At 42.6% G+C, this 72,089-nt stretch overlaps 1 protein-coding gene across 1 annotated transcript; it reads right to left on the bottom strand.

Annotated features, from left to right (window-relative positions):
- Positions 1-44,015: 44,015 nt before the first annotated feature.
- ets1 (v-ets avian erythroblastosis virus E26 oncogene homolog 1) lies at positions 44,016-66,784 on the bottom strand. Its single transcript, XM_076144987.1, has 8 exons — positions 66,433-66,784; positions 55,216-55,335; positions 54,272-54,472; positions 53,905-53,982; positions 53,355-53,597; positions 51,940-52,200; positions 47,395-47,513; positions 44,016-47,161 (listed from the first exon to the last, which is right to left on the bottom strand). The coding sequence occupies exons 1-8, from the start codon at positions 66,497-66,499 to the stop codon at positions 46,946-46,948; spliced, it is 1,305 nt and encodes a 434-aa protein (XP_076001102.1). The 5' UTR covers positions 66,500-66,784; the 3' UTR covers positions 44,016-46,945.
- Positions 66,785-72,089: the final 5,305 nt, after the last annotated feature.

The raw sequence follows: 72,089 nt of genomic DNA, 5'->3' as shown, positions 1-72,089 counted from the left end.
CTATGAACATTTTTTAATATTGAACCCAGCAAGCTGATGTATACCTCCACCCTGAACATTCCTTATTCCTCAGCGTTCATCTTGAGCTAAATTCACAAATTATACTTCCAGTGTTTATAGAGAATGCGGCGTTGTAGTTACAGAGAGCTTAGTATTCTAAAGCCCACGTGCCTCGTCACAGACAGAAACGCTCACGTCTACACTGTACGCCTGATGCTTTCGAGGAAATTGGTAGCCCAAAATGCATCATGGAACGCGTGTTTCAAGCGAGTGCGTAATGTTGAGCATTGTTTATGGCTGGCGCTTAATTTATTCACATTATCTGAGGCACTCAGCGGAGAGCACTCAACATCTGTGGGAAATAATGATGCATTTTAAATGTTCCATGTCACTCCAGGATGAGTTTGATTAATGATTTGATTTCCTGTGTTCATCAGAGAGTATTTGATTTTTGCATTTAACACTTTGCAACCACTTGGAACCATCCATTTTTCATCTGCCCTGCATGGATGATGATTTGAATTACAATGTTTACGTGTTGCGGTCCCCCAAACTCTACCCCCAAATTTGTGGCTTCCTCCCATGCCCTCTGTAGTTGACCAGCTGTTTATGTGGTTCTAAACCACTTCAAACAGACTTATGAGAGTAGTGAAATTTTCATGCGGCGCCGGGAACAGACCAAGGTCAAATGCTATTTGCAAATAATCAAAGTGAAATTTGACATTTTGCACACAAGGCAGCAGAATTATGACTGCAGACATTACGTCAGTTTACGTCATGGCAGCAATGGGCAGTGGTGTATTAAAAGCGGCAGAGAGTCCTGACGGAAACTCATCTGCACATTTAAGAGTCAAGAGTCCTTTATATAAGTCCTTTATATGACTCCTTTTAGTGGGGGAAGATTTCATTGCAAAGATAAATTCCGATTTCGAACAAAGCACATAAACTGAAAATGCCCTTAGTGGATCTCTGCAGTCCATCTATCCACACCAAGACAAGAGGCCTTAGATGCAGAAAGTTCAGGACTGCAATTGAGCAAGTGTTTATATGTAGATGGTGCATAAGAAGTACACCACAGTGTGTTTATGTGTGTGTGTCTGATTAACGTCTGACTGTAAATCAGACATGGAGCGGAACTTGCGATGGCAGTTCGTTTGGCCACACTACACATCTTGTCTCAGCAGCTGCTTTACAAACTAACGGACACATCGGTACACAAAGACAGACGCACAACGTCAAAGACACTCAGGATTATCTCTGACATTTCACATTATTGCGATGTACACAACCTTTTCCTAATTCCGCTGTGATGCTCTACACCAACTTTTCTAGTTTAATTTAACACACAACTTTCATTCCATTAAAGGAAAAATTCACCCTGAAAACCAAAAGTGCTGTCACCAGGCACAGCTGGACAATTACTTTGAAGGTCTGAATACAACCAGTAGAGGGTTTGTCAAGGTTTGTCAAGAGTCAATGTCTGTCCCTCATAGTCGCAAACCATTTTGTACTGGCATTTAGGAAATATTAAGGTTGAAATTCCACTTGTGATGATTCAGAGCTTCCCACTTCTCCACTTTGCCCTAGAGGAGCAGTAGGCAATACAGCAGGACAGTTGTTTGGAGTAAAACTTTCCTGAACAGAAAATGACTTTTGCCACTCTATTCTTAACATAACTGCAATTTTTATTCTTAAGAATTTGTTAAACCGAATCATTGAAAAGCATCACAGCAGGCCCTGGTGCATTGAACACTGGAATGTACGGTATTCAACATAGATTACTGCTGAAATGAAGAAAGTTCAAGTTCCATCTCTCTATCGTGGATTCAAGAATGGCAATTTTCCTTTCTGGTAATAGAACTTTTAAAACTGAAAACAATAAAACTAAAAGAAAAATACTGTAAAAACTTTGAGTTATGTCCCAAGTCATGCGGCCTTGGTATCTACTTTGGCAGGGCGCAGCTTTGATAGCCCGGCTCTCGTCTTTTTCTCTTCAATCTTCTTTTTTTTTCATTTCTTTCCCAATTGCTTCCCCTCCCTGTCCTATTGTTCTAGCGACGTGGCGTGAACACCGCTTCCTGGATTCCCACTCAGCAAGGCGAAGGCCAACACTCCAACTCCCTGCCAAGACACCTTATCTGTGCCTGGCAGCCTGCAGACAGGATGGGAAGTGGGAGGGGGTGGGTGGGGGGTGAAGGGGGCAGTGGGTGTAGGGATGGCTGGGGAGGGTACGCGACAGGATGGGATGGAGGAAATGTAAGACAGGGCTTTGTCGAATATATACGGGTGAAGAAATAATTCCTTGATCCATGAATAAATACGTACATCTGCATTTGATTTCCTAAATGTCATATTTTCAGTATTAAAACAGGGCTCAAATCCAGTACAAGACTAGAGAAATGCCACGTACTAAGTACCTAGTGAGAAATGAAGTTAGGACGTTAATCAGACACACATATAAATACACTGTGGTCTACCTCTTATAAATAAGGGTTTAAATGTAGAAGAATGTAGTTTAAATGTAGAAGAAGAAGAAGAATCTACAGTTAAAGTGCTGAGTGAACGTGTGAATAATGGTCTTTGTCAATTTGGACCTTGTAGCTTCAATTCCATTTATTTTGGTTTGAGAATTGTTGCATGCAGGGATACAATTTCTAAAAAAAACTTGAACAACACCCCCAAGTTGGCAAATTTTGAGGTCACATGAAGAGTGACATGCTTTTCTCTCTTTGAAACTCTTCAGATAATGTCTGTCATACCTTGGAACACTGAATTAAAACAAGCAAACGCAGCTGTAGGACAATCATAAGCACATTTTCTTTTAATCTTTGGAGAAATACAGTGCATACTTATGAGCCACATGTAGGCCAGTAGTGGTTGAATTTGCATTGATTCCTCTTTGACATGAAGCAGTGAATATGCAGCTCATCCTTTGTCGCCTGTAGCAGCAGATCCAAGGGCATCATTCCTTTGTGTTGTTGTTGTTGTTGTTTGAGTCGTTTCAAGGTCATATAGTAGCTGACTGGTTGCTTTCACATTGCAAGTGTCTAATATCTATTTACTGTAATACCCCATACTGAAACAAATTAACCAGCCAGATGTGCCTCACTAAATGGCACAAAATATCTTAAATGTTGATGTTGTGCTCCACATTTACATAAACTGCAAAACTTCTACCTCAAATTCTGTCCAGCCAAGCAACTCTTTTGTAACATCAGATGTATTGTTTTTCAATGCCAATCAATTCAGATTCCTAAAAGAAAAAAAGACGCTGGATGATGGATTTACACCTTCTGGCATGTTGAAATTTGCTCTCATAACCTCTAATACAAATGTCTTTCACAACTTTGCTTTAAAACATCCACAAGAACACAAACTGATATCAATTGACTGATATAAGCCAGAAGGAAGCAAAGCAACAGCTTTCCTGAACCGCCGCAGGGACTCAATCTGATTTAAATCTTCTACAACCACCTGCCTGGACATGGACCACATCCACAACAAATGTTCCAATAATAATAATAAAGAATGTCTGAAAATGAGTTCCATATTTTTATGTAGATATATACTTTTGTGGAAGGAGACAAAAGGCCCAGGGGAGACAGGGGGAGTTATTTCTGCCATCCAATCTGCAACATTTGGAACCAAATAAAGATGACAGTAAGTCATTAAGCAATCTCAGCATCCAAGCTCTTTTAGCAGTTCAATCCAGCATATTTCACACACTCGAGCGTGCTAATGGATGAGCTGCAGCACCTCACAACCTGATGTGGGACTTCGGAGGGATAAAGCCTCCATTCAGCACTGCGTGCAGGTACCAAATGCATCCACTAGATGTCAGTCAATATCTTAAGAAGTTTGAATTGTGTGTCCGTGCAGAGGAAAATTAACTTGAAGGGTGTGTGAAAAAAGAAAGAACTGTATGCATATCATTAGGACATTTGGGTAACATTACACGCTATTACTTTGATGTAATATGCAGATGGAGACATGTGAGAGGAGGTATGTGCCTGCACATGGTGGCTCAATAGCTTCAACAGATGCTGTTTTCATTCCAATCTCTCTTTCTCTCATTATTTCTGCCAGATTACATTATAAGTGTTGTTTTTTACGGAAAAAGTAAAATCAAGAAAGACAGATTACACAAAGCCTGTTGTGATGGAAACAGTACGAACGTAGCAGTGTGGCACAACTAGAGATGGTAACGACCATAAGGCCCTGCTTGGTATATCACTGGCTAGTCTGTGTGTGTGCATCTGTGTTTGCATGTCCATATTTCGTTCTCACATGCAAGTGTGTGTGAGATTGCGAGTGACTGTGTACAAGTATGTGTGACAGTTGGGGCCCTTCAAGGTTCATGTGGTCAAATTTAGAGTTAATGGTCAAATCTGAGCCACACAGTGTAATTGGACCATGAAATCTTGTTTTTAAAATCAGTTTAAAACTTATGAAGTAATGCTCCTCACGTTATTCAACTATCAAGTACAACTATCTCTTTATCTATGCCAACACCAACCAAAACAAATAATTTCACCTGTCCAACAATCCTCCAACTCAAAAAATGACTTTGACTTGCTACAATGTTACGGGTTCACAGGAAATGGATTTCTACATCTGCAATTCTCATATCTGTCCTCTTCACGTGTGTGTGTTCTTCAGGAAATCCATTTAAATTGTGAATCATTTTCCAGAATTTCAGGACTGTCACATATTTCAATTGTTATGATTCTCTGCTGAAATCGGATCTAGCGGACCACCGGGGGCTTTCCTAGTACCACTGGTGACCATAATCCCACAGGTTGAGAACCAACTCAACACGGAAAACCTTGATGTATCACACCAAATTAGTTGTAGTAGTCAGTGTAGTACACATGGTTACTGCTGCCTCTCTGTCTTCTTTCCTTCCTTCCTTCCTTCCTCCCTTCCTTCCTTCCTTCCTTCCTTCCTTCACACTTTCTGTTATCCCCCCTCCCCTTTGCTTTCTCAGTGGGACCTCGTGCAAACTCTGCCCAAACACTGCTCTGTTGTTTAGGGCAGGGTGAGCTCTCTGTCTGACCACTCCCTGAGTCTAATCGTCGTAGAGTTCTTTCCAAATTGCAATTACTGATAAACAGAGCTGGCTGATGGGGACAAGTGATTGTCCCAGCCGCAGCAGCCAGTATCTGGCATCAGCCTAATTGTCACAAACAATCTGCCTCATTTCTTTGCTCTCACTACGAGAGAGTGATTGCGCTGAGCACACTTGAGGGGCAAACCATTTATGAGTCCGCTCATTTGGGACCACTTTGAAGTGCGCTCCAGTGTTTCTCCAGTAATTTTTCCTCTCTGTAACAGCCTGCGTTTTGGAATTGTCTCTAAACAGTTGTTTTAGTCTCTGCCGATAAAAACCCTCGTTTTAGATTTGTTGTGATTCGTCATCAAAGATGAAGGGGAAATTATTCAGGCAATATGACACATAAAATTCAACCTTTGATGTTATTTCCCCCGGATGCTGAGAATCAACCCCTCTTTCAAGTTTTGTTTTCCCATCATTTATATGATGTGTTCCTCTACCAACTGTCATTTGTACATTTCGTACAGCCACAGTAGACTGTAGCAACACATTGCCACACAGCCCTACAGTTACAGCATATAAATGATTGCACATCTGGAAGCTGCTCAATGAAAACCACAGATTATTCCCCTTCTAGCTCAGGTGGGTTCCTTGCTCAAAGGTACATTGATCGTGCTTGTTGACAGAGATGGAAGGTGCCATTACTCAAGAATTTTTCCTCCTCATATTCTCTCAGGCAAAACCAGAAAACTTCCTGACACAAGCCTGTTTCTGTACCATATTAGACCAACGTGAGCCCCAATTTAGAGTTATATGAATCCCAGAGTTTGACATGGTTTGATTCTGTGCAGATGTGAAGATGGTGAAACAGGGAATGTGCCGTAAAGAAGTGACTGCAAAGGGATCAAACAGAGTGTGACAGCCAGATAAACAAAGGATGCAATGACCTCTTCGCCTGGTCGCTCCTCAGCCTGACAGAAACCTAAACTCTTACCCCTCCCTAGGCAGTAAGAAACAGGAAATGGCCCATCTCAAAAAGGAAGTGCTGCAAGGTGACCAGTAGCATTCTAATGGGTGGGCGGGGGGCATTATGTCTGTGTGTGTTTGTCAGAGATACTTTGGTTTGTGTTGGCCTAAGTCTGGTTCTTCTGCACCACTGTTTCAGCAGTTTGGAGCAGGAAACAGCTGTGCAGAGTGCGGCAGGGGTAAAAGTCTGCACACAGCCGTTTGAGGGTTACAGTGCTAGCCAATATCAATCAAACTGCATGAAACTGGGCTTTAACTGTGCTCGAAACCACATCATGTTAGCACATTCACCCAGGAACGGGTTCCAGTGCAGTGTCGGTCTGGCTGGAATTCAGGAACAAACAACAAATAGTCAATTATGATTTTAATTTGATCAAAACTCCATGTTTCTTCCATATCTCCATTACATGTTAATGCTTTTTGGACATTTTTCCCTGTCTTCGTTGAGAGCTTTGGGCCGGGTCGGGAACCGTCTTTGCTATGTAGGCCTTTAAAGCCCTTTCAGACATTGCATGTGATATTGGGCTGTACAAACCGAGTTGACTTTACTTGAGTTGAGCCACTCCTTTCAATGCAAAGTAGCAACAGATGAAGATGAGCTCTGATAGTCATTTCAGCCCCCTCGTATGTATGATCTCATTCGTTTGGTCCCTACTCAAAGTTCAGTTGCTCATATGGACTGATCAGTAAATTTATCATGACAATCCACAGCATCAACCTATCAATCTCACTTTTATGATTTCTACTTCATTTAGATAAAAGAAAGCTATTTCAAGTATCTCTACAAGTTTAATATTGGTCTATGCTGATGATCTGTGATGAGTACAATCCTTTAAATCTTTGGTTTTCAAACTGTGGTGTTTTGTATGTACCACTGGTGCCTCTGATGGTGCACCAGATGATTCTGGAAGCCTCAGTAGTGAATGTGTGACAATGACAAAAGCGCTGGAATCATTCTTGGCCTCAGAACCATGAGGACGTGTCACTCTCTGGGTCTATTAGTCACACCCTTCTCCCAACCGGCCACATCACCACTGGGTGGCTTCTCTGTGGCTTTTTACACTTGACAGTTAACATGTCTCCCCCTAATAAAAAACACACTACTGGGAACTGAAGAAATACTAAGTGTGAGCATGTGAGCATTCCACTGTATCTTGGTGGTATTTCCAAAATAAACCTCAGTGCACAGAGCTGCTAGCCACTCATTTCTCTCGCCGTGTTCTCTGCCTGTTGCCTGTCCCGGCACACAGAAGTGGCATTTTAAGGTGTGTGTGAGTCTCGAGAGCCCGTTGTCACCTCTGTCAGGCAGAGGCGAAATGTGACACTTGTATGGCGCCTGTGGCCAGCTGCAGCATTTACAGGTGATGTATTAAGAAAATAATCAAAAGTGGCTCAGCTGGCCTGGTTCGGAATGACAAATATCAAGGTCACGCAATGATTGATGGTCTGCCGCCTGATGAGATGACAAATGCAATAATATGGATAAACAAATTCAACTTCTTCCACTACTACATATATACATTTGACTTCACTATGCATCCTCTCTTTATCTGCTTCCTTCCCCTTATACGTCCACACTTCCTTCACTCTTTCCTTGTCTTCCTCAAGTGATCGAAAACCATGAAAATCAATCGTACAGGCTTTAAATCTTGTATAGACTATTTATATTTAAATTTAAAACAAATAATTGCAATAATAATAATTCGGTATAAAACTAGCATTCTGAAGACCCACTGTGCCTTCATTTCCTGGCCGCCTTATTCAATGAGCAGTGTTTTCTCTGCTTGGGTGTGAGATGTGGGTGTGGGAGGAGAGAAAGTGTGACCACAAAAGCAGAAATTCCAACCCTTTCACTGTCACATTTAACCCACAGTGTGAGGACTGCTGGTCCTGAGGGAACGCTGGCGCACCAGCAGCCTTAGCATGTAACAGGAGGAGGCCCACAGGGACAAATGGTAGGAGCCAACATGTAGACCATTGAAAGACGCTGTCAGTTCCCACATCCATGACCTCAGCATATTATTCCTTGTAAAACTCAGCATAAACTAATGCAACAAGAAAGCCACCGCAAAAACAAAAGCTCAGACCCCAAGGGAGCTCCCTCAGAGTCAGACGGGCCAAATATCTTATAATCCATTTCTTGCCACAGCGGTTTATATCGCTCATATATCACACCAGACCTTTCGTTGCAACCTTTTGCCCCTTTGCTCTTGTTTTTTACTGAGAGAGCGGTGCAGAGGCACTGCTCAGTGGTCGACAACAAATGGTTAATCTGCAAGAACCTTTTTAATAATCATCTCACATAAACTGGAAGCAGCTGGTAGTGGTATTTATAGAATGATCTGAAATTTCATTGTATCTGTTATCCAGCTGCCGAAAGCGCATCTGGCAAGCAGCCTGCTATACCTTGGAAGCCCTAGCCCTCTCTCTCTCTCTCTCTCTCTCTCTCTCTCTCTCTCTCTCTCTCTCTCTCTCTCTCTCTCTCTCTGTCTTCCTTTCTTAAAAACATTTTTTTCATTGAACATCTAATGGCAGGCTTTCACTGCTTGGCTTCGTAGGAAACGAGGTGAGGTTTGGGAGTGATTGCAACAGTACTTGTACTGTAAGTTCACCTTGGATAAAAAAAAAGAGTCTCCGATTTATTTTAAATGGTTGAGCACAACAATGCTCCTTTTTACTGCAGCATTAAAGGATTAATGCAATAACACAAGTTACTTACTCAGTGCTGGTCCTACACAATAAGCAATACAGTATAAACAACTGCTTTGGGCTTTGTGACTATCTACTACTTCTCAATTTCCTTTATTTATAATCCTGAAATTTCTTGTATTTATTGATTTAGGGACATTCTTAAAGCTCCCTTGCCTCTAAATGATTTGCGCTAGATTCTCAATCAAATCAAGTAATACATTTGTGTCTTGCATTCAGGTCTACATGAAATCATTGTTATTGTATAAACTGTAGGACTAAGAGTGGAGCTTCACCTGTTACTTGCCTCACAGACTTATATATTTTTTCCAGTAAGTACATTAGACCCCTCTATACATCTTGTGACAAGCACAGACACCCAAAAGGGCTATTCACAGCATGTCCATAATATGAATTATACAGCCAGCTTAAGGGTTTACTTGGAAGCTCTGTCTTGGCTCGCTATCACAATTTTATGGAGCACAGTTACTTAAAATGTAATTCCATGCAAAAGCAGAATTCACATGTGCTTTAGCAATGACTGACCATTCAATGTGGAGTAGTAAATAAGCAAGGGCCTTTTTCAGAAATATCAAACCTCGAGGCTCAATGAAGTATATTTGTGACTTCAATCTGAGATCAACATCAAGTCATCTAATGGTTCCTTCACTTTAACTATGGATTTGTTTGGTATTGGGGGTCTGAGGTCAGTGTCTGCTACAGTGCAGTAACCCAGGATCTGTAGGGTGTCAGTGTTGTCTTATTCGTCTTCTACTTCTTCTGCTGGGTGACTGTTTATTGCTATTGTGGTTACTAATCTCCTGCTGGTAATCTGGCAGTCTGCAGAGTCAATCTTGATTGTGTAGTTGGACATCACAGATTTGTTTTAAAATAAGTTAAACAATGCATACAAACAACTGAGTTAGTGTGGATTTACTTATATTGATTGAACATGATTTTGTTAATTCCAGCCATGTAAGACAAACTGAAAAGGGAATGTGTCATGCATGTTCATATAGACACAGACAAAACACACATTCACATACACACACAAATCTCAGTTTCAATGCCACAAGATCTCTATTCACTAAATGTCACTTTACCCAACCAGAATATACCCACAGCATAAATCACAAACACACACACACACGCAGATGCAAACACGTCATACAAAGCAGATCTAATATTTACAGACTGTCTGAATGTGGCCAAGATGTAACGTGATGCCACACACAGATCTATGGGCTTCCATACCCGTCTCTTCATGCAACACTTCATTTATCCTTCATTGGGGCAAATAAGTTACAAACGCAAAAACATTCTGAAAGTGCCATTCATACACACGCACAAGACATGTCCAGAGCAGATAAACCTTTGATCTCATATAGGTACTGACTGGCCTGTCTTACTTTTGCATTGATAATGAATTGATGAACGGAATGATACTGATGATGTTGACAGCGTGCCTTACAGTACAGCAGGTGAAACATGTATTCATTCTGTGAATAAATAAGATAAAATTGATATTCTTGATATTGCAAATATGATATATATAAAATAACATATCTGAAAGTAGTTATGTTGTGTATTTAATCTATGATCCTCAATAATGCTGTACATTGCTTGCCAGTTGTGTATTCTTGTGTATTTCTAGCAGGTACAGTTCAATGTGACATGTTGTGGTTTTTTTTGTTGAACTTTCTGTCAGTACCAATATGAAAATTAACTTTTTTGTTGTTCCTTCATTCATTGGGAAAAATGGGAAAAAAATATTTGTAAAGATCTTGGATTGTCAGAATTTCCGTTCCCGCACTGTTTTTGTTACGAGGATGATTCAGTGTAGATTCGTCTGCAGCACGGTCGTGACAGCGCCTCTGAAGAATGTGTGTTAAATCTTCGAACACGTGGCCCTGTCTGACTTCGTTTGGTGTCACTGTGGCACGTTCCACTGAGGTGCACATTAGGGCCTTTCTGGAACACAGTCTGTTTCTGTTGGAACACTGGGCCACATATTTGAGCCACATGTGTGTTTGAGACAGAAGGCCCAAATGAAACACACATTGGGACACAGAAGTGCTGCGTCTGCACTTGCATTCCTGGAAGCAGACTCCGAGGCTGACAAAGAGGGGCTTGACTGTCCCGGCTGACCCTGAACTGTATTCTGGGAATCATCTCGTGGACATCTTATGGTCATATACAGGTTTTATGTCTTTCGTAATAAATGCTACTGTTCCCCTTTTTCTTTTTCTTTTGCTGCAGTTACCAAACTTTTGTGACAGAGGGCAGCAGTAAGCCATTAAAAAGGGAACGAGCTCAGCTTTGGTCTCAAACCAGAGCCACATGCCAAAGACAAACCATGAACTTAAGCTGATCACACTCTTCCTAATTTGTCCAATTTAATCTTGTTTGATTCATGGGTTGCAAACGTTCTCTCTGAGAGGAGCCAAACCGCCATTTCGCTCCAAGCATATTTGTACGTCTGCCAGCTCTATTTGGGGTTGCATTCACATTACTGCATTGAAACAATATGTCAGTTTGGAGCATGACTTAATTTGAGCACTGAGCAAATATATTGTTAGAGCGTCCCGATATTGCGTAACAACTCGAGAGCTGATGACAAGGGGAGTAGCAGGGGTTAAAAGATATTATCAACCTTTTGTCATAACATTTTTTTCCGCTCATATTGTTACGATTGTTGTCTTGCCCTCCTGAGACCTTTTTTTTATGACTGCAGCCTTCCATTTATGAGCATCCTAAGGGCCCTATGTGTCCACCTGTAGCGTTTACATCACCCAGTAGACACAAGCTGTGAAAAGTGATCTCCTCTATGACATCTATGCCATTTTCAGTGCAGTGTCATGGCCTGAACACAGGTCGAGTTGAAGTCGTCAATCACAAACTTGAACAGCTACTTTATTTGTACTTGAAATGGCGGCGAACCTGCTGTACTTGCGCTTTACATAAAAATCATCAATAAATGTGGTGAGCTTTAAGTGTCCAGTGATGTGAGCTGTCCCTGTCACATGTCCATTACAAGCTCTGAATATGACATCTGTGGACTGTAATAGATCGCCTACCATGCTGCGTGCAGTGATGTGTTATTTGTATTGAGCTTCGTGGAAAACTGTTATCAATCAGCCTTGCCTTGAGTGATCCATCACCATCTCCAGCGTCCAGCCCCCCCTGACCTGGTATGTAGGTCATTATGTTTCTGACCGAATGTTTCTACAAGGATTTGCCTCCTTCATACCTTACCTCCCTTCTGTAACAGGGAAAGTGGGGCTTCTGAGCAGAGTGAGATGGATGCTGTAGTGCTTGTATACCAAAACGAGTAAGAGAGAGAGGGAGGGTGGAACATTAAAATACTCAGGGAACTGGACGTTCTTGTTTGCGTCCCCCAAAGGCTCTGTCGAGAGCCCTATGTCTTCATAAAAAGAGGTTGCTCGGGTGGCTTCATTCCTGCAGGGGTTCATGTACTTGAGCTTGGCATTTTTCATATTTACATTGCTTGATAATCTCAGCGGATCTGTTTATGATATTTTCCTTCTCGCTGTTTGTTTGTGGTTCTTTCTTTTCAGCTAATGCTCCCCCCATGTCTCTCTCTCTCTCTCTCTCTCTCTCTCTCTCTCTCTCTCTCGTTCTCTGTCCGTCTCCCTTTCGCTCAGTTTGTCTCTCACCGCTTCACCATCATGTCCTGCGTTTTTCATTAATCTACATATATATTTTAAACAGGACACTATTACATAAAGTGGTCAGCAACTGCAAATAAATGATAGGCTGTGAGTTTTGACTAAATTTGAGATACAGTATTGGACCAAAACACGGTTGGCTTCTGCTGTTGATGCAATGAACAGGGACAAAAACCAGACTGTGCGATTGCAGCAGGAATTCTATTCCTGTGGCAAACCTGTAAAAAAAAAAAAAAATAGGCCACAAAATTTAGAAGCAGATCTTTTTTCCCTGAACTGGGTTTACTTTTAACTGTTTCAGCCCTTCTGTCCCACACCTGGTCGCCCTGCGTGGCACTGAACAGAGTGCACTCTGTTCGGCGTCCAGACAAATCTGCCAAGCCGTACGGAAAATAAATCAGCTCCACATTCATTAAACAAAAAAAAAACTGCGGGCAGATTTATTTCATTATTTGGTCCCTCTTATTTTTAACATCCGCTTAGTTTTCCTTCCCTGCCATCCACTTATATCCCTTACATACAGCAATTTAACTCTCAAAGGTAATCCTCAACCTTTCTGCTGTTAGCTCCATGTGGAGCAAAGGGCCTCTGTCGTGCTTCTCTTACAGATCCTCTTCAAAGGCAAAGACTGTATTGCTTTTGTGTCTCCGCCTCTTTGCTATCTGTTGTGCTGCGGTTTTAAGGGTACTGTGAAAAATGCTGGCCTAGCCACCCAAATTGCTGCATAATGACCCTGTGAAATGTCCCCTACCAGGAGAGCCTTGGCTGTCTGAAACAACACACGCAAAACCTGTACAAATACGCTTCGCTCTTTACTGAGAGGCAAAGCCCTCATGGAAATAATCGGCCTATTAGGGTCGGATATTTCAAAGTGTGCTATCTGTTTGTCCTCCTTACGCTGACTTATCGTCTTTGATACAGTTCCCATACTGCCTCCCAACCCCCCCTGCCCCCCTGCCCCCCTGAGACAGCAATTGTGTATGATAAAATCCTATCGCTCACTAATTCTCTCTGGCACATGGTGCAAAGATAAAGTGTTGATTTGTTATCACTCCGACTTTATGATGCTGGTGCATGCTGAGGTCACAGAGCATTGCAACTGCAAAAAACCACATCAGCCCAATCTGATATTGTTGTGAAAATAAACACAGAGACATGCCAGCTTGGTTGAAAGTCTTCAGAGATTGTTTGTGACTGTGATATTCACTCCCTTTCCTTTCTGAAACTTTTGCAGTACAGGAGGCAAGTCATAAAAAAACAACAAGGCAGAAGAGCTTATGTTTAAAAAAAAAAATCACCTGTTACAATACATACATCTGAAGTACGGCCTTGTGTCTTTCCAGCCGCTGACAGTAAAACTACCTCTGAGCCTGTATCAGCTCCATCCTCTCAGCATCCTCTGAGGAAGGAAGCCAGGCAAGCTGCATTAGTGCCCCCACAAGCTCCGCATCGCCACATCTCCTGCAGGGACGGCGGTTATTTTTGGACCAAGGGAGGATCGCGTTACGACTACGAGAAGACCCCTCAGACAGGAAATCACCCAGCACGCCACCCGGCAGCTCCTGCATTCTTGGCCCTTAGCCTGGCTGACTGAATGCTGGCTGGTGATTCAGCCCAATATGCCGACTGTGATCAGAGAGAGGAAAGCCCAGCAGAACAAGAGAGCCATCTTCTTTTCAACTCCGGATGACCTCTTCCCCACTCTAATCTCCTGCTATATGAACATACAGCATAACCGCACCCAGCACGCCAAGGTCCAGAGTACATGTGCTATATGATGTGTATATCCTCAGTAATGGATAAATGCTTCCTTTAAGAAATAACATTTCTTTGAATATAAATTTGTTTTGAGTGAATACAGGGGATGAGCTTAAAGGAGGAATACAACACATGCCAGCATATACAGTATATCTCTCTCTTGCTCATTTGTTTCTTTCAGCTATGTACTGAAATCCCTTTTAGATTAAGACTTTTTAGTTTATTTAGCTATATAGCCTTACCCATCAGTGCCACGCTGAGCCATTCATGCTGCACCTTCTGACTTTATAACATCACTGACACTTATTTTCCAGTGGCTCATTATGATGCAGCCTAATGCTTGCAAGAATTATGGTTTCATTCGTGAATGGGCTAAGGAGGCGAAAACTAGATTAAATCAAGCTTGTACATGACCAAGATATTTCCTGATTCATTACAGCAGCAGGACGCTGCATGATGTAGTCGTGTGTTGTGCTATTTGTCTCATATGAACATTCCTGGGGTTAGTTCAAAACCGCATAGTTATTATGTGGGAAATATCAAAGGCTGAGTGGCCACCAGGGCTGAAGGGGAGAACGTGGGAGGTTTGTGACGAACCCCCGAATTCTCTCCATCTGCCCACTGTGAACAAGCGTGTGTGTATGTGTGCGTGGGGGTGTGTGTGTGTATGACTGTGAGGATGATAAAGGCAAGGCATGCTTCTCCTAATGAGGGTGTTAGGCTGTTTCGCAGAGGTTTTTCCATCTACTTTAAATGAAGCGTCATCACACCATCACCCAAAGAGCTTCTAGAGAATCCTTCAGCCTTCCTCAAATGTACAGCAGACATTTTGAATTTATCTGTTCTATATCAAGTTGATTATAACACAAAATGGGCTCACATATCTTAGTATCAAGCATTAGTGAAACATAACATTTATTCAAGAAGAATGTTGTTGAATTTTGAGGTGGTAATACAAATTATTAATTACTTAATTATTTTCTTACCTGAAAATAGTTATCTGTAATCATCTTAACAATTATCACTTTTATTTTGTGTACATGTGTGCGATCAAGTGCATATTTACATTCATGGCTTAAACTAATAATGAAATATTTCCACCTCTCTCATTTTAAGTAAGACCCTAAAATGACAAATTAAAACGTATTTTACCAACCTATACAATTACAGGTTGTCTGGAATGTATTTGTTCAAAATATAATGATAAAAAATACACAATAATTTGGAAATGAATGAATGAACTCGCCCCAGTACTCCTTTGCATCCCTGTGTGAGAGAGCGTGTGCCAGCGCTCCTCCACGCCTGCTTTATTGGTGTTCACATCAGTCTGACCTCAGGGTGTAAAGGGCTGTTTCTTCATAGTTACCTCACCAGCTCAGGTTACAACACCCATCCACCCTCAGGGAAAAGCAACATGAAGGGGACCAATGACTGAAACACTCTGGCAAATAAAGACATTCACCAAATCGCCACGACACCACTCAGCATTTGGCATCCATTAGGACTTTCTATATGCATGGGCAAATAAAAGTTTAAATGAATCCCAAATGCGCTCCTCACCCACACACATGCACCAAAAGTCAAACTCAACTGATAACTGACTCCTGCCTTGAGACTACAACAAGACTGTTAAATGCACATCATTTAAACAAACATACATGTATATATATATATAGAGAGAGAGAGAGTTTTCTTAAATTGGGCATATTAAATATCAATATATATTGGTTCAGACAGAGGGATACTTGACTCTATAATGAATGCTATAAATGAGCATGGCCTTGTGAGTGCGTCTATGGCTCCCAAAAGCCTAAGTTCAGTTGTCAGAGAAGTATCCTGCGGTATGGAGTTTCAGCTCAATAACGAACATCCACTGGCCTTTGCAGGTCTGTGAATGTTGCTGACACCTACAGTATATCACTTTGTATACGTATATGCACACAGGTCTGGTTTGGGATGCTCACGATGACCCTATGTCTGTTGAATCTCCAAAGACCCAACATAACAATGCTGCATATATGTCTTCTAAATATGATCATGGATATATGCACGTTATCCATCCACCAGCTGCACCACTAGTTCAGCTGGAACATTACAGATGCTAACTGTAAATAAATGGATCAAAGGTGAGCTTATTGCCCGTATAAGCTTGGCACAATCATAGTGGGAAGGTATAGAGTGTTAGGAAGACGGAGTCAACAGTCTCCCCCTCTTTCATCATTTCCCCACTCCCACCACACCGCTGCCCCACAACCCACCTTCATTAAAACTCACTAGAGGGTTATGAATGGGCCTGTCTGGCCCGCTGCACGGCCTTGAAAGGCCAGCTGGATCCTATTACAGACTCTCACAGCATTTGTGCATGTGTGCGAGTGAGTGGGCGTGTGTGTGTGTGTGTGTCTCTGTGTGTGTGTGTGTGTGTGTGTGTGTGTGTGAGAGAGAGTGAGCGAGAGAGGGAGATGTAAGAGAGCAAGAGATGTAAGAGGGGAAAACTCAGTCATCTGACACTGAGAGGTAACAGGTCCTGGTTAATCCCTGGCAGGTAGCTCTGATGAGACCCAGAATTCAGGTGCTGCCAGGACTGATTGAGGTGTTTGTGCACGTGTGTGTGTGTGCGTGCGTGTGTATCTAGGTGAAAAAAAAGAGATGCAACCATTGTTTTCAGGATTTTAGGGTGTCCATCTCACCTTTAAGATCTCTGTTTCCCCCTCCTCCTCCCCATCTTTGTCTTCCACATCCCTCTCCCTCGCGTTCTCATCTTCCTCCTGCTTCCACTCTGCTCTTCCCCTCCTTCCTCCTTCCTTCCTCTACCCCCCACTTGCATCAGTCACGTTACTCACTGTGTTTCCACTCTTCTTCTTTCACCTGCCTGGCCTTTTGTAATTTATAGTAATAAATGAAAAGTGTTGTCTTTTCGTGGTAGACATTATTTTCCTGGCAGGGAGCCAAAACACGAGGATGGGAAATCGGGCCCCAAGCCAGACGTTTCGGGCCCATTTTTATGAAAGTGTATAAATCTAAGTGAGCTGCAGAAGGGAGGTATATATGCTAAGTCTCATGGCCTTTTGTTCTCGTGTTGGTCTCTTACTGCAGCAGCAGGGGGTCGAGGGCTCAAATAAAACTGTTGAAAGCGAAGAGTCCAAGGTAAAGAAGCATCATGTATCATCCAAACAAGGACACGCGTCATGCAAGTCTCAGTTTCAGTAGTCAATTTGTTAGGGAGAGTAAACGGGAGTAAACAGATTATGATCATTACGAAACATAGTTACGACATAAATCCATGCAATTTTATCATCTTAAATGATCCTTCAAAGTCTTTAATAATGTGGACCCACATGAAAAACCCTTCTTGACTGCATTATGGGCCATGTTCGGGCCATCTGTGTGTTTTGGGAGCGTTGAGTGACATAAGCTGGACATCACTGTGGTCATGGTAAAAGAGGGCAGAGAGAGAGAGAGAGAGATAGAGAGAGCATGTTATTATTTATGATCCGATGTTAGGATATTGTTTATTGGACAATGTGGTTTCCATTGAGTCCACTCACACTATCCCCCTGCCTCTCCCCTCTTTGCATTCCCAGGCCCGAGTAAATCGCTTGACTTACGTAGAGGTTTACATTCTCATGCCCTCCCAGCCACCAGATCCCCAGCCCACCCCGCACAAAAATGATTTTTTTTTTCTCCTCTCCTCTCTTTCTTCCTCTTTCTCATCAGTAACACCCTCATTCACAATAGCAACTTACTACAACACCATCACCCTCCCTTCCCTCCCTCCCTCCCTCCCTCCCGCCCCCTCGACCCAAACGGCTGCACAGTGCAACACATGTGCTTCCAATTAAGTTTTCTTTTGTGGAAAGTGAGCCTCCTCAGACTGCCTCCTACTCCGTATATTCACACACCCCCACATTTGTTCACAAGCAAGCATGGTGTGTACAAAACATTAGGAACGCAGCTTAATATTGAATCACATCAGCTTTGGCTTGACTCAAAGGATAATTTCCTCTGTCTTTAATTGCCCTTTTAACCCACTGCCTTCCTCCTATTCATTGTTTGAAGATAATTTGAATTTAATGACCAGAAATCAATTAGTGATCAAAGTTTACCTTCTCCGTTTATATATTTGCACACATTGTAAGCCAAAAAAAACATGAAATCAACTATTATGTACCACACATGGCAAAGTATTTATATACTCCTTATTAACCCATTGTTATACCTCACTGCAAAATATAATGTCTCACTAGAACGACCATAAAACAAAAAGTATTATAGGTTTATGTTGTCAATTATATGTAATCCCTTGCCGTTTCATTTCAGGATTTGTTCCAACAACTTTGTGAACTTCTGAATTTGACCACAAGAGGAGCCCTAACGTCACAAGAAAGCTTCAACCTCAAACAGAAAAGCACTTGCAAAAAGAATATGAGGTAGATGTTAGAGGGCAAGATTTCCTTATTTGTTAGACTGAAGTAAAACACTGTAAAAATTAGTTTCCAATCATTGATTCATGTGGTCTCCTCTGAACCTCAAACACGTTTTGGAGGTCTTCCAGCACACATCAGTCACATGACATTTTGCAGGAACTTGTATAAAGTATCTGCATGTGCTTGCAGGTTGGTTGATTGTTTACTTGAGGCTCATACAACAACATTGTTTAAGTGCAGTTGTTTTCTAGGCCACTGCTGTGGCTTGTGATTGAAATGACTGTTGCCAGGGAAACGCTCTAATTTGGCTTCATTGTGGTTTGAGCAACAGGTGTGTATTATTTTTGGTTTCTTGCAAGGTGCTGTGTGTTTAATACCTTTGTGTGTGCATATGTGCGTGTATGTGCTTATGCAAAGGTGCATGCACACACGTTTGTGTACTGATGTGTGTCCTTCCATGCTACCTTTGCATCTTTAAAAAGGACAAAAATACACACGCCGCAAGCTGAGACAAGAAGGAGCAAATAAGGCTCTGCGGTTCGCTGAGCTTTGCACCCAGGGGATTCTCAGCATTTGTTTACCAACCCCCCTGGAAGGTGTGAAAAAAAAAATCTTTCAACTTCTCATCTTCACCCTAGCAAATCAAGCATGATGGAAAAAAAACAGGGCACCGATGTTGTTGTCTGCTCAGAATCAACTGCCACTCAAGTTGACCTTTCAATGTTTCCATTGCAATGTTTAAGCTGCTGCAGAGAGGTTTGGCGAGACAGGCAGCTTATTTAGAGACAGACTACTGCTGACGCATATATATTATCTAACACTACATTCAATGGTGCAAGTGTCTTCTTCAATCTATTTAACTTCCAAGGTTCTTTGATGAGTTTAGTTCTGAAGCATTAAACAGGACAATACAAAACAGGTGGAAATGTGTCTTTTTTTTATGAAGAGGTTAAACCTGATGTTACGGCCTTGCATAGTGTGAAATCAAGTCTTGGGGAACCAAAAATGTTGCTCTGGTTAAAATTTTGTAGTCAGACTCTCACTCCCCTCTCTCTGTTTCTGCTCTGTATGTTTGTGTGTTTCTTTTATATTCTGGTGTCATCCTTGTGGTTTGACAAACACAGACACAGACAGAAACACATGCACACGTACATGCACACACTCATGCTTACACACAAATACACCTCACTTCTAGCTGGTCCTCTCACACATTCAAGGCATCCAGTGATAAATGTCTGGCAAAGGGGGGGAACTCTTCTGACCTTAGCCACCGTGTCCACCCACCACAGACCCCAGGGAGCCCACCTCCCTGTGACCCCTCCCTGCCTGGCTGATCTATGCTTGCCAGAGAGAGAGAAAGAAAAAGAGGGAGACAGAGAGAGAAAGAAATGTTCCCTGTGACCTCTCCCCAGGCGGAGTAGGGATCGGGGTTGAGCTGACGCCACATGAGGCTCCGCTGCATGTTGCTTTCCTCCCCTGTTATTCCAACTCTCTGGTTACAGTCCTAAACCCAAGGGGGTCTTTAAAGGGGGCCTTGGGATCACAACCCTGACTGTTAACAGCTCCAAGGTGAAAGGCCTCGGATGCTGCCCTAAGCCCTCCATGTTCCATGCTCACTCCCCTGGCTTAGTTCACTCCTTGGAGACTTTTGCTTACTCCCTGGGGTTCTGTCGTTGGTCTCCAAACCTTGGTCTGTGCCTTACTGAAAGGTTACCATTATATCACTCTATTTTATGTGTGTGGCGCAAAATTGGCATCTTCTCTTTTTGGCAGCAACATTTTGGACTTGTTTCCATGATGTCAAGCATACACTTGAGTTTTCCAGCCATAACTTGCACTCAGCATTTCAGAACAAAAATATAGTTTTATACTTGTACATTGAGCGTGTTAATATCAATTAGTAGCGACATTTCATTTGAATGCCTTTGCCAAGACTTGCTTGAGTTTTACATACAGAACATTCCCTAAGTCAGGAAAACCACAGCAAGGGTGGTGATGGATGATGGATTGCAGTGGAGAAAGTGAGTGTTTAAACATTCAAATATATGCATGCTTGTCAACTAAATATTCTGCTTTTTTCAGCCCTGTTCCTGACCTGACCATTTATCTTTTTGACAGTGTGTCACTGTTCAACTCAGTGAAATTTCCTTTATCTCTCAAACCATTAGCTTCTTATGTACCATAGTTAAAGCTGTCATAACAAATCAGAACACAGTAATTGATATGTGATCTGTTGCAGGCCTAAAGACCCCCTGCTCTTTGTGTCAAAATTACACTTGTCATTTTCTATCTGAGGACATGCCTCTCAACAGAGCACGCTTTCTCTCCCACAGGTGTGATTTATCTCCTCTGTCATTTTCAAGGAACAGCTCCATGTTCACACTTAATCATCAATCCGTGATATCCTAACAGACTGATGAAGTGGAGCCTATTTGTGTGTCACGCTTATAAATTGTATGGTATAATCAATAAGTCATTTGTATAATCCAGCATTTCAATGGGTTTGAATCAAACAACTATGATAAGGCATGGTTTATACAAATGAAATTAGAAGAGCATGAATTACTTGAGAAGGACTTGGATCTGGCCCAAATTGCATTAATTTATATAATCTATTTATCTAACAGGAGATAGATACACCAGATTGATTGATTACTTTTGAAAGAACTTCTACCAAGTTAAGTAGCAATCAGAAGTCTGGATTTTTGCTATAACACACAGAGAAATTGACACACACACAGGAAAAAAAACATGACCTTACTGGTGGAGGAAATATCAAGAAATGGTCCGATCTGGCCACTGCCATCTCTGCTTTTCAGCATACACAAGTAAGTCACATCTTTGGTTTTGCTGACAGTTCCTGTAATCAGCAAACCCCAAACACAGCTGCACTGTTAGCGCTGTATGTGTGCTGATTTCATGCCATATATGACAAAAATGCTGCTTTAACTAAAACTCTTTTTTTTCTTAAACTACATTCAGAGTCAGCCAGTGCAAAACCGCTTAGCAGATGATCCATTGTGATAATACCTGGAGCGCATGTGTTGTGTCTGGCTTGGCTGAGGATTTCCTCAGGGAAGTGTCTGGCTACAATTGTGATGATGCTCTGCTGAAAGTGGGTGGAGGTCCACCGCTTAACAGCTTTACAGTGTGAGCAGCAGAATGACCCCGTTTTGTCAGACACACAGACACACACAGGTGGGCACGCACGCACGCAACAGCGCACACAGGGTGAGGAGCCATTTAGATGAGTGATGCCACATGTGTGCAACATCTCCAAACAAGCAACACACATGTGGGTTTAATATGCACACTTGACTGAATGTCTTCCTAACGTCACTGATTTCAGGGGTAAATATTTTATTGTCTTCAAATTGCACCTTAAATACCATCTGTAAACTACATCAGACTATATTGTATCTTTTTCATGCTTTGCCTACTTGGGGATCCAACTCTGTCTTCGTAATGCAACAGATGTTTTTTTCAGTTTTTAGATAAAGCACTTAACTTTGTAGCAAGTTTTGATAAGGTTGACATTCTTACTGAGTATTTGTTCCTGACAAGTAACAAGGGAATCTTGAGTTATCGTCCATTTCACTCTTGTTTTGCTTTGCTCGCTTGTCTCTCCCATGACCCTTGACGTTCTACTATCTCTGTCACACACTCGCATCGCACATACAACTGGTCAGCCAGCGGCCTTGCTCTTCCATTGTCTCTCATCACTCCAGCCGTGACCCCGAACACCACACCGAGGGGGTCTGTTCCTATTTATAATGGTGGGTTTCCTCCTCTTGTATTGTTGCTGTTTGCCTCTGTCCACATCCAGCACTTCCTCCTTTCATTCATTGTCCTCTTCTCTACTTCCTGTTTGCGTGGTGGGGCAGTGGTCATCATAAGGGTAGTTTAAGCAACTCTGTTAATTCTCCAAGGTTAAGTGAGTGTGCGGTTGTGGCTGCATGGAGTGAGGGAAACCCGTCAGTCATTTATGGATTCACCAATGTATGTCCATGTATGGACACGTCTTCCTGTCAGACTAATATGAGTTGAGCACTTTGCAAACACGTTTAATCTGAAAATATGGAGTCAACAGTTCATAAATAACTTATTTTATGTAAATGGTATTTTTATATTATATTATATTATATTATGTTATATTATATTATATTATATTATATTATATTATATTATATTATATTATATTATATTATATTATATTATATATTCACATTTTATTCAAGAGAAATTCAGAGGCATGCTAAACTGAGTAGTTTTCTGTGTAAATAAAACTTTTTTGTAACTTTTCCAAGCCACCAAGGGCCCATTATTTATCAATTTATGAAGATTCGGGCTGATGGTGTGTAGTCCCCTTTTGATTGCAGAACAATCTGTGAGTTCCTCTTCAGATCTCATGTCCCAAGGGAGACCTTTTTATAGTTTAACAGGAACCAACTCTCCCCTGTGGCTTCTATTCATCTGCACAGATGACATAGTTTTCTTCAGAATTTATCTCTGTTATTTTCCTCTCTTTTAAGTACCTTGTGCAAAGTAATCAGCAGTCATATGAGCATAATGAGGAATAGGCTTTGTGGTGGTGTTGGCAAGGCAAAGGGTTTTTAAAAAAATGGAACACAGTAATGTGTTATGGCATAAACTCTAAATATGGTTGCTTGTAAAAACAGCTTTGAAAGTTTTATGTTTTTCAAAAATTGTTTAGTTGAGCCAGACACTGCAATTGAATTTCAGACAACCGCCAGCACAACAATGACCTGAAGCACGGGCACTACGAGTGAATGACTGACCATTGAAACATGCTGCACTTTGTTGCTCAGTTGATGTTAAAACTATGGCAGGAAATGATGTAAATGGTGACCTGCAGAGGCAAAAACATTGTATAAAAGAAGTCTCAGGAGAGTCTGGCTGACAATGGATCAAAATGAGAGCAGGGACAATGGAACACACGCTGCTGACAACATTCACAGCCTCCACCAGATGCTAGTGTGAGAAAAAAAGTGCGTAGTTTGATTATTTGGACCTTTGAGCTGTCGGAGCCAAGGCTACAGCCCACCTGGATGTTAAAAAAACTCCATCACACAGAGATAGGAGGAGTGAACTCTAACTTTGGGCTCTTATCTCATTCCGACATCTGTTTTCGCCGGGTCCCCCAGATGTTTCCTGCTTGGCTTCTGCTCATTCCTAGCTGGGCCTGGAGCCTGCACACTTGCCTCTCCTCCCAGCCCAGTGTTGGTGTGAGACCTTTGGGTCCCATCAAATTGTGTTTACCTAAGGCCCCACGCTGATAGTAACTTGGCGACAAAGCTAAATCAAATTCCAAATGTCATCATCTGTTAGTGGGAGAGGCAAGTTATTTTTGATACAGGGCATGAACTTAGGTCTTCAAGAGGCACAAATAGGAGGAGCACCATTTTTCACTGAGTGCTTTCTTATCCAAAGGGCATTATGTAATGCCACTCTATACCTGGTGTACTAAGGTCAAGCTAAAATAAAGTCAATCAAATGTGATAATCTGGCAACTGCAGTTTATCCACTAAGGCCTACGTGACTTTATTCACTGCTCATTGCGTACTCAATAATGCTCTTTGTTTTCCCGCAGAGATAGTTTGGACGGCAGCCAAAGTCGCCGATTCACTGAGAGCTTTTCCAGACACAAATACGAACAACAAATGAATCATTACCTTGATCTTTTCCTGATCTATTAGATAAACAGTCTAGACATGTTCGCAGTCTTGTGAGGTCGTGATGAGTTTGGACAAACATGGACACAAAACATTAATTTAAAGACAGAAGGCAACACAGCTGGTAAATAACTACATATTTCCCAAAATTTGAGGAAATTGAAGGAAATATCTAAAGGGAAATCCTTTTTACTAAGTGTTTGAGTCAATGTTCTTATTTTCCACCTCTTCCACATTTCTGCTACAGTGGTTAGTTTTTAATGTGTCCTGGTGGACTGGCTGATGCTTTGATCTCAGTCCTGTTAAAGGATCTACATGCTCTGTCTGTGTTTTACTGCAGTTTGATAATAGCGGGAGACACTCTATCATCGCTGACAGCAGAGGAGACTGTTTGCCTATCTCCTGTCTCATCCTCCTCCTCCCATTATCCCTCTTCTCCCAACTCTCCTTCTCACCTTCCTCCCTTCCAACATCGCCCTCTGTTTCAGCCTCACCCCACTCCTCCTGCTTCCCTCTCGTCCCTCTTCTGTCTCTCCTCGTGAGTCAACATAGCAGCGATTGGGTGGGGTGGAACCTTCTGTAATTAAGTTGGACGTTTAACATATTCTAGGGCCCATGGGCAACATTACACAGGCATCCTCATCATCATCATCATCATCATCATTTCTTATGGAGAGAAATCTAAATAAACACATGTTCTCGCATTCAAGCACACACCCATGTACAACATGCAGTACGTTTATACTGTACAAGTAAACACAGCTTTTTTTAGGTTGCCTCAAATTGCCACATGTCATCATGGGGATGATTTAAAGATTAAATAAAGCACCAACATTTGCAATCTCTGTCAACACAAATAGCATTTTAAAAAGCTACACTGTGCTTTTTTGTGTGCGTCATAAAACCTCAAAGGTCCTGAACTGCCCTGAATGTTTCATTAGTCCTGAACTTCTATAACATCTTTGTAACAATATGTCACAGATTTTTATTTACCTGGTTGTATAAACCCACAAAGCACGAGGATTTAAGTTTTGTTACTCAGGCAGATTTAACAGCTTTTTCTCTCAGTGTGCACAGCGGTGCAACAGCAACAAAGAGTAAAATTGGATTTTGTTTGTGCATTTTTTAAGTTGCGCATGTTTCAAAATAGACCACCAAATGTAAACGCATGCCAATAAGAACATCTAGATGTCCCATTTAATACAAGTTTGGATGGTTTGTATATAAAACACCATGCACTTCATTTTGAAAATATCCTCTGGTGGAATGGGCGAGACAAAGTCAGAGGACAAGGAGCCATAGTGCATATTACACACACTACATCACAAACAGAGGGTTTCAAGCAAAGCAGAAATTGTTTGATGGTTTTTGTTGAATACGCAAGTGCCGTTTTTCTTCACCCCCCACACACAAACAAACCCAGAGTTCTTCCTCGCCTCGACGTTGTTGGTTTATGATGATTTTGCCCTGGTAGCGATCACAAAAATCTTAAAAACCACTGTTTGGAGCAGGACAGAGAGGCTTTGTGCCGTGTCACCATGATATAATCCAATATAATGGGAGTTCATCATCTTTGGCAGAAATATGTGTATTTTCTCTAAAACTTTATATTGTATAATTATCCCATGGGGTTATGGTTTTAAAATGTTTTTGTTCTGTATGTCATTGTGGTTTTTCATTCTCACAATTACATTCTTTGTCGTTGTTTACAGAGTAGCATGTGTGACTGAGCATTTTAATTCCTGTCAGAAAGATTCTCACAGATTTTCAAGTGGTTACTGGTTAGAACTGTGTTTCAAAGGTGCGACAGGAAGTCTAAACTGAAAGGGGGTTTTCCACAGGCCAGGTTCGAAATGTAGACATCGAGGATACACTAGACATATAGCTTGAATGAATCATTTTCTGCCACCTTGGGACAAAATATTGCACGTCTTTGTTGTCTTGTGTTGTTGTGGTTAATTCCTTGGCACCCTATTGCAGACCTACACATTTAGCAAGCACAGAGCATCTCACTCAAGTCATGTTTCTGTTTACCATATGAATGTAACACCAATATTCACTTTCCTCTTTGCTATGTTGATCTTCACCACCTGCAAATGAGATCCTACTTGCAGAAAATATATAATTGTAGATGTAGAAATTGGAGATTTGTAAAAACCAAAATAAGGCAGCAAAATAATATAAAAGTGTGATGAAAACATAATTAACACCGCAAATCATAGTCGAGAGATTTGAGAAGGAAATAGAAGCCCACCTAAAGCCCCCCCACACCCCCATATAAATCTGTAATGAATTTGAGTTATTTCTGGTAAGCATCTATTCCTGGTGAGTTACTCAACTTTGTCCACTGGCACTGATATGAATTGGCTTTCGGGCAACGGGATCTATTTAATATCCTCCTAGGTTTCATTTGAATTATAAGGATCAGAGCATATTTATAGGATGTACGGCCAAGACCTGTGATTCTTTCCAGACCGTTTGGCACAAAGCTTTGGAGAGTGCCCTGCAGATGGTTCTTTTATTCACCTTATCTGTTCCCCTTTTCTCATTTTTCTCTCATAAAATACTTCAGCTAAGTCTTTTTTTACAGAACGAAAGAGGAAATCCATCAGATCTGCACTGGTGCGCTGTACCTCTGGGCTCATAAATTGTACTTGCCTCAAAGTAGCAGGAAGTACTGGCCTAATAGGGTGTATCCTCCAGGTTTCCTGTTAGGTTAACCCAATGGGCCTGGGGTATTCTGCCCTCCCATTGGATCATAAGGCATGACTCCCCTCCCAGCCATCCCCCAACACTTAACTGACTGCGACCACAGTTTGGGTTTTTCAATCAACAGAAGCATTTTTTATGTGCTTTTGTCAGTGATAGAGTGGCTGAGCTGATGAAAGGACAGGATTTATGGCAGGTCATCAATGTTAATGTTTTGGATAAATGGTAAATAGGGATTGTGTCATTGCACAGATTCTTACCAGATTTCCATATCATTAGAGCCATCGCATCAATTCAGATCCCCACCCACATGCAAACACTTTTTACTCCTTTATTCAATTGCCTGCACTTTCCTGAGTGTATAATGCGAGTGTGGCTGGCACTGAAAGGGTTAGGTCTATAAACAGGAAACTCCTCCCCTGCACAGCGGAGAGATAGACGGAGAGAAAGGTGATCAGGTGCCCCATCTGGATTCAATCCCACCTGGTCCCAGATAGAAATAGAGGATGGGTGATGGGCCGTAGCTAAGGCACACCAGTCCTACTTCTACAAAGCCCCCGAGAGGGAAGAGAGAGAGGGAAAGAGAGAGACGAGACCTCATGGTGGGAGTCTGGGTTCTAGACTAACGCTTTAATCTGGTTTTAATTTCTTTTTTTTATTTATCTTCTATTACTGTGACGGGTGAAATAAAGAAATATTTTAATGGGAATCTGGGAAGCAGACATCTTTGCCTCCCTGCGTCTCTCCTCTGAGGAACTGAGAGTGGCTGTGTGTGTGCTGTGTACATACATCCATGCTGTGCCTATCCTTCCTTCTCAAACCTAACTGTCCTGTGGATGGTTTGCAGGTGTTGGGAAAGGAGTTTTGCAATAGACTTCCATTGCAGTTGAGGTGGCTGGTAGGGAGGCGGCCAAGATCTCATCGCTGAATTGAGTTGGGCCTTTGAACTGCGAGGGTCGCCCCCCCTCCCCCGTTGCCCCTTTCACAGATAAAATGCTCAGATAGGACATGTTGAAAGGATATGTTTCCAATTTGACTCGTGCCACCCTTATCCTTCTCCTCCTCCCCATCATCTTTCCTTCTATCTTCCTCCCCCCTGTCTGCCTCCCTGTCTGCCTGGTGCATGTGTCAGACAGCTGATTAATTCCCCAGACGAGAGAAAGGGAATAAGGGGGGAGACGGCGAACACAAGAGGTGAATTGATAAATCATCTCTTTATTCATCCACAGGTAAATAAAAAAACATGGCCATGCTTAAAAATACATGGATCTAGCCCCTGACACCCCACAGATGCTCTGCATTAATGTCCTCCTGGCCCCAGTAATTTATAAACTGCCTCTACATGCAGGCCCCGGGGATGGCTCTTATCTCTCCTGCACTGTGTCTGCTTTCTCTAACAGTGCTTGCGTCAAGTTCCTATTACAGTGCACGGCTGGGATTTCGAGTAATTTTATGAGGTTATCAATTGAGACCATTTTTAATTCATGCATATTATTCTATATGCCTTCTAAACATGAACAAAAGTAAACAGTTACAGCTATTTACATGGTCTCACGAGTTTACATCTAACTGTGCAATCTGTTTAGCCCTGAAATATTCAACACAGTGATGATTATTCATAGCCCCTTTGTAAACATTAACTCGTGGCTGTAATAAAATGCCTTTTTGTGCATATTTCCCCCTGTAAATGTTGTTCTAATTATATTTTACAAGGTATGAAATATGCAACAATGTGAGAACTGTGTTGTGTCAGTTCAGTGAAAAGCCCAAGCGGATTTTGAATGTTCCTTTAGCGCAGTGTGCACTTTCTATTTCCACCATCTGCTCTCTCTCTCTCTCTCTCTCTCTCTCTCTCTCTCTCTCTCTCTCTCTCTCTCTCTCTCTCTCTCTCTCGCTCTTGCTCTCTCTTTCTCTCTCTCTCTCAGTTTAGTTAGTCAAGTCATTTTTGTCACTCCATCCCTATAGTTTATGGCATGTAACTTCTATCATTGTGTCTTCCAATGAAATACATAAAATTGTGGAAACTGAAAACAGCCCTGGCAGGACCAGTCTTACGGTTTACATTCACATAAAAGTCATCAGTAACATTCAGCTTATGTCACTGGAGCTCTGGTGACACTCACAAACAACAAACATAAGTGGGCATTTACATTTTGACATTTGAGTTATAATGTTCTCTCAACCATAAAATGACCATAACCATAACATATCAACATAACACTAAACAGCTAAAATATGGAATAGATTTGCAATCCTAACACCCTTTTGAAGCTGTACCAAAGCTTAACCAGAGCGCTTATCAAACTGTTTAAATTGGCGGCTAAGCATTAGCTCTGAAAAGGGACAACTGTCTCATGTGATCGCAAAGGTGACTCACTTTACTCTCTCCTGCCTACACTGATCCCATTTGGTTTTTTACTTGTAATTTCATTTAAAATAATACATTTTGTGATCCAAGATGTGGTATCTTTGTCTACTATAATTATGAGTTTTGCTCTGTTTCTATGATGTGTTTATGAGTGTTGTAAGCATAAAAACAAGCAAAAAACAGCGGTGAGATTGTCCTATTGCTGCACAGAGAAGCTCGAGAGTTCACCTTAAAAAGCAGCTGCCATTCCTTTCCTAATCCAACTAACCTCTTTAGGGAGGGAAAGGATGATTGCATGGGGACATGGGCTCGTATTTACACAAGCAGTGTACCATGCTGCGGTACTTGCAGCTAATGAATATGACGCTCTTGAAGTGTTTTTTGTTGCCAGCTAGAAACTGTTTCGAAAGGGTAGTGAAGTGTCAAACCTTACTTTATCTTTAGACCAACATCTGACTGAATTATTACAACTTTATGGAACCTCTTACAGTATAAGATGATTTGTGAGATGATTGCCAACAGTTTGCCTGTGTGTTTCCTCCTGAACAGATTGTGCTGTGATTGCAACATTGTGCTTCAGTGCTGTGCTGTTTTAGCTCAAACTTGTTGAAGGTGCTTAACTTTGCGGCTGCAGCAAAAAAAAAAGAAAAAAACTTCTCGGGTGGAGTTTCAGATAAAGATGGTTTCCTGTATTGGAGTGTGTGTGTGTGTTTGAAAGACGGAGATAGTGCGAGCTATAGAGTAGAGCAGCCACAGCTAAAACGGTATGTGTAGAGGATTGTCAAATCAGCAGAGTATCCTCTTAGTCATTCCGGTGTTTCAGTGTGTGTGTGTGTGTGTGTGTGTGTGTGTGTGTGTGTGTGTGTGTGTGTGTGTGTGTGTGTGTGTGTGTGTGTGCGCGCGTGTGTGTGTGTGTGTGTGTGTGTGTGTGTGTGTGTGTGTGTGTGTGTGTGTGTGTGTGTGTGCAATGAATGGGGATGCTTGCTTATATTATATGCGTGTGTGACTACTCCACTTCTAATGCACTGTGTTTACAACGGCAGACCAAGTTGCTAATGGTTGCCTGGTCAATGACCCTCAAAACAGAACCTCTCCCCCGTCTCCTCCTGCTCTGCCTTATCTGTGCAACCACTGCCGCCTCCTCTCGTCTGCCAAGAAGGATAGAGTGTGCAGCACTGGAACACAGTGACCACTGCTGTAGTTATTGTGGAAGCATGTGGATTCGTCACACACGGATTTTTACAAGACTACATCTATACTGTTTTAATGTTTAATGTACTGTTAGGAGGTAAACTATAGGCATCCACCACCCAAATGTTATTAAAATGAATAGAAAGTGAAGTTTCCTTCTAACGAGACCGAGCCCAAGCTAAACAGTGAGGCTGAAAATGATCTAGTCGTGTCCCTGCACCAAACTAAACTAAGAGTTCAGTGAGAAATAGTATGGGAGGAGGGAGAACTAGTTCTTCATATTGCACGCTGAAGTACAGAAACCTAAAAATGGATCTTAGCAAATTCAGAAATAGCTGAAAGTTCAGTGCACGAGCGCCTCCTGCAAACTGCGTGTGTCTCAGACTCCAACATCAGACAATAGTGCGATGCATTACATTACGATCATTTGGCAGACGCTTTTATCCAAAGCGACATTACCACCCTTCGCAGAGGGGGGAGCAACTGAGGGTTTGGTGCCTTGCTTAGGGGCACCGGCTCGAACCGGCAACTCTCCGGTTACCAAGCGGAAGCACTATCCACTGAGCCACTGCCTCCTCATATCAGAGTATGTAATGAATGCTCACATAATAGTAAAGCTATGAGAGGGATGTGAAACTATCAGTGGCAGTAAAGCAGCTGCACTTTGATGAGTACATCTGAACTTTTTCTCTTGATACAGTTGTGATTTCCAGTGAAAGATCTCTTATATTCTCTGCTGCAGCTCCTCTCAGAATGCAGCAATGATGGCCTTCGGTGATCCCACAGCGACTCTGGCAATGATAGATATCTACTCCATTAGAGTTTAATGTCTTCTTTCAGCTTGGTATCAGCTGCCATTTTATTTACTTCCTCCTGTTTGCTCCTGTTACCTCCAAGGCATAACCATGACCTAAGACCTAAGACCATAATGGGCCAGAACTACTACAGCAAAGACGTCTTGAAAGGCTCAACTGTACTACAGCCCTGATAAAGTAGATAAATGCTTTTAATGTGAGCTATACGTCAAGGTTAATCAATACATATATTGTGATATGCCCTTATATAGCATCTTACATCATAAAATGCCGCCGTCGTTTTGAGCAGAAGCCAGATTCACATGTTGCATCACCACACTGTAACGTGGTTGTCTGATGAGTCATTTGGGAAAAAGATGACTCTGGAGATGACAACAAACATTACTTCTACAACTGCAAAAGATGAATGCAAATACATTAGTTCCTTTCTGTCCATGCTCACAGGAAACCCACTTTGTTGTTACAAAATCAAGTTCAGTGAGCGTGGGTTTGGTTAATAGGTCTGCTCTGCTTTGTGTCAGTTCATTATCACCTGACGGGGTCTCCTGACACCATGCATCAGCTGTCCTCTTACTCACTACACTGGACCAAATCCCTAACCGCACGTTTGCCTTGGGTATCTCTTCCCCTCTCGCTCTCTCTCTCTCTCTCTCTTTTTCCCTCTCTCTCTCTCTTTGCTGTCTTAGTAACTGCAGGGGGAGATGGTGAGAACAGTGGGCCGTAGCCTTTCCCAGCCACAGCCCAGAAGATTGCTGTGGAGCATAGAGAGCCCACCTCTCTTGCTTTCAGCCCCTGGCCCTGGGCCCCTGGCCCCCAGTGATGTGGGAAAAGCCTGGGAGGGTGTCCCACTGAGCACACTCAGGCACTCGTCCCAGGCTCCGAACCTATCACCACACGCTAGGTCCCCTGCATCAGCGCGCTCTCTATTAAAGATAGTTTGCTTAGTGAGTGTTTTCGTTGCCTTGTTGTTTCACCTTGCCTCAGACCAAACACACAGTGCCACACAAGTTGCAGTGGGAGTCGCTGAGGTTGAATTGCACCAGCGAGTCGTGACTTCTTGTAACCACTTAAAGAGGTCTGTTTAAACATCTGTTTGGGTTGCCAGAAACAGTCACGAGAGAGCGATCGATTGACGTCGCTTTGACAGTTGTTTCCCAGCACAAACTCTATGGTTTCTGCTTTTTTCCCTAACATGTCACTATTGTTCCTTGTTGTGTTTTAATAAACAACAATAATCTGATTTATTGTTACTATGACAAGAATTTTGCAGTTTTATTACTTGTCTTGCTTGGCTGAAAATTAAGTATTCTACATTACACAACCGCTTTGTGGAATATTAGGAGCAGCTTTGTGGCTCTGTGAGTAATGACTGGCTAGATCCTGTGTGTTACACTGATAGAGAGCAGGAGGATCTGTGTAGTGTCAAAACCTATAACAAGCTACACACACATACATCCATGCATGCATTCACATAAACAGATGTGCACACTAACTTTACACCATTGTGGTGAGAGAGATGAAAAAAGACTGTTGACCTTCATCTCGGAGAGAGAGATACGATATTGTGTATTTTTTTATATCCTTGCATGTCTCCAATAGAAATATTTTCAATGAAAATTTGGGGATTTCCTGCGAGCTTACACCTCCTCTGTTACAATATTGGCATGTGAAGAAGAGATCAAGTGGAGTAAAACTGCTCTGGAGTCCAGTGAATCCTCACAAATATGCATACACACACAAACCATGAATGCTCAAATGCACTAATACAACTCTGAAGTGAGCGTGTTATGTTTCTCCAGCCAACCAATTGCACTAAGTCACTGACCATATGTGAGGGAGAGGATCTTTGTATGGGAAACTTGGTGACCTGAGGCGAGCTGGTCTCCTACGCAAGCGTGTGAACATGCACTACCCTCCCTCCCTCTCGCTACACTCCCTCTTTACCACTCGTTGACACTAAATGTGCCATTATACTTTTCTCCTGTCGTCTTCAGTCTTAGTCGACTCTGTAAGGTGGTACCCAGTTTGCGCCAGACAACCCTGTGCATGCTTTACATTGGAGTCACCAGGAGAGGCATGTTTACACTGCCACAGACAAGCATGCTTAAAAAGACAGCCAGGGGAAACTTCTCATAATTTTTCAGCAGTGTGTGTGTGTGTGTGTGTGTGTGTGTGTGTGTGTGTGTGTGTGTGTGTGTGTGTGTGTGTGTGTGTGTGTGTGTGTGCATGTGTGTGTGTGTGTGTGTGTGTGTGTGTGTGTATACATGGTGGGGTGTTGGGGGCTGGTTCGTGGTTAATGTGAGCAAGAGCTTCTTGGCACGTCATCATATAACTTCAGTCTCTCACACACATGGTGAGAGTAAGAGGATGTGAACATGCAGCGTTTTATTGTGGAAAACTATCACCGTTGCCGTCACAGTAAACACGATTACATAGCAACCACAGAGAGGGCCTTTTTTGTGAGTATATGTAAATATAGGTGAGGGGCTATTGACTCAGTGGCTTTGCAGAATATCTGCTCCTCGTTTAATCTAATGATGATGTTACCATGATTAAGGGAAACACATTTTGCTGATATAGTTTACAAAACTTTGGCTTTGAGAGCACAATTGAGCTCATTTTGTTTTCTTCAATTTCCAGAGCTCCCCATAAATATGTTAAGTACAGACAGTTCTTGGACCTTAAGGTGGACATTTTATGCTTAGTAGTTCCATAGTTTTTATTGTGCATTATAGTAGGGAGTACGTGTGGAATATTTCCACGGAATAGTCTTGCAAGTGCGTGTTTGGCAAGCTTCTGTGTTTTGCAGTCCGGGGGTGTTGCCAGGCCAGTCAATCTGAAAGGAGCAGGGGGTTTATTTAGGAAGGAGCCTTACAGAGGCAGGAGTAGATAAAATAGGTATGTTCTTACTCATGGTGCACAGCAGCGCTGCAGCAAGGAAGGCTAGAATTAGATCAATATGTTAGCTGACAGATGTGCATTGTGATTGTAACCTTTGAGTACACATTATCTGCAATCCATGGAAGAATCAAACTACTGAATATGAATCTCACTCAGTAATTATGCAGAGTATAATAGTTAATGTGAAGAATATCAAGTATTGTGTGTGAAGATAATTAGAGATAAAAACATACAAATCATGCTGCTACAAGTATGTTTGAATCTCTGTGGCTCTATGAGTGAATGTCTTGCTCATAAGTGGCTCGCCCCATAAAAGAAAGGTGTACCACTGAAAGTGAGTACCCTTGATGTAGGCTACCACAAGGTATTCATCCCCACCATAAGGTGATGTCACATACCGTAAGTGCATATTCATGTTAGTGACTGAGAATATGCGAAGATAATTTAGGTATTAATTAAGGTGAGTACAGGAATGTGTTGACATAAGACATAAAACTTCATTTCATGTGGGAATTAAACTTGGGTTGCTGCAGTTGAAGTCAGATGTTGCATCCAAAAGATATTGTGCTGGAGATGTATCTTTTATAACTTAGATACAACTTTCAAATTTATGGAAACATCCTGTGTTTTCCACACAAAAAAAGAAACTCAATTTTAAAATGAGATCCAGGGTCTCCACAGTTAATGGAATCACAGATTTTGTGACTCTTCCTCGCCTGCCGGTGGACAAGTGTGGAGCTGACCATGGTGCTGCACAGGTGAGCTTAGCTGCACCCCTGCAGGCCTCTATCCAAGATTCTGAGCCACCTTAGCCACACAATCACCAGCTAAAAATCACACGGCTGAGATTCATCCCCGACTAAATTACTTCGGGGAAAAAAGACAAAGACTGTTCCATATCCAGTGAAATACGATCAGATGGTCTGCTTTGGCATGATCGCTCGGGGAAAGTCTCTCCTGTCAGTTACAACATACCTCAGAAATATTTGCTCTTTAACCTACTTCATAAAGCAAGTAGAGAACATGCCTCCTATGCTTCTGTTCATAGCCGTCCGTCAACATGCCCTCTCTTGACTGGACCACTTCTCTGAGGCCTCCTCTGGTCTCAGCAGCCTCCTGCCTGTGTGCCAGGGGAGCTGCCCCTCTCAGGGCCGGGGGCCAGCGGCCAGCAGGCATGGTGTGAGGGGATGTTTTCTTCCACTTCATAAGAGTATAGCTTATGGCTTTAGGCCCAGCAGAGATAGAAGCAAAAATAGTCCATTCATGATGCTGTATACATTTGTGTTCACGCAAACCCTGGGTGTTTCTGTCCTTTCCCACAAAACTTTAACCTCTAAAGTGCCAAAGGTTAAAACAGCTTACACTAGTCACTGCGGACATTGGAAAATGGGCTGAACTTAAATTCCTCTTTGGGACAAAATATTTAGTAGCTCTTGAGTCGTTCTAATCAGAGAGAGTTTCACTAGAGTTGTTGCAAGGGCTTCTGACAGCAACACAAACTGTTATTCTTTCATGGAAAATGTAATGGGTTACCAGTGTTGGGAAAGATACTTTAACATGGCAGCATTTGAATCTTCTAGCTTCTCTTTGTTTAAAGTAGTTATGCTGCAGCCAAACTAATATACTAATAATGTAGTAGAAAAAAGTTATGTAAAAGAAGCTAACTACTGTTGAAGTTAATTCAAGCGACAAAACAAAATCATTATTATAAGTCTGTACAAACACACTTATCATAATTGCCATTATGATAAGTGTGTTTGTACAGACTACATTTTCCATATGCGTAATCATAGTGACCAGTAAGAGCAATGTGTGCTGGGATATGTTCAATGTAGTAGCGCTGCTGGCATTGGTTTGTTCAGAGTTCAGTGTGAGTGTGTGTTTTAATTTCAGCAACAATTATAACAGTGCTCGTCATTGACTACCCCTCACATGACAAGTAGTGGTTTAGCTTTTGCTGAGCTTCACAGGAACTTATAGAACAATTAACAAGCTACTGGAAAAGCTACATTGATTGCTACTGAAAAAGTAGTTAAGTCATCAAACACTGTGTGTTACATACAACTGCACAACTGTACAACTTTGCCATTATCAAATCACAATCAACACATAGCCTGACGCTGGGCTAATCTATCTGGGGATATTTCTCAGTCATCTGCTTCAAATGTAAAGCTAGAAAAGACGACAAAAGATGTCATTAAACATACAATGGGCACTTCCAAAGACTTTACAGCTTTGTCATTCACTGTACATGTAACCTACTCATGTTTGCGCCGAGCACATATTTGTGTTTTTGTGCTTTGTGGCCCCTCAATGAAGCAAAAAGAAGTAGAGTAAAATTAGCACCTTGCAGTCTGCAGGCAGGCTGGTGTGGTCAGATAGCACAAATGCTCTTTGTTTCATTTTGATTTAAGGGGGAAGCAATATTACTGATTAAAATCTGTTTTATTCAACTGAAACAGATCGGAACACATAATCTCTTCCTGGGAATGTAAAAATACAATGCGTGGCAACTCAGCTGTATGATAACAAACAATGAAACGCATACCAGAATACCTGCATAAATACCATACATTGTTACAGAACTCTGCTGTAGGTGCAGACCGACTGCGCTCAACACATTTAGCCTTCCCCGAGCTTGTCACTTGTCATTTTTCCATCAGTTATTCCTTCCTTTCCACTTCTCATTCATCAACTCCTTCAATCATTTGTTGTTCACTCACAAAGCAGTGGGCATTGAGCTGGATAATTGCAAGTCTGAATCCAGGGAAAGTGCCGGCTGAGATAAAAGATAGATACAAAGACTATGAGGTAATATGACGTATGATTGGCCTGACATGCTGTATTATGGAGAGAGCACAGGGAGACCTGATGTTGCTTTAACATGTTAATCTGCACCTGCATCCATCTGATGTAATGTTTACTCAGAGGCTACCCTGGAGCAAAAGAAAGAAAGAAAGAAAGAAAGAAAGAAAGAAAGAAAGAAAGAAAGAAAGAAAGAAAGAAAGAAAGAAACCTCTCTCGCAGACGTTTCATAAATTCTGACTGCAGCAAGCTTGAGGTTACTTTGCTCTTTGCGAAGTGGCACTCTACAGATTTATTAGTCTGGTCTGACCCTGGATTATTGCCCGAAAGACCAGTCAGCACTACCGCACAGTAAATCAGGGTTTGCCCAGAAGGAGCAGCACCAGAAAACCAACTGCGCTAAGGGTCAAAGGTCAATTGAGTAGAAGCTTAAAATCAGATCGTCCGCAGTATCTTAATCTACTCTGGAGGTCAGTGTATATTCATTAAATGCTGGATTACTCTGGCGTTGTGAAGAACTAAATATCAGTGTAAGTAAATATTCCTGTTAAGTCTTGTGTATTATGATACAAGTTAACCCTCTAAATTGTCCTTAATGAAAGCTCTGATCAATATTTAGATTTGTTTGGAACCAGCGTCAGTTTGGTCAACTATTGGGCAGAACTGTTAGTGATGTGTCCTAAGTTTCACTGGATCAACCTCATAACCTCAGAGTAATGTTTCCCATGATTGTTTAGCTGCTGAGGCCCAGCAGCCTTTTAAGCAGTTTTCTGGCAGAAACAACACCGTCAGCCTTACTGATAATAGCTAAGAACTGGACTAACTGCTGCTTACGCTGTGTGTTTCTCTTTGGCTCCACTGAATCACTGTGCTTATTTCTGAATAAGTGTGGAAAGTACCTGCTATAATAAGTGGGTTTTCTGCTGTTTGTTGACTTGTTGTAGTTGACAGTCACGCAACTACAGCAACGGTAAAGGCCACACAGGAGGGGAGAGGAATGAACTGAAGGATGGATGACTTAGGAAGAAAGCTAGCTGAAACTGACAAGTAATGGTCAAGGAACGGTGACCTTAGTTCTATTTTCTCACGGAATGGGTGGGACAGAGTGCTGAGGAAAGCAGATACATGGACGTTCAGCATGCGTATGCATGTGCGTGTGTGCATGTGTGTGTTTGTGTGGCAAAAACACTCTGAACCTTCAACTACTACCCTTTTGCCTCCCATTCAGTTCAACCATGACATTTAAATTCATGACAGATAGCATTTGCCTTATCACAATTTCCAGTTACATTTCTATGTAAGCTACCTGAATGTGAAAATAAGCCATGGCTGATAACAAAATTAAGTATAATACAAGATTTCACAAAGCACATGAACAAGCCTGGACAGTCCGTGATATGATGTACATACATATACAACATGTTAAACATACCTCACCATGTAAAATCTCACTTACAATGAGAAAACGATATCCTAAAAGTTGCCTGCCGTGTGTGTGTGTGTGTGTGTGTGTGTGTGTGTGTGTAACCCAGACAGCACGGAGAAAGAGAGGGGGTCTGTTCACTAACGTTGATTGGAAGCAGATGTTGGCGAAAGCCAAGACAGAGAAGAAAATGTTTCGGAAAATTCTCAGGCCTCAGCCTTCCCTTTCTGGGCCCTGGCTCAGTCAACCAATCACTGCACAGCACCCACTGGTCTGAGAGTTGATAGGATTGCTCCTATTGGCTGAGGAGTCAAACGTGGGCGTTGGGAGCAGATGTCCTGGGAAAGTTGCTGAATCCCACTCGACTCACAGTAAAAGAGAAGTGAAAACATTTGCTTGTTCAACTGGACAGTGACCAAAGCCTGTTTTAATCCATCTCTCCCTGCTCCCCCGCCCCCACCCACCCCTTCCCTCTCTCTCTCTCTCTCTCTCTCTCTCTCTCTCTCTCTCTCTCTCTCTCTCTCTCGTACAAACTCTTTGACATGTTTCTTGATGTGAATATGGATCTATAAATATAAAGAAAATTCACCTCCACTGGCTTAGTTATGAAGTGGCTGAATAAAAGGAAACCTGAGAATAAACTTTTGTCTGAGAGTTGACCTAAAGACCTTCTCTCCTCTCCTCCTCTCAGTGTTTTTGTTCATCTACTCTAGAGAAGTCTTTTGAAATGAATGCGGCTGTGACCCTCCACACCTCAAGCCTCCATTCCTCCTCTGCTCCCTAACCTTCACCCTCCAATATTCAACCTTCCATTCCATCTCTCCTCATCTCCATCCCACAAACCCCGTCTCCTCTCACCTCCTTTCTCTCCCCATCATCACCACCCTGATTCAGTCACACTCTACTTCACATACGGCCTCACCTGCACACAAAGCCCCATCTTACTCTTTTATTGTGGCAGTCTATTGCCTATTCACCACAACACCACAGCACAAATCAATCATCTTTCCTAATGGAAAGTCCACATTAACATGAGAGGACACTCCATTTCCGTCCCAGAATGCCAGGTCGACTGGTACCAAAGATACAGCCAGTGCAGATCTGAGGGCTAGCAGGCACTCTCATTTCAGGTGGGATAGCAAGGTGATGCCGTCAGGTCCAGGGGTGCCTCTGGGAGTCAATGGTGTATTAACTGAGGATGCGACAACGGCAATAAAAATGCAAATTACCAGCCAAAGCACAGGATGGCCTGTATCTGCCCTTCATAAACCTGGATAATACAGTCACTGCACCTGCCAAGACACGCAGTTCGACACAACTCAAACACAGCGATACAATGAATAAGAGAAACAGGAGACTGAGTGAGAAACCTTGAGACCACAGGTGTTACAGCAACGAAGATGCTTTCTATCTCTGACAGTCATTAATGATTTGTCAAATGGTCTCCTTTATATTTGGCCAAGGTTGTATCAGAGAATTTATCTTTTAATCATTATTAAAAATAAATGCAATTGAAAAAAAAAACTGTACCAAATACATAATTTATAATTTTACTTCTTACATACAAATTGCTACTTCTTGCCCTGTTGATAATTAAGAAGATATCCGGATCGATATATGATTCTACATTATGAGGCAGTGCGGTCACCAGGTGAGACAGTACAGTATCAAACTAGACCATCTGATCAATAACACAATTGAGCCACTCTGGCATGGAAACGACCTTTCAAAATGAGCAGAACAATGCTACAAACACACGGCAGAAGTTTCAAGCTTATACCTGCAACAGCAACCAGGTTAGCAGGATAAGTAGTGTTTATGTAACAGAAACTGACCAGGGAACAACAGCAGGCAACACGGAGTTTTCTCAGCCATAACGCTGCCAAAATATGGAATACATTTGCACACTTAACGCCATTTTAAAGCTTGCAATTTGAGTGTAAATGGAATGCGTTTAATGACTGTAAAGCTATCTGATAAGCCTAAAAAGTGACCAAGAATAAAAACCCTGTCCACGTCTCAGAAAACAAGACAATCTTTAACCGAATGAGATGAATAATTGTACTTCGTGTAGTGTTATAGAAATATTCATCTATAAATCCATCTTCATTGTGGAACGAATGGCTTTTAATAAAATGAGAAGAAGTTCATGAGAAGAATGACTTCAATATGCCATGTAGAGATGGAGTAATCATACAGCTGCTGTCATTTATCAGGACAAAAAAATTCTATTTTTTAGGTTGTTAACATTTCAGCTCTGCAGCAATTTTATCCTTATTTTAGATCACATTTGGCATTAAGTCCAATTTAACATAATCATGGCAAGAATCTAATTAAATTCTGTGATCCCATATTCATTGTGTTAACGAGTCAGGGGTGATATGAACCAGAAAGAACCATTAAAGATAATCATTTGTAGAGTGGAATATTTTCTGTTTTCCCCCTCTCTTCTGTCTCTCTCTCTCCCTCTCTCTCTCTCTCTCTCTCTCTCTCTCTCTCTCTCTCTCTCTCTCTCTCTCTCTCTCTCTTTCTCTCTCTCTGTCCCTCTCTTGCGCTCTCTCTTCAATCCATGAGAAGGGTCAGACTTGGGGGGACACATTGTGGATGCGACTCTGTTTATGTTACTCCCTGGACATCAATACGGCTGGAATCCATACCAACCCAACTTGACTGAACCATAAAGAACAATGGGCCAACAATCCATCCCCAGGCAGTTTTGTATTCAGTTGAGCTATCAGGGACTTCGGGGACATGTTGGTCATATTTCACAACTTCTCTGCGTAATGGAACCACTCAGTTGGACTCTTGTGCGTCACAAGGATTCACTGTCTGTCTGTGTAGTGGAGGTTAATGTAAGACAGAGAGAGAAGGGCCAGTGGGGGTAAATGTACATTTAATCTTTACCATATCAAAAAGTCAAGCATCCCAGCATTAGGACTCACAATAATGGCATTTAGGTTTTGAAATATAGGCCTTACCAATAAAAAAGTAGCTTGAAAGAATCTTTAATCAGTGTAAAGCATTATCTTACATATAGTGTCTTTGTGCTTTGCTTACATAAACATGCCTGAAAGGTTTCCTATACAGCCCAAGCATAATCTTCAGTCTAGGCTTCATCTGTTTTTAAAAAGGTGTTCTAAATAAATGACTGATATCTTTAACAATAACAATAAAATCTTAAAGGGCACATAATCTGCTTTTAAATGTTTTTTGTACCTCTTATTTAGTGTAATCAAGCAATCAAATGTTTTTAGTACAATGTGTTGTCGTTTAGTGTGCACAACAGCGCTGTAGTAAGGAATAGATCTTATATGTTGTAGCACAGAATTGAATAGATTTTAAAATAGACCCATACGGAAACCGAAATTTGGAAATCTGCACCAACATTTTTAGTTCACCCATGCTCATACAACATACCACAGGTTTTGGTTCACTGTGTGTTGCATGTGTGTAAACCAGTGTACAGGGCACAAAAGAATGTTTGCACTCCATTAAAACTTGTAATACTGTTTGAAGGAATAAAGGAACACATTTGGGGGAATTATAATGGCACGCACACTGTGCTTCAGAGAAGGAGGTTATATGGTTGTAAACAGCTGTGAAGTATTGGATTCAGGCTAAAATAGGTCAACTCCAAAACATGACAGAAGCTTGTTCTCCTGATCTACTCTGTTCTGCTGTTCCCAAACATACTGTACCACGCCGACAATTGTGAGGATTTATATCAGAAATACCAAAAATCTCCACCTTAATCTTGCATATTACTAATTAACTGTAAGTGGGACAATTTGTAGTACTATGATTTAAGTGTTAACACCTTGCAATCTACATATACACTTGCATATCCTTAGTGAATTAACAAGTGTTTATCAAACTCGTGTTTTCAGCTGAATGATGATCAAAATACTGATCAAAAATTAATTTCCCCCTTGGGCATTATTAAAGTATCTTCTTTCTTTCTGCTTTCTGTAGTAAATGTCTGTAAAACCTTTTTACACCGTCTCGACAGTATCCGGTGCATATTCAAAATACTAGGACACACTCATCATCCCCGGCAACAGACTGATAAGGTGAATCCAGGGAGCAGTTAAGATGACTTTGAATTTAATACAATAAATCTGTTTTACAGGTTCAACTTAATATTGCAAAGGTGTTCCTAAAATGGCACACACTGAGTGTATCCCCACGTCATTGCCTCACTTGTACATCGTCTAACCTCCTCCCCTGTCTTTCTCAGTTGTGTTAAGACTACATAAAGGAGATAGATGTAGCTCTTAGTTAAATATTTAGGTTTGAAATTTGACGAACGAGTCTCACCCAGTGTCAAGAGAGCTGTAAGCTGCTGGTGACAGGAGGTTATACGTTTTGTCAGGAGAGGGAGAAATCATCCAACATCTTTCTGTTACTACCAGGTGTGACAGCTCTCACTTTCTGCACAGGCTTCCTCCTCCCTTTATGTCTCTCTCCGCCTTGAAAGTGGAGGCTTTCTTTCAATGAGGCACAGAGGGGAAAAAAGAGTAGTCGGCCTGCACGAGCCAGGTTTGTGTCTGGTTTTGGATATGAAATAAGCAGGAATGAGTGCTATCATAATGGTTTGGATTTTGTTCCAGGTTTGTTGGAACTTGGAGCGGCTGGGTATTTGCATTGGTTGCCTAGCTATCAAGTCTGCTCTGGATCACCGGCCCAGTCAGAGTGAGGGAGGTGGAACGGGAGAAGAACCACCTGGGTAACCTTTGTCTGCCCTCTGCCAAGAACACCAACACCAGATCCAACAGCAGAATATGGGCCTGATTTTGACAGAAGACAGCTCTTTCACATTGGCTGTTACATGTGAACTCTGAACAAGAGTAAAGTAGACAATGTTTACATGCAAGTGTGTGTAGATTTGGTTCTCTCTGGCTCTCTAGTTTACACTGCAACAGTTCATATCCATCATCAGTTTTACAGCAAAACAATAAAACATAAAAGTAAATTTCTACATCTGTTTTGAACTTTGTAGTGTTGCATCATTCACAAATGTAGATCAATTCAAAGATAACGTGTTAATGTGCATCATGTTAAACTGACATATTCATTCTGTTCCACAAACTGAGAGCAGGGAAATGAGTGGACTGTGCTGGACCTGTGTTTTGGCCGTAGTTCTAAGCTGCCGCAGCACCGAGGCCAAACAGCTGTGCTTTTTGGGGCAGCAGGCCATAGCCTTGTGTGTTTCCTATCTACAGTGGAATTTATATGAGCCTGGGGTTACAAGCAAATGAATGGACCCCAGTGTGCTGGTTCGGTATTGGCGTTACCTCATCAGTGTTCAAGGGACACGCTAGTCAAAGTGGGACACACACACGTCCCAGCATGCATTTCATAGGAAACCATAAGTCCTATTCAGAGTAGAATGTATAGAATGTGGTAATCTGAACAAGAGATACTTTTGACTAATCCTATCTATCTATACGGATACAATGACAACAACACACAAAAGTTTATGAAATCTTTGTTCACATATATTTTTTATAACATAACATTTTGAAGTACATTAAGTACATTTTAGAAATAGAAGCTACAGTTTATAAAACCTTTCCAGCAGAAATCATTGATGGGCCAGCATCAGCCTTTTTCTCTTGCAGACAGGTCTGTTTTCTATATTTAAAAAAAGGCAAAAAAAAAAAAAAAAAAAAGTCGCTACATTATTTTGTCCTGCGCTACCTTTTAATTCCCATGTAAGCACCAGCTGTCTGCGTCTCCTGTCTTTTATAAAATATAAATTATTGAAAAATATTCAAATGTTTGTGAACTAAATACATTAAAAATGATCTCATTAACAAAAATACAGAGACACTATAAAATATACAAAAACAACATCCAAAACAAAAACGGCTTTCCTTCTGAATCCATTCTGAGATATGCATATGCCACAAACTATTGGTCTGTTCACCTGCCCGGGGGGCAAGTTTCACTGCTGAGACCTGCAATACACTGTAATCTGACATTTAGCATTGGTCATTTTCCTGACAAAACTCACTTTCAAAACATTAACATTGTAGGTAACAGAATGTTTGGCTTAACAGATTGGTCTTAACTTTTCACACATTAATCTTATGAACCCAACAGTACGAAAAAACTTGCTTCCAGGACATTGTCGAGAATGTTACAAACTTAAAATCAGACGCTTTCTATAGCATACAATACTGACATGAGATAAGGAACCTGAATAACATAAAACAGTGTTCTGAAACCTAGATATCAACATGCACATGTGAATGGTACAGCTTATTACTAACTGATTTGTTCTAGATCCAATTCTCTGCATAGTATGACAACCTCGGCTGAGGGTTTTGGTGCTAAATGGCAGCTAAGCTCGTTACCAATTAAACGTGATGGACATACACAGTATCTCTTTTCTGCAATCGGCGGGAAACCAAGATCAGCAAAGGCATTTCTCTTTGTCCTAAAGCTGTGTGCTTTATAATATATTAAGAAAAGATGAAAGAAAAGTCAAAAAATGTGAGAGAATTCTGGTCCCTGTCTCGCGGCCTCGTGGACGACGCCACCAGCCCAAGACCTCACATGGGGGTTTGGTTATTATTCCTGCTTTGTCTGTTGCTTACTTGTGTAATCTGGGTCTCAATAAAGCATTATGAAATACAATCTGTACAAATAGACATTTTCAAAAGCTATTTTCATCCGTATGGGTAACATTCAGCCACTGTAAACAATAACATTGTATTCTAAGACATTGTATTCTATTTGACTTTGGCATTTCCCATAAGGCCAGTGTTCAGCCACTGTTCCCACTTCAACTCGGGGAGGAAATCGTCGCCAATTTGCTCAAATGTAACCAGTGAACTTTGACAAATGTATTCTGAGCAAACTGCACAAATATGGGTGGAATCATATTTAACATCGAGTTATGAGCTGAACTATAAATTAGTAACGCACGAACTTAAGCAAGTACAAATGTCTGTCACGACTTCTGATGTGTCTCTGCACTTGTGTGTGAATGCTGCGTGGATTCTTGGCAGTGGCAAATAAAATCCTCAATACAAAACCCAACGCGATGTACTGCAGACGTCTACGTCCTCTATGATCATTACCTGCAGAAATCCACATACTCATTCCAAAAATCCTACACAGCTTCCCTCTCATTTGCTTTTCTCCTGCCTATCCCTCCTTCTTCATCACTTTCACACTTTTCTGCAGCTACGTGCCGTGTGACAAAAATCTCAAACAACATTCTCAGCACAAAATCACTCCCTCGGCTTCTCGACTTGCGATTTTACTGTTTTTAACAGCACATTATCGGAGCACTTCTAAAGCAACACTTCAGTGAACAGTAAACTGACAAACTACAATTCTAATTTGCACATGAGACAAACTTACTAAATACTCCTGGATTCCCCACATAGATTGTCTACAGTTTCCTAATACTTGTGGTATGTAATGTATGCAAAAATGTTTCAGTCAGAATGTATCTAAGATGACAAACTTGTAAAGGTGAAAGCATCAGTTTCGAAAGCAACGGCTACTTTCAGTTGTCTGTCTATCAGACACTCTTGGTATGAGTAATCACACTCTACAATCACAAGGCCAGTGTCTATAGTGTTGTCTGATTACCACATCAGGACAGTTCAGTTACAGGCTTCTAGAGAAAGAGTTGAACAGTTAAAGTTGGCATGTACGTTTGGTTTCACTGTAATACCTTCATTGACGACATAAGAAAAAATACCTTTCCGATCTTTGCCTCATAAGTTGACATTGGCTGCTCTCATGATCAATAACATAATACTGGCACAAGCATTCGCCTCTCAACCAATAAGATTATAAACAACACTTTTTTGGTCCAAGCTGAAAACTCTCTCTCCCTTGCCCAAAGTGTGCAGCGAGGCAGAGAAACAGTGAGCACATACATTAATATGACATTTTACCTATTGAATTTTGGCAACCGTTTCCTTCGCAGTAATTATCCGCCTGCTCCGTTTACCACCACAATGAAAGGAATCATTTTTGAATTTTGCTCTCTCTCTCGGTTTGCTCACACTTCCTGCCTCCGTCCTCTTGTCTCCCCAATGTGCTACTTAGGCAGAACGGAACCTGTACTCTACCTGATAGCCCTCTATCTGCCTTGAGCTGCTAAATAATACCAGTATATACCTTTCACACGCATTCACACACACATGTCTCAAATGCAACAGAGTATGAATACACACTTTTGGCTTGTGCCTTCTTTTAAATCATAGTCTGAGTGACAAGAGCTCAAAAAATGACAAAGACCACAGTTAGTCAATAAAAACATTTTGGTCCCCCAAAAATGGTTTACCATCTCTATGAAACAGTTAAGACCACTTAATGAGCCCCAGTCCACATGGCTCTTTAACTTTCTTCTTCACTTCCTTTCCCCATCTTAGCTTTCACTCGTCCGTATCGGGCTTTACATCCAACATTGCGTGCAGCTCCTCTGGAGTGTACCCGAGCAGGCTTTTTAAGTCACAGACAAAGCGGTAGACGTAGCGCTTCCCTGATGTCTTATGGATGATGTTCTTGTCGTAGTAGTAGCGCAGTCCACGGCTCAGCTTCTCGTAGTTCATCTTGGGCTTGTTTTTCCTCTTGCCCCACCTCCGAGCAACCTAAAAACAACAATGTGGAATCAGCATCTGGTCACAATATGGCGGAAATGATGTTATATGTTGGCAAAAACTAAAAGTGAATTTCTGTGTTATGTTTAGAATGATGCAAATGGAAGTGAACAAGGCGCACAAATGTTATTACAAAGTACAAAAAAGACATTTAGTTCATCTGGCTAACTGCTTAAGACCTCCCAGCACGTGTGCCAGTGACCGGCGAGGTCACGACCTCTCACCTCATCTGGGTCAGAGAGCTTGAACTCCCAGCCGTCGCCTGTCCAGCTGATGAAGGACTGGCAGGACTTATCGGTCAAAAGCTCCAGAAGGAACTGCCACAGCTGGATGGGGCCACTCCCTACAGAACAGATGTGAGAGGAGAGGGAGAGAAGATATGCATTGTTACAAAACGCAGCTCAGAAGGTGAATGGTTTGAACCAATTACTGACGTCAAGACGCAGATCTAAATTCACACTGTATTATTAATGTTAAAAGAGCGATGTAAAACAAACACGCTCCCATATAACAGAAGCAAATACATACAAGTTAAAGAGAATACATACACTTAATGCACCGCAAGAGGAAGTGCTCTGGGAAGATGTAAAAGTGAAAGGAGTGCAGCCCAGTACAAAAAGAGAAATCTGTGGCAAGTGTGTGTACTTTTGGTATGTATAAAAGCGTTAAATCTTCACTCTTTACTCACTTAAGTCTGGAGAGAGACAACATAAACCCACTAATCTGGGTCAGACTGAAGTACAGCGGTGGAACCAAATGTCCTCCTAAATACAACAGTCTCATTCATCATGTATTCCCTTGTCTGCTTGTTGCCCTGAGCTCTATGTGAATTTAGAGTCCACACAGTCTGCATCTGTGCGAGTTCCACGCTGATGAAATCACTTGCCTAAAATAAGACGTTTAGGCTGCAGCAACAGATATCGGACCACTTCAATACAAACTGTGTGTGTGTGTGCATTCATGGGTGTCTGTGTGTGCTAATGATACTGCAAAACACATCACCAGCAAAGCCATCTAAGTAACCAGTAACATATTAAGCTGGCACTTGACTTTCCTTTGCATACTAAGCAAATACACCAGCAGCATTTGGACTAAGCTTCAGCTTGTTATTACGTGCCAGCAGCAGCTTATTACATCTCATGGAAAAAGGAGGCAAGGCAGTACAAAGATAAAAAAAAGGTTGGTTTTGTTTCTGAACTAGATTCACTGCGGTATGCTTTGATGTTGTGGTTTTTCAGCATACACACTAACCCACCCAGTTTTTAAGCTTGCATGTTGAAATCACACCTGCCTATGCAGCACAACGCCTCACCAAAACTGAAGCTAAGCAAAAGCCACCTCTCTCTCTCACTCACTCGAACCTCAGAAAACCTGATGTACCCTTGCACCAAACAAACACAACCTTTCAGGGAAACGGCTGTGTGGGCTGTGCGCTTGAAATGGCACCGCTGAGCCCTTTTTGCATTCGCTTACGATAGCAGAAGGTGCCTAACAACAGCCACCCTAACTTTGGTAAGTAAGTGGCTGGGCGTCACAGGGCCTCTTTAAGACAGACAGCTTTGATTCACATTCCAAAAAGTCTGCTACTGTAACAGCGGGCCCACATAAGGGGTGAAATGGCGCCTGTTTACCAGCCCCCTTAGCTCTCACGCCAGAATGCAGGCGACCCCTTTGACAAAAAAAGAAAAAAGTTTCCAAAAATATGTTAAGAGCCTCCATGCACAATGGGCCTCATTGAAAAAGCATACAGTGCAGCAAACGGGGAGGGGAGGGGTGCATTCATCGCAATGTTAAGGATGCGAAGTGACTCAAGCATATGTAGCTTAAGCGAGAAAGTAGCGCAGTTTAAAGCATAGAAGATGATACATTTGATGAATTTGTGCATAAAAAACTCAGAAATGGCAATTGATAAAGAAAAGTGGATTATTATTATGAACTATTATGTAAAACAGAAAGTGAATCACACAATAAACTACATTGACATGAACACTATACTGCTTGTAAATGTACTTTCATTAAGGTCGAGTAAGACTTGAACACAAGCAAAATGAATAGGATTGCGTAATTCCCAGTTATGGAAATGTATACCTATGCTAACAGTAAGACTTGCTTGACTAATTAAGTTTCAGGCACATGCAATAATCTAGGTGATTTGTCTGGAATATTTCCAATAAAATAATCGTATTTATTTTGATAAAATATTTTGCTCTTTCGCCTCACTTTGAGTAGAAACAGCATTGCACTGTGCATGTAAACAAGCAACAAAGTGCAAGACGAGAGCAAAGTGCACAGTTTACCGACCAACCGAAAGGCCACCGCTTGTTACAAAAGATACACGCTGAGATGGTAAAATGCTCACAAGAAGGCGCACAGATGATAACTGAAGTGGCGCTTATCTCTTGGTGCCCTTATCAGGATCCTGTCCTGGTTAAAAATGTTTACCTGTCACACTGCGACGAGGACAGGAAACCGAAACAGTGTCAAGTCTCGGTGTCACACACACACACATCAATTTGGAATCCGACATCAACCTCGTTTCCTTAATTTGAGGTTAGAATTTTTTTTATTTCTATTTTTTTAAGGTTGAGGTTTCTGTGTTGCTAACACCTTCTGCATCTACGTCTTTATCCACCTACGCACAGTCACTATGACAAATGCATCTATCAAATTACATCTATGCATCTATGCACCTCACTCTACAATAACAAGTCAGAAGAGAATATTTCTCATCTTTTCCCTTTGGCGTTGTGTAAAAAGCTCAGAGGGGAGCACATTCTCTCCCGTCCAGACTACATTACTATGCATTAGGCTGGAAACACTCAGCAGGCTTTCACACATGTGCTCTTAGGAGTCATCTATCCAGTCAGAAGAACTGATACATGTCAGGCCTCAGACTTCCGAGCTGTAAATGGAATCAGAGCTCTGGGAGAGTTTGCCGGGACGTACACTGGCTGAGGTGGTGAAGATATTTCTATGTGTATAAGGTTTGTAATTTGACAAGATGCTGAAAGGTCTCATACCTCACTCCGGATTCTCACAGGGTGGAGGTATTGCTTCAGTATACTGATAATCATATGAATGCACAACTTTTGGTTTATGTAGATGATAAATGTATATGTAATATGAGTTTTAAGACTCATCACATTATGCTTTATATCTATAGCCAAGAGAGTATGGATGCAGGGACCAGCACATCCTCTAGGGGTCGTAAGCAGGGTAAGTTATTCGATTATATGCATATAATAAAATCTCTACAAATGAAGGGGCCATTGTTGAATGATAACTTTGCAGATGAACCATGACTTGTGCATGCACAGGGTCGAGGAACATTCAGCTCTTATGCAAGTATTGCTGATGATGTTGATAATTCACTTGGATTTCCCCCTTTCTCATGCTAGCAAACCCTGCAGCCCTTGTGACTATAATTTAAACAAGAGTGAAAAAGTCCCGAAGCGTTTAGTGTGAAGAAGCTGCTTGATGTCGACGCTGCCAATATTCCTTTCTCAAGAAGACAAAGTGTGGTAATTATTGTGAAGTGGCCGGTACCTAGCGCTCTACTCTAAAAAGAGTGCGACAGCGTTGAACAAAGGGAAGCAGTTCACACAATAACAAAAGAACCCTTTATGTTATTTTTATCATAGGTTCATGAGGCAACAGCTTCAGTTCAATGTAAACTTGACGCAACCTGGTTAACTTTTAAAAATAGCAACAGTGCCGTGTTTTGTGCATCTATTTCAACCTGGTACACGGCAGCAGATGTTAAAACGGTGCATTCGTCTCGAAAAACCAACTTTCTATCTTCACATCTCATTGAACTTGGAAAACGCAGACGCCAGGCAGCTCTTTGAGCTCGTACGAGTGTAAAGACGCCTCGTGAGATGAAGTGATAATTTCTGCTCTGGTGCTATGTGCAGGGGGAAGGCATAATTTCTATGTTTCACGGGCGTTGCTAAGACGACCTGGAAAAAAAATAGGCTGAGATGCGGGCTGCAGATAACAAGGAGGCAGATGAGAAATGACGAGTGAGCGTGCGGGAGAGAGAGAGCGAGAGAGAGAGAGACAGAGACAGAGAGAGAGAAACGAACGAGCAAAATCTATTTTGTTTCCTGTAAAGTGCATGAGTCGGGTTGCATGGGTAAAGGGTGTTTTTTTTGGTCTAAAAGCAGTGCATTAAGACATCTCCACATTTGGTGCTTTTGCAGAGCATCAACAGTGTGTTACAGCTGCACACGGGTTTATCACAAACAGAACGAGTGTTACAAATAAACTGTATCAAATGTAAGAATATGTAACAATGCACATCAGTGGAAGTCTAAATATTGCCTACACTGGCTAAAGGATTACGAAGCACATTTATCAAGCTGTTGTTATTGTTAGTGGAGGAAAGGCATTATTAAATGTATATTTATATATAGATTTTAGAACTAATTCTATCGTTTATGGGAAATCCATTTTACAACTGAAGACCACGGATGGAATGAATGGCCATGCTGATATCTATCACTGCTCATGTTTAATGATCTAAATAAACAAATAGGCCTATTCAGCTTCAAAAGAAAGGAATACAACTGCAATTTACAGCTGTAGCCTGTTAGATAGTGTCAGCATGTAATCGACACAGATGTGTGAGATTAAATGTCTCTTAATCTTGGTAGTTTGCATCGTAGGAGTTACATAGCCTGCACCATTGTGATGCTTCTAAGTACGTCAACAACAGACAAGCTTTTACAGATATCTCTACTTCGGGTGGACTCCATCTTGCGTCTTACCTGTGTATCCTGCGAGTGCGGCGGCTGGAATGACAGGTTTGTCCTTGCTGAGGTCTGAACGTTCCCTCACATAGTCTTTGAAGGTGCCCTTAGGCTTGTGGTTATGGAGGGCGCTGGGGTAGTCCTCTGAGTCGAAGCTGTCGTAGGAAGGCACCCGCTGCAGGCTGCTGAAGGAGGACTGGCTGCTCCACGACTGGGTGAGGCGGTCACAGCTCTCAAAGCTATCGATGCTCTCAAAGGAGTCCTGGCCACCCAGCTTACCTGAGAGACAGAATTCGGGAGAAAGTTAAAAAAGAAGAAACTATATCTTTCACTATCACTACTTATTGTGCATCGTTCTTTGTAGAGAGCAATCTGTACTTGCTGTTACCTGAGAAGAAACAGCTACAGATGAATTCTCACACAACACTTGTGACTGTGACGTAAACGGAGCATTAGCAGTAAACAACGGCGCTACATCACGTCCCCATTTCACACTTCATTTCACTTGTGCAGCTACCACTTGGGTTTGATTTTTAAATGGAAAAGACGATCACACAAATTGCTCTACTATTTTTGGCCTTAGGAAAGATAAGAGGAGTCTTTCAATCGAGTGTCATTAACAAATGACAGATAATGCGGCACTTCAATTGAAGCCACATGTGGATGTCAGCGGCGGTACAAATGCTTTCCCACGTCATGGGGAGCAGGACTTGATGTTTCAATACATGAGGCTTGCAGCTCAAGCCTTGCAAGTAAATGCTTTAGAGGCACTGCAAGGACGTCTGTATACTGTTCATGGCACATGTGATTCATTTATACAGCGGGGAACTGGTGTAAGAAAATCCAAGAGAAAATCTTTATGGGTATAAATGTAAACCGCACTGTCAATTCCTCTGTAAACTAGGATCTGAAACGACTGCGTACATTCAGCAAAGCAAACAGTTTCATGAAAAAAACCCATGCGTGTTGATTGTGGATGACACCTCTACGTCCTTACCCAGAACCTTAAGGCTGAGTCGAGAAAAAGAAACAGAGCGAGAAAAAAAGAAAAAAAAGCATTCTTGAAGGTTACACCACTTGAACTGCTTTACATAAGAGACAGGTGGCGAGAAGAGAACGCATTGTGGCTTTGTTCATGCATCAGTCTGACAAAAACAATAGAGTTTTCTTTCCCCCTCCCCAACGCAAACTAGAGTGCATGAGACAGGTTTGCTTGAACCACAAACCGACCAGAGGCCCTGCTTTTCTTCTCTACTAATACATGCACGCTGGTATGGCATGACAAGATTTTTGGTAGCTTCAGCTCAATCACACACCCACACAAACACAAAGACATATTTCTAAAGCATGTCACCCTCACAAACTATTCATTTCAAAATTATATGAGATATTGAAAATTGCTGTAAAGCGTAATGTCGGCTCGGTCCCCTCACCTCTGCTGATGCGTCCCACACACATGTTGTCAGGTGACACCACCTCCTGCTTGACAGTGAAGTACTCCCCCTGTAGGGGGTTTAAGGGCGTGTCCCTCAGGATGACAGGGTATTCGCTCTCGTATTTAAGGGTCAGCAGGTCCTCTGAGCTGATGGGGTGAAGTGTCTGGTAAGACTCCGTGATGAAGCCGGGCTCCGAGTATTCGGACGGGGGGACGCACTGGGCATGCTCAACGCCGTAGCCTGGAGACACAAAGGGGAATTAGTATTGATAGAGGCCAGAAAAGTAAAGCATGGAGCAAATCAGAGCAATAGGATCCATGTTGTTGTGTATTGCACCACCATTGTCCTCTTGATGTACACACTGATCCACTGCCATATTCATTCATGTAATATGTTGTGCAGGTTGTGCTTTGATGGAATATCACACAGACGGAATGAATTTTTACTGACTTTATTTACTGCACCGATCTACAGCTTCTCTTTTCATATCTCAGCCATTCAGCTTCCACAGGCAGAATGACTGACAATAAATGCGAGGAGTACTTACTGACAAAGTAGTCTGAGGTATAACGGGATTCCTGGAAGTTGGAGGTCAGTCCATTGATGGGGTAATGCTTTGTATCCTCTTCATGAAAAATAGATAGGAATGAGCATCAGTGACCTCGTCATTGATTTCATGTATCATGTAACTGCATCCAGCGTTATCAAAAATTAATGGCCAGAGCTAAACTGTGTCTTCCTGTTTGGCTCCTGTTACTATAGCAAATGCCAAAAGAGGCTTAAAATGACCCGAGCAGTGATATTACATTGTTTCTCTATAAATCGTTGTATCCCATACACACGTTAATCCACCTTGAATCTATTTAAGAAAAATAAATGTTAGGAATTATGATCTTGCATTGCTGTCATCTTACCTTTCTGAAGCATCTCTAAATGTTCCCAAAGGATGTCACCCACAAAGTCGGGCGCTAAATCGAGAAAGCAGTCCTTCCCCATTGCACACAGGCTGGCTCCGTTCATGCAGAACTTGTTGAATTCAACATTCTTCAGGCTGAACTCATTCACCGTCCACGTTAGCCACTCGGCCACATGGGTCTCCGTCCACTGTCTGGGATCTGCGCAAGACGTATGAAGACCGACTGTTAAATTCATATGCACGAAAGCCATTTAGTGAATGTGTAAAAGTATAATAAGCAATCTATTTATTCATACATTCAGATCAGCCTTTGACTGATCAATCACTTCAATTAGCAGTGTTCTAGTTTTATTCTAGCACTTTACATTTCAGCATAGTTCTGCACTTTTTTTCATTGATATAACTAAATATTCAGTATTACAGCCAGCTTCCTCCCACGCATTTACACCCGCTCTGTTGTAAATATAATGAGTTACCAAAAGAAATGAGGAAGCTAGTGGTGGCCATGCTGAAGACAGCCTTGTTAAGATATAATGCTGCTACGTACACAAATACATTAAGTGCTGTTGTTTCAAAGAGGCCCTGTGGTTGCATCAGCTTAGGAGCCTAACTCGTTATTTTCAACATCTGTCTCTGTGTCGACTTTCTCTGGATCCTGCTGTCAGTCAGTGCACACAGAATATAATCTGTGTGATGCAAGGCCGTTTCTGGAATAAGTGGGTGATTAGTTTCTTTTATTGAATGCCTCTATTCAATGCCTCTATGCTGCATTCACTGATGGTTCAAAGCAGACTATGATGTAAAAAGAGCTAACGAATGTGCATTAGATCCATATGACGATTTAGATTTGAGGCCTCATGCCCTCGCACAGAATGGAGGTAATTTCCCCTGCCAAAATGTGAATGGGGGCTGATGAGAATACAAATAAGGACAACGTGTTACCTTTTGGAATACCCAGCCGCAGCTGCTCCTTAGTGAAGCCACTGAATGTGGCCTTCAAAGCCTGGGACATCATCTCTTTGCTTCCTGGAGTAAGCAGGGGCACATCACCACACTCCAGATCTGTCAAAGACAAATCCATTGACCAATGATTATTATTATTGTTTTGAGCAATGTTATTTTGCTTTTCACTTTTAGTAATTTTTTACTTGTATGCTGTAGCGCCCCAATTACTATTCATAATCTCAGTCATGGCCTGTGCTGAATGTCCTGCTTCCTGAATGGAAAATGTGTGAGAGTGAGACATTCATAAACGGAGACAGACCCCAGCCCACACAAACGCAATCAACACAGTTATATCAGTCCGTGATCAACAACTTAGCTCAAAAATTCAATTTTGTCTAGACAGACACTACCAATCTATTTTAACAGCAGCTGTCACGCTGTTAGATTGATCTATTTAAGAATAGCGGTTGCACAGCACATGCACTTTAACCTACAGTAGACATGCATGCATCAGTGGGCTAGTTAGTGGAGGTTGAGTTCTGTTTCCCGTGTTGCAACAAATCGTGGGTTTCAAATACTTTCTCACAATTGTCCACGCATTTTGTTGGTCATGGTATGGTCCTGAGGCAATATCAAGCCCCATCTGGTACTCAGAGGTAAAATAAACACTGATGTTTATTTGCAAATACTCTCATCTCACTCCTACCCACACATCCTGGGTGGGAGAGCAGCGCCTGGTGCCCATCAGCGACACCATGACCCCCACTGGCCCTCCTACCAAGTTGCCCCTCCACAGTGGACCTACTGTCACCACACCAAGCAAAGGGGCTCAAACACTAGTAGGGGGTTAAGGGTCAAGGGATGAGGTGATGATGTCACCACGGCTGTTGGCGGGTGGCTAGCGGAGCTGGGGGTGGGCTGTCTCGAGGGTCCCAAAAACACAAGGCTCACTGTTCTCCTCTCACAGCCAGTGGGCACCCAGTGGGGAACAGAGGTCCCTTTGATGACTTTAAACAGAGCCTGATGACTCGCACTCATCTAATTAGATTGACTCGGCTACAGAGGGGGAGATGATAAGGAAAGGAGGGGGAAAAAAAAAAAAAAGACCTTGGGGCGACCAACACTAGAATAGATTGCTAGACTTGATAAATAGAAACAAAAGAGATCTGATACAGTCCCTCTTCTTTATCATTTATGTTGCATAGTCTGATTTGCACAACAAAGAGGGACACATTATATCGTGTAAGAGTCTGCAATATGACAATGATATCATCTTCTCTGATCAGCTTGGGGGGTAAAGCGTGAGGGCACAGAATGCATACAAATCATAGGTCGTAGTCATAGGTTCTGTCATCCCTTTTGTGTTATCTTTACTCTCAGAATCCATTCTCTCCATGGTCTAAATGGTCGCATGAACATTGCTTCGGCGGGAAACTTGGTGTTGTGGTATCGGGGGGAAAAGTTGTGTCACCGCCTCTCTTACAGCACCGCCACTTGTTGAGCCCAGATGTTCTGGCAGCTCCACTGGCTGGCGGTTTGATATGCCAGCAGCACACTGGGGCAACATACAGTGCATGCTTGTTTTCACCACTCGCTGACGTCTCGACCTCGTCTGGAATGCACAACGGCCGTCCCTCCTTCACCCATGTAACCGATGTCTGTCTGGCTGTTTGCAAAATTAGGTCTCCCGCATTCTTTTTTTTTTGTCTCGGGCTCTTTTTTTCTTTCCCTTTCTCTCCCTGAATAGAAAAACCATGCGACAGACCAAAGACGGAGGACAGACAAGAACTTCAGTATTCCTTCTGCATGTGATTCAATTAGGCTTATAATATTATACAGAACGTCTGCCTTGAACTGTTTTCACCTCTTGTACTAAACTGTACTGACGCCAAAGAAATGAGCAGCAACTTAGAAGTCAAAGTAAAAATGATTCAGTACGCTAAGCAGAAAAGTTAAGGTCGTGGCACTCAATTTAGTCACACACAGCTCACATCAAAATAAATCAAGCATTTTCAGAACGAAGCTAAGATCTCAGCAAGCCGTCTCTTGTAATGATTTATTTTCTTTTTTTAAGTCGTGCAAAAACCTGCATGTTACAAAACTGAGATGGGACCGGGGCTCAGACAGGCGCCGCTTTGATGTGAAGGCAAAGGCGAAATGCGTCCGTTTATTTAAGATGGCTGGAGTGGAGTTTGTCTGCACTTTCCTTAACGTCCCCCTCGCTCAAATCGCTTTCATCAACCCTACCCCAGCTTATACATGCCCACGCAGACCGGAACCCCCTTCGGGACTAAATCCTCCATCAAAGACACCCAACACCCTATTGCATGTGAACTACAGTAGCATTAGACACAGTTATTATTTCACATGAACTCAAGTAAGTTTTCCTTAACTCTGTTTGTATGGACTGCATTAAAGCACTTCAGAAGAAATCTTCAAAATGAAAAATAGAGACGCTCCTATGTCAAATGACAATCACAACAGCTAACTATTCAGTAATAATAGAGCAGGCAGCACGGTGAATCATCCATACGAAAGCCATCTATGAGAGTGCTAATGTACAGTGTGCATCCATTAGTGAGAGAGGCACGCTTGGATCTAGACAATGTAGTAAATGATGAAGCCCGGATAGGATTTCAATGCCTGCGAGTCCCATTAGATACAGAATGGTCAGTATGTACTGAGAGTTAGAGCATCCACAAGTCATCACTTTCCACATTAGACAGTGTGGGTCTGTCCACAAAATGAGTCCCAGCCACTTAGCTGACAAAATGTGGGAGAGGGTGTAAATCACTGACGATAACGGCATTCACATTTTACTTACAAGGCTGAGAAAAAGAATGGCTATGATGACAAGAAATGTTTAAAGAAAAAGCATGAAATAAAACCAATCTCTCTTCATGTCGTGAGAATAATATATCTACCTATTCTAAGAATCGCTGATGAATTTAGACTAATGTGTAGTCTAGATGTACAGTAAGAGGTATTGATCAGCCACTCCCTTCTGAGTAATGGACACGATGCTGAGTGTGATGATGATATTTTCCTCCAGGGATTCTCAAATAGAAACCGTGCGCCTTTGCTGCCCTGCCCTTTGCGATCGCTTCCCCACCCAGCCTTAGACTGAGGTTGCGCTCAGCTACTTGGGCTGTGAAACTGACACACAGAGTGTATACACGCACACACATGTACTAAATTAGCAGCCTTCTTTGCCTGTGCGCCAGAGCGCGGGCGTGAAATTGGGATTTTTGCAGCCGGAGCCAAAGCCTGTAGGAGTAGCGGGGCTGGAAAAGACAGGGTTGGGTTGGGTAGGGTAGGGTAGGACATGGGGCTGGGGGGAGATAGCAAAGGACCATCTAGGGCGGGTGAGGGGTGACTGAGTAGGGGGATGAGTCACCGGCCTGTAATATGAGCCCATCACTGGACATGAGAACCTGGGGTGGGTGATTGAGCGAGGGAAAGAGAGAGAGTGAGAGAGAGAGAGAGAGAGAAAGACACGACGGATGAATGGGAGGTCTCATAAAGCTCCCTCTCTTTTCCGCGTCTCTGGAGTGACATCACAGTGGGATCAGCGCCATCTCCCAGCCACTGACGGAGACTCGGTTCATTCATAAAGCCTCGCCTGCTGCCACTACGCAGAATGATGCAATGATACAAGCAGAGCAGGCAACCAGACCCAACAAATAGGGGACAATATGCTTTCTATCTCCAGATTGCTCTATAAATAGTCCCAGAGAGCTTATCCAGTGAGTGGGTGTCTGTTGGTGTGTGGAAAAAGTGAATGGGTTTGTGAATAAAAGAAGTGTAACATCTTCTTGAAAAGTGAGATATTTTTGGGTTGAATAGAGTTGCTTTATTTATATCAATGTCAGCACATGAGGTGATTAATGTGTCTGTGTATATGCTTTTGTGGCAGAGCACAGGAGGAGCATTTTAAAATCAATCTAGGAATCAGTTTCATGTGGCTAAGTTGCCACTTCCTGTAGGGAAGTGAGGTGATTTGCGGGTTCAGAAGGGGGTCAGATGCACCGCTAAGGCCCCGTACTTCTCCTGCGTATACCTACATGCATATAGGTACATATTAGCCAAGTGCAAGGGGGGGCGAGAGCGTCTTGGCCCGTTGCCATGGATGTAAAATTGGCTCTTAAAACCAGACGAGTCTACCGACAGCAGACCAGAAGTGACAGTGGTATCTAAGAGCGTCTTTGATGGAGATCCGTATCTGGACCCCTGGTCTGAGAACGCGGGGTCGTAAACCCCGCCGACATGAAGGGGGACCATTCAGTGCCACGGGGTGATAAAGTGGCGGCCGAGGGCTGGAGTGAAGAAGGCGGAGGCGGAGGGGGCAGCAGTCTGGTTTTGAGAGGGCTGCTTGTTCAGCCAGCCGCTACGCTGTTTAGATTTCCATCTCAATGCCGCCGACCGGGAATAGAAGTGGTGGCCTGCATCAAACCATACTGAAGAAGCCAGACCCGGCCTGCACCAACCCAGCGTGAGTGTTAACCTGAAGACATCCATCCCCCCCACCACCACCGAGGACAACCGTGCTGAAACACTGATTTTATTCTCGGGCCTCCACCGCTGGCTTCTGGCTGCCCCCTTAGAGCACAAGCCTGTGGTGGTGTAAAGTGGCTGTACAGGGACAAAGCCACCACTGCTGACATCTGTCTTATGGCCCCGAGATCAGAGTTTGTCCATGATCATCATCACCACAGACACACCGGCTACTGTAGTAGACAGTAAGTGAGACTAATACCCCGTAGCTGCCTTTTGTCTTTCTTTCTTCCACTCCCTCCATCTCTGAAATCATATTAGCTTATGATGTGAAAGTGCATTAACTCCACTGTTTATGCCAAAGTCTCACTGCTTGATATGACATTACCTCGGAGTTTGCAATGATCCGCGTCATCGGCAACAGACGCTAAACATATTTTTGCTAAAAGCTTGATGGAAAGTCTCGTGCTTTCCAGTGGATCATGGGAAAATAGAGACAAAGCACTTTCTGGAGATTTTGGCTCTTTATTGCTTATTTAACCGCCTACAAGCTTTGTTGCTCTGTGATCTGTAACAGTGTGCGGAGTGAAAGGGGTCTGTTTTTTAGCCTTGTTCAGCTACAAACGATTGAGCAAGAATAATGCACTTCTCACAACTGCCCCATTGCTCAACTTACAAGTTCCCTATTATTTCTCGAGAGCAGGCCCAGGATATGGGAAAACTCTAAAGCCAAAGCGTTTACTAAAACTCAGAGAAAACGCCAACAAACTGCAGATCTTAAATCATTATAATGGGAGCACAACTCGGTCCAAAAAAACAATTTGACTGTCATTACGGGCTCTATCACCATTCCTCAACACTGTGGCAGGAAAAAGGAATGGAACCAGCGATGTATGTCATGGGAGAGTCCAGGTGGCGTTAGCTTAGCCGCGTGTGAATGCTAGCCGGCCATCGCTGTTGTAAACAGACAGTGGATGCTCCAGGGGAACTGTTTAGGCATTAAACCAAACACACGACATATCTGACAAACAGTTTACTCTCTCTGCCGCATTTTTTCCACAAAACACAGCGCGTGTTCCATTTTTTGGTCCAAACTGATGCATTCCACAACCAGGTTCTAGGTTTAAACATCAATGGAAGCGACAGAACACAGATATAGTCGAGCGACGGTGGCTCGTCCCTTCTTTTGTACAAAATGGAAACATACAAGTTTATAATCTCTGGGTGTAATTATGCATCATAAATACAAGTGGTTGTTGCTTGTTTGAAGGCGAGCTATGGGCGACAGATGGATACTTGATAAATAAATTCCCCTAAGACCGCAGTGTTTTCATGTAGCGTGCCTCGCATTCCACCTCTGTTTTACAATCGCTAATGTGCTTCTCACAGCTTTCTTGTTTTCCTCTTATGCGACCAAAAAAAGAATGACTTGATGTCCGAGCGGCAAGACGGTTCCATCTCACCATGATGAATTACCCTGCTATTCTAGTCTCACTGTACTCCATTTAGAGGCCTGATTGAAGTAGAAAACATCAAACGTGTGGACACAGCTCTCTTTATCTTGTTCTACATGTGTGCTTCTTCATGACGACGAGGCACTCTGCCTTTGCTGATGCCGCGCATTCAGATGTCTAACCACAGACTGATAACTGAGGAAAACAATACTTCTCCGTGCGTGTGCAGTGCGGTCAGAGTCATGCTTGTCGTGTGTTCTCCCTTCTCGCTGCCTTGCTCACACTCGCGAACCCATTCACATATGCACGCACAGACCGGCCATGACTCACTCCATCAATGAATGACTGGACTTCTGAGGATACCGTTGTGCTCCACTTGATAATGTGACTGTTCATAATGAGGGTAATGATTATAGCTTGTAAAATTCCTTTCTACTGACTCAACATTTGTCAGCCTCACCTTATAAGTTTTAATAAAATAAACATGGCTTTTTAGAGCCCACACAGAGGCCGATCCCTCAGTCCAGCTCTCATTATATGCTGGGTACTCGGGTCTGCTGCAGATGTCTTAAGCAACTGTAGTCAGCAAAAGCAGCTCATTCCAAATTGAAAAAAAAATAATTCAGATACAGGGGAGGTTAGGCTAGGCGGGCAAAACTAAGGAATCCAGCTGCTTTCTCATTGCTACAGCTCCGGCAGCCGCCTTACTCCTACAGAGAGAGCCATTTCTTCACCTTCTCCACGGCTGCCAGAACACATGTGCCTCCCATCTGACTTCTTCACCAAGGCCCCGACACATCATGATCACCACAGAGTCACACCTAAACAGTAAAGGGCAGGCGAGCTGGCGGGCGGGCGGGCGGGCCTCCCACGCAATGACGCCCTTCTTCATTATTCTTTGCCTTTTACCTCAAAACACCTTCGATACAGCAGGTCCGACACGCACTCGTTTTGTAGCCAAGGGCCATTTGTTCGCCTGATTACAAAAGCAGCATGAAATCCACGCTGACTCCAAAACCAGGTGGTGTGTGGCAAAGGCGCACAAAAGAGAAAGACAACGGAAGGGAAGAAAATCAGGACCGTAGTCTGATAGAAATGTCTGGCCTGGCCTCATTCTGGACAGCTGAACATCAACGGGAAAGTGTGTGTTTTTTTTTTTTTTTTTTAAAGCAGACGTACCTCAGCTTCCATTCCACAAAAGGGACCGCAGCTCCCAAATGTAGATCCATAAAACAAAAAAAAAGAAACAGAACAAGAGGGCCAAAACAGCTGTAACATACTTGAGGTAATATTGAGACGCGTGGGTACCAGCTGGTAATGTGGTGTAATAAGGGGGAAGGAGAGAGGCCTGTGGTGGCTGAGACCAGTCAGCCGTTCAGGCATACAGTCGGTCAGCCGGTGGAGTAAAGTGCACCAGGCGTCTGTAGCCGTGACTCAGGGATTACAAAACCAGGAATGGCTAGGGATGAGACAACACGCACACCACTACACAGCGCACTGAAGGCCACATCAAAGTGACGCGAAAGAAACTCATGGGGAAGAGAGAGAGAAGTGGGAAGAGCATTGGCGCATCAACGAGGTGAGTGGGTGGATAAAGAACGAAAAGAGGAATACGTTTGTTAATTCCAAACACAGGAGCTTGTTTTGCTTCATTTTGGATATTGGCCTTCTGTGGGACGTGAATTATTGAAGGTTAGTGATTGCTGAGGGAGGCGTTCCAATGCATTGCTCAAAAAATACACCACCACCATCACATAGCCCGCACCTTGGCCCCTCCCCCCCCCTGCTCTCTGCATATGCTTACTATTTAGCACACTGGAGCTAACACGCCTTTATGACTAAGCTTTATGAGAACAGATTAAAGCATGCAGTCACCAAGGAAGCATCTAGATAGGACCCACACAGTATAATGGTTTTAGGTTTATATGGGGGGGGGCAGAGCTGCAGATGACAGACTGAATGAAGTCGGGCAATGAATGGGGGGGGGGGGGTAACCCATTTGATCTTACACAGTGGTATCATTGTAGAAACTCACAGACATCCAGTTCACGAGTTCCATCACAGTCTGTCACAGCGTCCAAAGATATATGCAGCCCGATGAGGAGACACTGGTAACCATTGCCCCTTTTTGGTGCTACTACAAACTACTTCCTGGCATGAATACGCTGCATGATCACTCTTGAAATCTAAGCTTCCACCTGATGACACACAGGTGATGCACTTAACACTGCGTGGCACAACAGTGATTTGATCTGGTAAACCGTATCCCTCTCACCTTGACACGGTGCACATCGAATGAAAAACGGACCTGTTTGTTCCGTTTGGCCCGGTGCATTGACAGCCCACATCAAGGGGAAAATGGATCGCCCAAACAGTGTTTGCACAGCTGCCAGGCAGCCAGGCACACATTCAAACACCGGCATATATTACACTGTGCTACTGAATAAGTGCTGACATAAACAAACCGAGGCAAAAACCTGAAGCTTATGTAACACTCCCTGTTCTGGCTACACACCACTCCTCTCGGGATACCAAGACGAGTGCACCTTGGGGAGGAAAGTGATTGAAGCCTTATCAAGAGTCATTTGGTGTGGCGCGGCCTATTCTACATATGTCGCTGTGGGTGGAAAGAGTTACCATATAAGGACTGTCAGCAGAAGCGTCAGACATGCCAGTTATAACAAACAGAATTTTGATCAGATAAAAGTCAGCCTCCCTTTGCTCTCTCTCCTTCTACGCCTCCATGCATGCCACCCAGCGGGGCATGCTCAAGCATTCCTGTTGGCCGCTGAACCCTGACCTCCAGGCCTGACAAACAGAGAGTGAAACTAAAAGAGGCGCAGGTCACTCAAGTCTAAAACAGATAACTCCTTGTACTGTAAATGATTGACAAGGCTTTACACTTAAGAGTTGTATATCTATACTTGGCTAACCCTAAAGCCCTGGTCCATATAACTCAAGTTCACAACAGCTTATTTCTTCATATGCGTCACTGTATGACAGTCTAACACCTTCCATGTTGAGAAGCATTCTCTTCTATCTTTACCGCTGCTAGTCTCTGTAGACCTGACAGTTTTGTTATGACTACACAATGCTTTGAATAATAAGCTACCGCCGCCTGTGTTATACTGAAGTACTACCAAGTGCACTGTGTCAGGATCTGACTACTAAAAACACACCGAACAGGAGAAACAAAAGCTTGGTGGAATGTTAGAAACCGTGTTTGGGTGCACCTTTGACCCTGGCAGTGTGTGAGCACTTTAAAAGAAGGAATTACCTCATTTGGAGAATGAGAAGACGCCTTGGTTAACAATGGTTTGAGCACTTGAGCATGTTGTACACGCCGTACGTGTATGTTGCCTGTGTGTGTATGTTGCGTGTGTGTGTGTGTGTGTGTGTGTGTGTGTGTGTGTGTGTGTGTGTGTGTGTGTGTGTGTGTGTGTGTGTGTGTGTGTGTGTGTGTGTGTGCATGGTTTAGGTGTCAAGGGTGGAAAACAACACTATGCAACTGCACTTCCCACAATGCCAAAGGTCTATTCGTGTTGAAAGCCGAGTACCACGTCCACTGGGAGATCTGCTACTGTTACAATCTACTGACAAGAAATCAACAAATGCTGGCTTCATCTAGAGTGCTTGTCCTCCTCAGTAAGAGGCAGGCAAAGAGGCTGGAGTGTTGCCCTATTCCTTAAATGCCTGCGAATACAACTGCAACTGGGATCAAACACACACCACATCATTAGCACTGCACTTTCCTTGTAAGTATGGTAATAAGGAGAAGTGAGTAGAAGTGTGTGTTATTGTGCATCTGAGAGATCAAGACAGAGACAGAGAGCGGGGTGGAGAAAAGATGTGTTTGTGTGAAGTTGTGAACTGCTCCTTGGCAGTCTGAGCTTGACCCGAGCGCACACAGCAGTCAGTGTGAGCGGGAGCTTGAATTGTGAAATGCTTTTGCAAGATAGCACTACACTTTGGCAACTTAACTGCAGCTGTCAGCACTTTTTATGCGAGTATTGTTGGGGTGAGGAGAAGGTGGTTTAAGTGGTGAGTCACAACCCCTAAGTGGGTCAAAATCTGCAGCCAGTGTCATATTTCCATGATGTAGAAATGTTTTGCAGCTTTACTAACAAACTGAACATCAGCTGGGCTGCAAGTGTGAAGCACTTTAAAAACCTGCTGTACGCAAATAAACTAAAAAAGCCATCAAGTGTGAAATCACTATATATACTATGATATGGGAAGTGAAACCACCCAGGGGTTTAAAGGCAAACACCAGCTCAGGTCACAGTTGTGGGCTCCACTCTCTCTCTCTCTCTCTCTGTGTGCTGGACTAACCCGAGAACCAAAGCCAAAGTCTTCCAGGCAGCAGGGGTCAAGACTGCAGATTCATCACCTCAGCCTGTCTCTGCTTCCCTATGGAAAATCAGCTAGAAACCACCAAGGTGGAGGAGGAGGAGGAGGAGAGGTGGAAAGGAAGGGAGGGAGAAGAAGCTAGGCAAGGGTGGGGGGGGGTCTGCCCATGCCAGCTGGCCATGAATGCCCAGAACTCTCCTACTGTGGGCACACTAACGACACGGGTGAGGGATGAGTGTTTAGATGTTGGGAGAGAGAGGAGATCAAGGCAGGATGACAGAAAGTGGGAGAAGGTTTGTACACCCAAAGCCACATAAACATACACTCACGTTGTCCTATTTCCGCTACAACCATAGACATCTTTTATGTGACAAAACATGAATCACACACACACACATTCCCTACGCTGGCACAAATCGAAAGGGTGCGTGATAATGCACACATGGAGACGTCACAGTGTGTTGAAATACCGTGTGATCGCTCATTTCACTTTGACATGTCGTTTACTTTGGAGGTACATTCCGCGAGACTCGAGCCAAACAACTTTTTTGTTTAACGATGCGTTTACGTCATATTCTTAATTATACAGGCACACATCGCAGAAACTGATCCGACTGTGCGATAACAACGAGTAGAGAGGATTAAGAGAGTGTATTGCAAGACTACATAGCCTCCGGCGTGATTGCCTTTCTCTCAAGTGTATCTTGCGTGTTTTCCAATATTGTGCAATCAAACACGGTCTTGGCAATCATAACGCGTCCGGGGACGTTGTGTCCCGCTCATTGAGTCTAATTACAACGAACGATCACAGAGAACAAGTGCTGGAAATGACAACGTAACGTAACGTAACGGCGTTCAAAGCCGGCAATCGGGACTGACAGTGTGAAGAGTCTTCCAGAAGAGTTTCCTTACTCACCGTCCATCTTTTCAGCCTTTATGATTGTTAATGTCGGTTTCATATCGACAGCTGCCGTCATGATCATCGGATCAGTGTGACTTCTTCACGCCGCGTCACTCTTGATAACAGCTCCAAAAAACTCAATATAAAAAAAGGTGAATCTGCTCTTCCTCAGGCGCTCCAGTCAACACAACTGGACGTTTACTGTCTTTTCTCTCTCACTGAAACCTCTTCACTTTCTTTTCTCTCTCCTAACTTATCTGTTCTCTTTCTCTCTCCGGCACACATACACACTCCTTCTTTTCCTCGTTCTTTCTTTCTTACTTACTCGCTCACTCACTCACTCCTTCCTCTCTATCTTGGCTATGGGCGTTGCATTTTACAGAAAAAACGACCCAGTACGACAGCTGAAAGGGGCGGTGTCTGCTGGGACAGACTTGCCAGTTGATTCACAATTCAATTAGAATGTAACCCCCCCTCCTCTCTCTTTCTCTCTCTCACACACACACACACTCACACACACTCATACACACACGCACGCCCTCCCCCGCATGTATGCGTGTGTGAGAACCTGCTTGGACCAAGACCCCCTCATCGTCATCACAGGCATGTTCCCGCAATTACTGCTGTTTTACAGGGAAGAGAAAGACTGAGAGTGTGTAACCAGAAAGTACACCACAGTTTTAAAGGATTCTGTAAAGTTAAATTATGTTAAAATGATGCTATGACACCAAACTCAATGGTTACAAAATATGATAACGCCACTTAACTTAACTTTGTGTAGGTCCCTATAGGAATATTATAGAAATGTTAGAGCCATAATAGGGGAATAAAATGTGATTAAGTACAATATGGTTCCTATATATGCAACAACATTATGGGAGTAGAACTGAAAGAAAATAGAATAACAATCATACTTTATTTGTCAGAAACAATAGTTTTAAAAATCGATTGAGCACAGCGCCAACATTCCAGCGGTTCTTCCCTCCACTCATCCACCCAGTTGAGTCAAAAGCAGCTCAAGGGTCGCGAACAATGAATCAAACCGACTTATCAACATGTTTGGTTATGGTTGAAAACATGACCAAACAGGCCAACCTCCTTGGCAGGAGGCTACATTAGTGTTTGAAGACGGTTTGGGATCTTAATCAATACTGACAGCCAGTTAAAAATAGACAAGACTTGGACACATCTGAAGACCTGGTGACCATGAGTTGAAAGTGGGAGTGGGAGTGTGAAGAACTGTCTGTGCCTCATTTTGCAGGTCCAAGCGTCCTCATAACTTAGTAAGTCAACCCCATAAACACCTCAGACTATTTCCTGTTCACCTTGTACTGATCAATAAAAGCAACCATGTGTTTTTCTTTTTTCACTCTTGAAAGGAATGATGTCGTGGTAAACACATGTTGTGGGGCATTCAATGAGAAACATAGACTTCAAGTAAATAAAGAGCCACACAAAATGGAAAAGTCGATTAAAACTATGCAAGTCATACATTTTTCCAAATCACTCAGATTGGTTCTTTAGTCACCGAGGCCATCGATAAAAATCCAGTTTCTGAAAGGCTTGCATGTTTTTTTAATATCCTTTCATATTTACAATAATCAGGGACAATGTTCATCGGATTAGAGTGCAAGTTAAATTAAGCTTTTTTTTTCTACCACTGCAGGGCAAAGAAGAGAAGAGAAACACAGTGGGGTTGTAGCCAGAACAACAACACTGAAGGCACCACTGTTAGAGAGAAGAGCCCATGGCAACAGATAAGGACATTTAATACTAATTACCACCTGGGTGCAAAAGGGACTTACTGCTTTTAAATAAAGAAAAGTGCGATCTGGCTATTAACGGTGCAAGAAAGACATGATTGTTCTCCCGTTAGTGCAAATGGTTTCCATATTTGTTCATTCACCTTAATCACAGATTAAACTGTTTAATTTAAGGCCGTTTCCATAGACCCATATACATATCCAACGTCATCCAAAGCAAGCCTTCTTAGACTAAATCATTAAAGTGCTTCCTACTATGCAAATCAATACGATACTTCAGCTTGTACTGTATGCACGAATTTCCAAATGGGCTGATGTGGATGGAGGCTGGGGAGCCAGGGATATTGATCACACATGGATTTTTAAACCGGTGGTACTGCACCGGCTCCATTAGCCGGCCTGGATCGGGTTTCATTGGCTGGGTATAGGGGCCTCGGTGGAAACGTCTGGGAAGAGCGCTGGTGGGGCAGTGCGGTGAGAGGAGCTGCCTCACCGGGGGCAAACCGGAGGGGGGGGGGGGGGGGCACCTCTTCACTTCATCTCAGTCACTCACTCTCTCGCTGCAACTGACTGGACCTCTTTGTTTTCTGTTAATGAACTCCCTGGTATCTGTTCTTAAAAGGACAGTCTGGGAGCTCTTGTGCCTAAGGGTGGCCATTAGGGGTTTAATGGTGTTGCTGACTAATATCTAGGCTGGCGTCAGTGTAACCTCTCCCTTCTTGGGCCATCTCCATCTTCATTCTTATGAAGTACGCTCAGACTTCATTCCATCAAACTATCCACTACACTGAAATGAACTGGAAGTATTATGATGAAGAGCATTTCTGCCTTAAACACAAATGAATGACCTGGAAAAATCGGAACATTTCAGTGTGTTGTTGACGTGTTTCTGGGAACATTGACCATTTATATTATCCTAACACAACCTTGTGTACAACGACCCTGAAGACAAACACATTGTTATGAATAGGCCTCTTAAATCTAGCAAATTAGTTCATTCCAGAGCAATGCTGATAACAATGGTAGCAATTAATTATGCTTAAGTTTTGCACAATTATTTAACAACATAAGGGTCGGGAAGGGGCACATTTCAGACAAAGCTGTTGTTCAACCAGTCTATGTATGTCCCAGATCACACAGGCTTTGGTTTCACTGAATCTTTTTTTTCCACTTAGTAAATGCTGTTGCTATGGTTTTCACAGTGAGCTGGCTTCATTCATTTACCTGGTTGCTCCTAGCTGAAGCTGTTTCTCCCTCCTTGCTGCTCTCTGTTCACTGTCAGCCTCTCGCTGGCACATCTGTGATGCCTGCTTGTCTGTGACCCTTAAATGTAACCGTTGCACCTGCTACTTTCCACATAGTTAACGGAAAGGTTATTCAATTTTTTTTAACATTAACAAACTGAATTATGATCATACAACAGCAATTATTACTTTGAAATGTCAGCGTTGTGTGAGATTGACTCCTAGGTAAAAAGATCTCAGTCAGTGGATGTTGCTCATCTGGTTCGCTTTGTACTGTGAATACACCATTTAGCATGTAATCAATCAATCAGTCACTCTTTTACACACACTCAAGCACACACACGAGCGGGTGATGGACACACAGATACAAAGACATGTGCACAGACACATAGAGAGACAGTGAGACGGTGAGACAGTAAAACAGTTGGTTCCTTGTGGCCCCTGTCTAGTACTTCAGTCTCAGCACTATCTGCTGTGAAGGTGCCACAGGCTGGATGCACTCCTGCTGAGATCACAGGGTAAGCAGGGACAGGGGTGGCTTCTGTGTGTGTGCGCATGTGTGTGTGTGTGTGTGTGTGTGTGTGTGTGTGTGTGTGTGTGTGTGTGTGTGTGTGTGTGTGTGTGTGTGTGTGTGAGAGAGAGAGAGAGGTGTGTGCACATGTATGAGCCTGTCTGAGTCCTAGCGTCTGTCTGCATCATATGTGATGTGCCTGTATACATCTCTTATGACCCTCATGCTGAAGTATGTTGTAAGTGCTTGCGTGTGTATGTGTCAATGTGAGTGTGAGTGTGTGTAAGTGCACTGGGATTGTAGCAGGGCCTCCCTGAACAAAGGCTCATCTCTTTTCTGAACAATTAGCTTCGCTAAAAAGGACATCTCTTCCTCCATTAGCGGCACCACGTGCCCCCCATCACTCCATTGTGCAGATAATTCAATTATCCCCACCCCCCTCTGAGTCTCTCTGCCTCCCAGACCTCCCTCTCTTCGTCTTGCCCTCCCTCTTTCCCTCCCTCCCCTCTGTTACCACCAGGCTCACAGATAAAGCTCCACTAGTCGCCAGTGCTGAAGGGATAATGCACCAGTCTGCTGTCTGGCTTGTTCCTTGATGAATAAATGCACATTATACTTTACAGTCAAGGGTGAAAAGTTGTTGTTATTTTGCTCTATACTTCTATTTCACAACATTTCAGGTTGAAGTATCAGTCATTCCCTTACATGTATGGGACAGATGTAGTTCTTTGACCTCCCAGGTTGACTTTCCAAGCTCATAAGATGCTGCTGTTCACATTTCAGCCTCATTTTACCATAATGACATAATGGATTTTGGACATGATGTAATCAGCTTTAGAAAGAGTTCAGATAATGTAAACCAGTAAGGGGAAATCCCGAAATGACACACACAGTTTTGCAATTATGAAAATGATATATCCTGTTTGTAGTATTTTTCTTTTATTTCAAAATTGTCATTATTTCACTCCAAAAAATCTATGATATAACAGTGCAGCATACTAGAGAATGTTTTGTATTGTAAACATATTTACATTTACTTACTTAAAGTAGAATTTTGAATACAGAACGAGAATTTGTAATAACGGACTTTTGAATTCTTACACCACTGGCCATAATAAAGAGTAAGAAAGTAAAAATATAAATTGGAACTGCTAACCCAAGATTTAAAAGGTTATGGTTTAGAGATTTCAGCTATAATTTCAATTCTGAACCAACATGATGGGACACAAGAGGCATCTATGTTTACCATTAACAGTGTACAGTCATTGTAGTTAACCGTCTGTGAATATTACTAAGCTTGCGATAAAAACATTAAAACAATGGGAAGTCTATCTTGGGAGTCATTAAAACTCCACCTATCCCGATGAGCTGGCATCTGTTGCATCACTTCTCACTGATTGCATGTGTTTCAGAACTGCATGTTCTCCAACTGAAGTGGTTTGTAATTAGTCACTGGGTTATCGAGAGGAACTTACCACACTAACACTTCCTGGAAATAAACAGATAACATTCAAAGCGAGGGAGGTGCATTAGAATGGCACATTTGATGTTTATCTACCTTGTGCTTTGATTGCAGAGTGCAAATTATTAATTTAGAGGTGTTCCGATAAAAGCCTAATTTTAAGTATAGCCGACAGTAATTGTTCTTGGAGGTGATTTTGTTTTAATTCTTCTAAGCTGTAAGTCTGAGTAATGGGAAGTAAATGGACGTAAAGGACGCAAACTGAGCAGAATTCTAAAAATAACATCTACAAAAGTAACTGTTTTGATCTCTCACCTGCTTATTGACTTAAAGCTCTTGCCCTGTGTTCAGTACTGTCATCACACTATACAGCCACAGTCTAGTTGTGTGTAGTAGGACCATGGTTGCGGTGTAGCTCATTCCACCGGAGTTGTCTGTCGCTTTTCCGTCTTTCCCCTCTTGTTTTGTTTTATTGTTGGAGGGGGAAGTGTGCGCCGGCCTGATTAGCATCACTGTTTCCTCCTTTCCCATAACCCCCCAGACCCCCGCAGGCTGCCTGTTTACTTTTAGAAATAAAAAATGGGCCTGCGCCCGTGAGGACGTGCCCCTCATCAGAGGCGAAGTCCCCCCCCCCCTCCACCTCCTTGGCCCCACATCTTAGATCCTCCTCCCTTCGTCTCCTCTCCTCCCAC

Source organism: Genypterus blacodes, unplaced genomic scaffold, assembly GCF_046128005.1.
Source record: "Genypterus blacodes isolate CSIRO-AG114 ecotype Tasmania unplaced genomic scaffold, CSIRO-AGI_Gbla_v1 ptg000003l_1, whole genome shotgun sequence".
Lineage (NCBI taxonomy): Eukaryota > Metazoa > Chordata > Actinopteri > Ophidiiformes > Ophidiidae > Genypterus > Genypterus blacodes.
The sequence above is the reverse complement of the archived record's forward strand: the minus strand, read 5'-3'. Positions and strand labels throughout refer to the sequence as shown.

Bases quoted from the DNA above. Each gene is read 5' to 3' on its own strand.
- ets1 (XM_076144987.1), bottom strand. From the start codon at position 66,499: ATGATCATGACGGCAGCTGTCGATATGAAACCGACATTAACAATCATA. The intron at 52,201-53,354 runs GTGAGGGGACCG...TCTGTCTCTCAG, and splicing joins TGTGGGACGCATCAGCAGAG to GTAAGCTGGGTGGCCAGGAC. The intron at 47,514-51,939 runs GTAAGACGCAAG...TCTGTTCTGTAG, and splicing joins CGCACTCGCAGGATACACAG to GGAGTGGCCCCATCCAGCTG.